General features: G+C 44.6%; 4 protein-coding genes across 7 annotated transcripts; 2 read left to right on the top strand and 2 right to left on the bottom strand.

The window, feature by feature from the left end:
- The first annotated feature begins 4,259 nt into the window (after positions 1-4,259).
- Positions 4,260-12,096, top strand: LOC112226680 (ETS-related transcription factor Elf-1). 3 transcript variants are annotated; one of them, XM_024391157.2, is made up of 8 exons: positions 4,260-4,424; positions 5,551-5,622; positions 6,700-6,820; positions 8,500-8,610; positions 8,903-9,055; positions 9,263-9,331; positions 9,412-9,604; positions 9,716-12,096. In XM_024391157.2, exons 1-8 carry the CDS (start codon positions 4,347-4,349, stop codon positions 10,356-10,358), a joined length of 1,440 nt encoding a protein of 479 aa, XP_024246925.1. In that variant the 5' UTR covers positions 4,260-4,346; the 3' UTR covers positions 10,359-12,096. The 3 variants fall into 3 exon arrangements, with proteins under 3 accessions (XP_024246925.1, XP_024246926.1, XP_024246928.1); XM_024391158.2 differs by lacking the exon at positions 4,260-4,424 and adding an exon at positions 5,261-5,401 and having other exon boundaries at positions 5,551-6,127; XM_024391160.2 differs by lacking the exons at positions 4,260-4,424; positions 5,551-5,622; positions 6,700-6,820 and adding an exon at positions 7,513-7,890.
- A 3,982-nt stretch (positions 12,097-16,078) lies between these two features.
- LOC112226681 (protein SGT1 homolog) lies at positions 16,079-35,735 on the top strand. 2 transcript variants are annotated; one of them, XM_042307613.1, is made up of 13 exons: positions 16,079-16,269; positions 16,361-16,406; positions 17,016-17,106; positions 17,341-17,410; positions 20,444-20,514; positions 21,407-21,460; positions 24,561-24,589; positions 25,333-25,352; positions 25,544-25,640; positions 29,929-30,036; positions 33,811-33,901; positions 34,653-34,825; positions 34,909-35,735. In XM_042307613.1, the coding sequence occupies exons 1-13, from the start codon at positions 16,256-16,258 to the stop codon at positions 35,008-35,010; spliced, it is 966 nt and encodes a 321-aa protein (XP_042163547.1). In that variant the 5' UTR covers positions 16,079-16,255; the 3' UTR covers positions 35,011-35,735. The 2 variants fall into 2 exon arrangements, with proteins under 2 accessions (XP_042163547.1, XP_024246929.2); XM_024391161.2 differs by having other exon boundaries at positions 16,082-16,269; positions 16,358-16,406.
- Positions 35,736-36,861: 1,126 nt separating this feature from the next.
- On the bottom strand, positions 36,862-44,009 carry LOC112226682 (leukocyte cell-derived chemotaxin 1). The gene is made up of 7 exons (XM_042307614.1): positions 43,852-44,009; positions 43,490-43,630; positions 42,716-42,856; positions 42,473-42,586; positions 39,177-39,330; positions 38,267-38,373; positions 36,862-37,505 (listed from the first exon to the last, which is right to left on the bottom strand). Exons 1-7 carry the CDS (start codon positions 43,921-43,923, stop codon positions 37,281-37,283), a joined length of 954 nt encoding a protein of 317 aa, XP_042163548.1. The 5' UTR covers positions 43,924-44,009; the 3' UTR covers positions 36,862-37,280.
- A 1,500-nt stretch (positions 44,010-45,509) lies between these two features.
- Positions 45,510-49,591, bottom strand: LOC112226684 (protocadherin-8-like). The gene is made up of 3 exons (XM_024391163.2): positions 46,977-49,591; positions 46,614-46,848; positions 45,510-46,376 (listed from the first exon to the last, which is right to left on the bottom strand). The coding sequence occupies exons 1-3, from the start codon at positions 49,392-49,394 to the stop codon at positions 46,009-46,011; spliced, it is 3,021 nt and encodes a 1,006-aa protein (XP_024246931.1). The 5' UTR covers positions 49,395-49,591; the 3' UTR covers positions 45,510-46,008.
- Positions 49,592-71,140: the final 21,549 nt, after the last annotated feature.

The raw sequence follows: 71,140 nt of genomic DNA on the forward strand, positions 1-71,140 counted from the left end.
TGGGCAACTTCTTGCGAATGTTGTTGTCTGAGTGAGGGACATGTTTACAAATAAACAGGGCTCGATGTATTTTGAAAGAGGAGACGTTGAGGATTATAATAAATACCCCACTGGGCACACGCTGAATTGAATCAACGTTGCTTCCGCATCATTTCGATGACATTACGTTAAACCAATGTGGAATAGAGGCTGAATTGACGTCTGTGCCCAGTGGGACTGCCTTGATGTCATACAAGCAAGCCAAACACCCGAGTCCAAATGTGCACTTCACATTTCCATATCATAAAATTAACGTCATATACAGTGTTAACATTTTTTTTAATCACTATGTTTAGTGTAAAGTTACAAGATGACATGGCCTCATACCCTGGTGACATGGCCTCATACCCTGGTGACATGGCCTCATACCCTGGGTTGTTCTGAGCAGGACAGAGCTTATGTTTGTCTATTGTGAAGAAAATCCACTGCCTCTGAATGCACCTCATGACTCCTTTCTATACGCACCAAAAATGACCATCGGTTTCTCTGAATTGCCTTGTGAAGATCCACGGGAGGTGGGTGGCGACTTAATTGGGGAAGACGGGCTTGTGCTATTGGCTGGAGCGGAATAGGTGGAACGGTGTCAAATACATCAAACACATGGTCTCCACGCCATTCCATATGCTCCCGTTCCAGCCATTATTATGAGCCGTCCTCCCCTCAGCAGCCTCCCCTGGTAAGATCATATTTTAGAACATAGCTAGTCATGTTGGCAATAGAACAAGCTTTCAAATGATGCCAACCTGACCCAGATTGCGATGTACGGGCCGTTTTTGGATGGCGTAAACAACAAACGCAACAGCAAACAAGACAACTACAAGTGTGCTTGCTCTCGTCCCTCAATGGCACAGCTAGGAGAGCTCAAAGCACCTTCTAGTTGAAGACTAGAATGACATTACTGAGGAACGGTGCACATTTTGGAGAGGCGTGTGGCTCCCATGATCTCCAAACTGTTCCCTTTCAATTGCTACCATGCTTACGCACATTCATGTCACGTTCTGACCATAGTTCTGTTGTGTTTTCCTTGTTTAGTGTTGGTCAGGACGTGAGCTGGGTGGGCATTCTATGTTGTGAGTCTAGTTTGTCCATTTCTATGTATGGCCTGATATGGTTCTCAATCAGAGGCAGGTGTTAGTCATTGTCTCTTTTCGGGTTTTCACATTTGTTGTTTTGTAATTTGAAGTGTTCAGTTGGGATTTCTTATTAAAGAAGATGAACACTCACCACGCTGCACTTTGGTCCTCTCTTTTCCAGGAAGAAAGCCATTACAATGCATTTCATACTACTTCTGTAAGAAACATTTCAATTTAGCCCTATCCATACAGGCCAATTCCCACGAGTGTAAAAAGGGTTAATTAATACTCATATAGAAGTATACTTTTATTTTTCAAAGGTGAATACAACATTTTGTTAAATAATAACAATACAAATAATAAAGTCTAAACATTTTGAATTACCAAACGGTCAAACGGCAAGATAGGAAGTGCAAGGAGATTAAAACAAGACTTCAAATGTGTTCAACCAACCAATTCTCTCTTTGGTTATCATCATAATATACTTACATTTTGAGCAACATATTAAGTTGTATGTATTATTTTATTTTTTTTGGGGGGTAAAAGGAAATGAATAAATCATTGAAATTACTTACGTTCATTTCTATTAAGTATGTTGGTTGTTTTTGTGTCAATTAAAACATTTTAGAATATTTATTTTACACTGGCTGTGTGAATGTGTGTAACATTCCCAATTTAAAAAAAATGAAATGTACCATCTTACTGCCCCAGAAGTCACCTGTCCCCCTTTCACTCCTTCTCTGTCTCCTGTTTTTAATCTGTCTAAATAAAGCATTGAAGGTGGAATCCCACACCAAAATAAATTCTCCACAGGCTCTGATCATGAATTGTATTTGCATTTCTTAACCATTTGATTGTATGACAAATATTTGTGTGTGTGTGTTTTAATGTCGCCTTTTACATGTACTGAAACCCCCAAAAGTGTTTTCACCACACTCTTAAAAACACCAATATTCACATTGAAGAACCACTTTGGGTGTTTCAGAGTACTTCTATTCTGTTTTAAAACATTGTGCATCATAAGACTTACATTGGGTTTACATTCAAAAGCCCCAAACATCAGTGTGACTGTTAATGATTTACTTGACTAAAACAATGGTGTTGTGATAAGAGGGAGGTGGGTGGATCTGTGTAGTAGCTCGAGATTGAAGTGAAAGTGCTTTGTGCTCTGCAGTTGAACATCGCAGCAACCCTAGGACTGAGGTTGTGAGTTTGCATCCACGTGAGGAAAACCCAATTCAAGGAGGCTTAGGGTTCTAATGTGTGTTGTATTTTAGAGTTCTTATCTCTCCGTGTTGTATCTGTGTGCCTGTCTGTGTTTAGGGCTTTAGAGTATTTACATAAAGTATCTGCAAAGCCACAGGTGTCTGGATGAGAAAGATAAAGTTCAACATGCACACACACACACACACACAGGGGGTTAAAGAGATTATTCAGGATTTTGGCAAAGAGGCCTTTTATCTACTTCCCTAGAGTCAGCTGAAATCAGATTTTTAAGTCTCTTGTGTCCAGTATGAAGTAAGTTAGAGGCGGTTTTGCGAGCTAATGCTAACTAGCATTAGCGCAATGACTGGAAGTTTATGGGTATCTGCTAACATGCTAGCATGTACCCATAGACTTCAATGACTGGAAGTCTATGTGTATCTGCTAGCATATACCCATTGATTTTCAGTCATTGCGCTTGCGCTAGTTAGCAACTTCCATCAAACTGCACGCAGACACATAAAAATGATATCTATGACTTCACCTGGCTCTGGGGAATTTATTTTTGAATTGAACCTTTATTTACTAGGAAAGTCAGTTAAGAACAAATCATTTTTTTACAATTACGGCCTACGCTGGACGATGCTGGGCCAATTGTGCGCCGCCCTATGGGACTCCCAATCACAGCCAGATGTAATATAGCCTGGTTTCGAACCAGGGACTGTAGTGAAGCCTCTTGCACTGAGATGCAGTGCCTTAGACAGCTGCGCCACTCAGGTCTTCCACTCAGAAGTAGATAAAGGCCCTCATTGCCAAAATCGCAAAGTATCCCTTTAAGATTTGTTGCTCATCAAAACATGTAATGTTATTCAGAGTCTCCCCATAATTTATCCATGTTAGATTGGCTAGGCTTGGTCACCTGGGGCAAAAGAGGAAGCTTATCAGCTTCTTTCCCTGTTCCTCTATCTGCCTGGCCTAGTTCACAATGTGCTTTCTTTTTACACACACACACACACACACACACACACACACACACACACACACACACACAGGGCATTGAGTGTGTTATGAAGCTTATCACTGTCCCTAAGGGCCTGGCAGCGACATCACAGGCTCAGATATGACTGAAGCCACAGACACAGACGTGTGTGTAATAGAGGAACCTTGGGATGGACTGTGTCATGTCCCAAAAGGTCTGAAAAAACTCCTTTTGTCACCATTGTGTGTGTGTATGTGGGGGGGACAAGTGCAGGAGCCATTTAACAATATTGGAACATACAGAGAGAAACAGAAAACATGGAGAAGCGTTACCCAACATTCTAAACCAGCATAATACAAGATGGCAGTCTGGCAGACGCACAACGGAACATTGGTCTCCGTGGTGACCGCTTTTCCCGCGTTATAATAGTCCTCCTCCGCTCCCTCCCTTTCTCTCAGGAGGAAGTGGAGCCCACAGAAAGGGTTGTGCTTCCTGTGCGATAACAGCCTCAGTTGCATCTTGCTCTCTTAGCCGTCAAGCACAGACACGCACATGCTGTCAGCTTAGAACAGGAAACCCACATTGGGCAGTATGGAGGAGGGGGTTGAACAGTCTTGACTACCAACAGACTACCAACAGGCTTTCCTCTCCATTGTGACCAGTGCTGCCACAAGTGTCAAGTATCACATTACACCCTATGCTATGCAAGCAACAACACATATCGCAACAATATCTGCTGAACACAAGCAAAACAGAACAGCAAATGGAGACATTTTCTGTTTGGCATTCCCAGAAGTCTCCTGTGAAAACATATTGGCATTCAAAATGCATAGGCATATGACTACAGCATGCATGCCTGCCCTGCGAACAGCTCTTTGTCTCTCTAGGGAAGCCTCCTCTCTCTTTCCTTCTCCTAAAGGGTTAAGGGTAGAGTGGGAGGAGATCAGGTAAACGCAGGTGTGTAGCATAACAACTGTGGTCATGGTGCCTGTCACCGAGCTGCAACCTGAGAGAGAGAGAGAGAGAGAGAGAGAGAGAGAGCGCAAGGGGACATGGTAGACCAGCAACATCAGAAACAGGATTTTCTGGTGCTAACAGCAGTCAGTAACTGCCTGAAGAGAAGAGGACAGGTGAGTAAACGTGTGGAGAATATGGGTGACTGGGTGAGTGAACAAATAGGGAGGTGAGTGAGTGGAGGCGAGTCAGAAAGAAACAAGAGGCATACAGGACTGTGTGTGTGTGATCCTATCTAACTGACATCATGGACAATGCCTGGCGTGAATGCAGAGAGGACAGGCCAGGGCTGGGTTATGGTTGGGGGTCGTGTCTTTCAGACACAGTGATGATGGTTGTATAAGCACATTTCTGTGGAACAACAGACCAAGTATATGTAACCTAATGATGTAGGACGAAGATGTCAATTTGTCAGATGTCAAACTTGTTTGTTGTTTAACAACTAATCCCATATGTGTGAAGATGTGGAAGAAATCCTAACGAGATTAAATACACGTCAAATACACAGTCAATCATTATCTAGCCCCTTTTGTGATTCCCCCACCCTTCTCCCTGTAGTAATCTAACCCTGTGTGTCTGTCTGTTAGTTCTGTGCTTATCTCTCATAGCAGCTATTCCAAACACATTCCTGGCATACTGAACCAGAGGAAAAACACTATATCTTGAAATGAGGAGTTTCCTTTCACAGACACACGACACAGACACACCCTAACGCAGATGCCCATTGTGCGACCTGAGCATTAGGACCTCTGAGCAGACACAGCTGCTCGTTTTTGCCTCCCCTACCTCCCTTCCACACATACAGTACACTCATATAACACACACTCATGACTCACTCCGGAAGCTTCTTTCCTGTTGCTGGTTTGGCTTCTTTGGAAGGGGAGATAAGAAAGGAGAGAGAGAGAGAGAGAGAACAGAATAAAGAACGTGATAAGAGGAAGGTATATAAATAGTTGCTGGTTGTAAGAGGCCTTGGCTCAGCTTGGCAGACATTGTTTTTGCCCTGGGTCTTCCTAACAGACTGTTGTTCTACCAGCATAGTTTAGAGAGCCCTGATCATGTGATCCTGTTCATTGTCTGCACTTTGCTCAAGGTGTGTGTTTGATCCGAAAGAGTGTGGCACATGTAGAGTACATGTAGAGTTATCATGCCCCGAAGAACCTTCTCTAATGTTATTTATATATTTTTCTATTTCCATCCCCCCCATACCCCCACCCCTCTGTCTCTGTTCCCTTTTCGCAGGTTACGACCACAGGACCGTTGGCGGCCTACACTTCCTCATCGAGAATAGAAACCGTGAAGAAGAGAAAACAAGTAACTATGCTCTTGTTCAGCATTTCATCTACGGACCGTCTACTGAGGAGGCCTGCAGGATTTTATCTCGACAATAGCAAAGCCAAGCCAACACTCAGTCTTCTGAGAGATCTAGCCACTGCGCTGGAGTGAGCAACTGGTTAGCTAGCCGGCTATTTAATTTAGCCACTTTAGTCACTGTGCTGTTATTCAGCCATGCGGTAGAAAGTCACTCATCCTCAGAAGGACCTGTGAAAGACCACGGACACAGAAAAGGACGGGGGGGACTTACTCTGCTCTGGAACTTATGAAACACAGAACCTGTGATTTGACACTTCTAACTCATATCCGGTGCTCTGGGACCTAAAAACGTAGAGGGTGTGAAACTGTTTGGACGTCTAACGTGGAATGCGAGGATGAAGACATCGTAGAGCTGCCTTCAGAGTCTCCTGGGATGTCTGCCATGCTGCAGCAGACGGAACTCATCTTTGAGTATGCCAGCGACCGCGTGAATAACGGACTACAGGTGGGAGCGACCGTGTGTGTGTGCGCGTGTGTGTGCGCGTGTGTGTGTGCGTGCGTGCGCACGCCAACAGATAAAGCATCAACGCCTCCTCTGGAATCGCGCGTCAATGTAGAACCACTTGGGGAATCAAGTATCAAAGTGCAGACGAGCTGTATGAACACAGTGGTAGAGTCGAGACATACGGTAGCCAAGCATGACACGATGATGACGTCAGCCGTGGTTATTGAAGCATCCCACGCCAATGTCCATTAGGAACACACAGCTATTTTTTAAAAACAACAGCGAAAGTAGTCTGCTCACTTACATTTCTCTATCACCATATCATCTAGTCTCGTTTCACTGTATGTCTGTGTACTACAACCTCTGCCTAGAGGCTGGAACCTTAAGGCACAGATGTTAGTACACTTTCCCTTGAACTGAGTTTCTGGTAGCTGTACCCAATACCCCTGAATTGATTTACAATATCAAACACTTTGAAAATATTGGAATTTATATGCCCCTAAAGCGTTGGATAGAATGAATTAGAACGGAATTAAAGGGAATGACAGATCATTTGTCCCTCTGTGTTGCAGCTGGACGAGCACTTGGCCTCTCCTGCGGTGATAGTGGAGCAGGTCCCACACTCCCACCTGCTCTCCTACTCAGGCCTGGCCTGTGAACAGACACACACAGACGACCACCTGCTAACAACAGGTAACAACACATGCACACACTTGCCCTGCTCTCATAAAGGGAAAGGGAAGGGCTGGGATTGAGCTGCTGGGCTTTCTTGGCATCATCAACAGCACTTGCAGAGACAGAAACAGGCACAGAGGACTTAACATCGTTTTGTAGTACTTTAGGAGGCCTATGTTCAGGTAAGATGTTGGCGGTTAGTGTTTAGGGTAAGGGGTCTGGCGTTTTTTAGGATGTGGGTTTAGGCTCCACGGCTTCATTCAGCTCCTGAGAGAAACTGTCAGTGTAAAACAGGAGGGTAATATGCACATAAGTACCGGTGCCCCAAAAATTAAATTCTTGTTAATTCTTGCACTGTCCAATTTACAGTAGCTATTTGATTTGATTTATTACAGTGAAAGAATACCATGCTATTGTTTGAGGAGAGTGCACAATTATGAACTTGAAAACCAGTTAGGCACATTTGGGCAGTCTTGATGCAACATTTTGAACAGATATACAATGGTTCATTGGATGAGTCTTAAACTTTGCACATACACTGTTGCCTTCTAGTGGCCCAAATCTAAATTATGGCCTTTCTCTTGCATTTCAAAGATGATGGTAAAAAAAACTGGAGAAAACTGTTTTTTTTCTTGGTATTATCTTTTACCAGATGTAATATGTTATATTCTCCTAAATTAATTTCACATTTCCACAAACTTCAAAGTGTTCATTTTCCAATGGTATCAAGAATATGCATATCCTTGCTTCAGGTTCTGAGCTACAGGCAGTTATATTTGGGTGTCATTTTAGTCGAAAATTGGAGAGCGTGAAAGGGTCCGATCCTTGTTTCTAACAAAGCTTAAATAAATACTCTAGCCAGCTGTCTCTGCTCGTGTTGATGAGGGGACTGTAAACTGTCTGTGCACATGCGTACTATGGTTATCGTATTTGGCCCAATCAGAGGAGTTCTCAAATCCAGGAAGTGAAACAAAATACGTCTTCTTGTGGCTGCTGCAGTTTTGGTAAAGTTGATAATCATGTGGCTCTTTGCAGTGAAACAGTTCGTGGAAGTAATTAATGAGTAGCGAGGATCTTAGTCTATGCAAGTAAGTTTGGGACAAATTGGTTTTGTAACTTTACTTGTCTACTCCTGTAACTGTCTAGCTAGTTAGCTAACCTAACTTTGAACTACCTAATTTAGCAACTAACAACGTTAGCTTCTTTTTTATTTTCTACTTTTAGAAGCTCACTGTCAATCGTTTACCGTGGCATGTTGCAACCTTAGCATCATCTCTGTTAAAGCTAGGATTTGCCAGTTTGCGAATATACAGTTAGACTTTCGTTGTGGAAGAAAGATGGGCTTACTAACAGTGTAGTACACGGTTTCCAAAAACTCTGTGCACAGTTTTGCCCTAGCACTACACAGCTGATTCAAATAATCAACTAATCATCAAGCTTGGACCATTTTTATCCGCTGTGCAGTGTTGGGGCAGAAAAACAAGACGTGCAACCCTTTGGGTCCCGTGGACTGAGTTTGTGAAACGCAGATGAAGTAGTTAGCTAGCCGCCTTGTTTATTCCCGCTGTCCCATCACTAGGGGTTGGCCTACAGACAGAGCCATTAGGTCATGCTGAGGCATCACACCGTTTCTCTCGATATTGAGCTCCCCTCGTCTCTCTCCATCTCTTCCCTTTACCCCTGTTCTCTCTAACCAGTGGAGTGCAGTGAGAGTGGAGATGAGGAAACCATGGAAACATTGGTGGCAGCTGAGACTCTCCTCAACATGGACTCCCCCGAGTCCCTCTCTCTGGACCAACAGCACTACAGTGAGAGAGAGACATACACACACATACACACACACACACACACAGCTAGTTTTAGCTAGCAGCTCAGTGAGTAACGTGTCTTGACTCTGTCTTTGTGTGAACTTCTCAGATGTCGCTGAACATTTAGCTTGTTGACTACCGTCACCATGTTTCTTGTCTAGGGCAAACAAACATCCATATTTCTGCACTGATTTGGAGCAGATGTTGACATCCTGTAATCTAATGGTCTCCTTGTAGACTCATTCATTACGCTCTAAGCGCTAACAGTGTGTGTTTGTCTCCTCCCCTCTAGCCCAGCTGTACGTTCCCTCCCTGGGTGATGTCATCACATCGCCCGTTACCCACCAGTTGATGGTGTCAGTAGAGGACATTGTGGGAGCTCTGGGCCAGCCGCAGTGGGTCACGCTGCAGAGGGAGACTGTTGCCGAGCAACCGAAGAAGAGAGGTCAGACTGTAATTTGACTTATGTCATTATCTGGCCATGTTTTCAAACTATAAATTGTAATCATAACCTTAGCACATATGTCTGCTCATCAGTTCTGACAATATTACTTATTTTGTGCTGTTTCACATTTATTTTTATGGACTGCTGTAATTTACAATGTCAATTATGTCATTGTCACAGTAAAATAAAAACTCTTATGTGTTTCAGGTAAGAAATCCAAAAGGCCTGAATCTCCCACACCGGACATCACATTCAAGAGGGGAAAATACAGCAAAGGTACACATACACACATATACACACATACATACACATACAACAGAACACTCAATCTCACCTCTCATTCACCTGTGTTTCAGGTAACACTCTGTATCTGTGGCAGTTCCTGATTGAGCTTCTTCAAGACCGACAGGCCTGCCCCCGCTACATCAAATGGACCAATCGGCATGCAGGGATCTTTAAGCTGGTCAACTCTAAGGCTGTGGCCCGACTCTGGGGCAAACACAAGAACAAACCAGACATGAACTATGAGACCATGGGCCGAGCTCTCAGGTACGCTGTAGTTAACTTACATATTATTATTATTCATTTTAACAAAACTTAACTTTCTATCTGTGGCCCTGCAGGTGTGTATCAAAGCTGACCTCTCTCTGTCTCTAACAGGTACTACTACCAGCGTGGGATCCTGAACAAGGTGGAGGGCCAGAGGCTGGTGTACCAGTTTGCTTCCCTGCCCAAGGACATGGTCTTCATCAGTGGTGATGAAGACCAGGAGGACCAAGGCAATCATGAGGACGGTGGAGACGTTCCAGATGACCCAGAGGAAAGTCCGCCCTCCAGCGACCAATCCCTGTACGATTTAGCGTCCTACGAGCATTCTTTCCCTCCTCTTCCCCCCTCCTCTAGACCAGGTTACCAAAGGTCCAGACAGAGCAGCTGTAGTCCGGCAACAGCCCAGTGGCACCAACCCGGCCCAGAATCCGAGTCCCGATCCCCAGCCCAGCGCAGAACAGTTCTTCGACCACTGGGAGGCAGTCTGATCCAGCAGCAGCACCTGCCTATAGTCTCAGCTGAGATGCTGCGCACCCTGCAGAACGTTCAGTCTCTGCAGACCGGTCAGCACGGGTCGGTCTTCAGAACCGCTCAGCTGCTGGGGAGTATGTGTGAGAGACAGGCTGCTACTGCAGAACAGACCACCAGTCAGATAGTGACTCTGCAGTTACAGCCCGTGACCTGCCCTGTCAAGCAGGGGAAGCTGGAGGTTAAGACAGAGGAGGCCCCCAACTCAGGACTGACCAGGGAGTAGGATGCCCCGAGAAATCTGATCAGTGTCGGTCGCTGTCATCTCCTCATAGTCAAGACAACTGTAGGGGACAGTGATCGAAAAGGGGAGACCTCTGAGAACGATGATGGACAGATGTAATGTAAATTTGATATATTTTACAGATGTGACAGATCTGTATAGTCTTTGTCTCTTACATTCCCTTATGCACCAGAGCCATTTTTCACAGAGAATTAACCAAACTGTCTTCCATGTTGGCGCCAAGCACTCCATGACGATCACATTCTAATAGGCAATCTAAGTAGAGTGTCATTGTCTTTCAACTCTTGGTACCAACATGGTGGCCATTCGAATTCTCCACCAAAGACGATAGACGAGCACTGGAATGGACAGCCACTCTCTGCACAACATCCCGCGCTTCTCTCTCTGTTTGCACTTCAGCTCCACTGAATGCACGGGAGCTTGCACACTGCTTTTGTTCCCCTCTCTATTTTCTTTCCTCTGCCATGATCAAAGCTTTGCACGAATGTTAACTCTTCACGAGCCATTTATTTGTCCCCGCTCTTACTCTCGCCTACCAAAAGTGCCTAAAATCCTCAAACAATTCTGTTCCAGCTTTCACGAAAGACGGCCTTGGTCTGTAGCCCGCGAGCTACTGCATATTGCGCCTAAAACATTGTTTTATGTCTGTGACACTTGATGATCTTCAACACACACTTCACACTGTCACTCACAACAGTAGAAGACACACCATCGGTGCTTGTGGTAAACGTGTCGTAGCTGATCTGTTCCGGGGGGGTACATTCCATAGAGATTGTTATGACGGTTAACTTTCCAGTAACGGCTACAGGCTTTACGTTCACGTTTTCCGGATATAATACAAATCTAAATCAAAAAGGGTTTTCTGTGTCATTTTTTTCAGCACTACTGTTGGCTTTGAGATGAAGACGTATTAATGTTGACAGGGTGCCTGATAACTTCTCTCCGGGGTTTTTTTTTTTTTTTGGAGAGCGTGAAAGTACTTCTGCCGGAGTCGGTAATGTTCTATCGACACTGATCTAAAGTCAGTTTTGTGGTGTTCTCTGGTGATTATTTGGAGATGGTAAACTGATCCTAGATTTGCCCCTATGGGCAACTTCTACCCAGTGCCCTTCTGATAGACAGTCCTGTTAGCATTCCAGATCTGAATTCATGATGTGCTGTAGTAGCGATGACTGTGCCTTATTGGACCGTATATGCCTTGGTTTTTTTGTTGTAGTGTGTGTGTGTGTGTGTGTATATTTTGTTTTTCCATCAGTTGTCTCAGGTTTGTATGTGTTTTATATTTCTGCACACAGTATACATGGTCCCAGTTCCCAAACGTTCTAACTCGTCTGTAAAGAGGTAAGATGATGTTGCCCTTTTGGCCTAGACTGATCTATGGTTAGTTTTGCTGTTCCTACCAGGATCCTCTATCTAATATGCCTTGCAAAGCGGTAAGACCTTGGCTCCTAATAAAAAGCTTTTTTTTTTCATATGCAATCTTTTCCTTTGATAATATTGCCTTGTGCTGCTCTGCTTTAGCTGGACGGCTTTGATATATTTGTTATATTGTGTGAAGAAACATGGTTAAAATGTCATTGTGGAAATGCTGTACCAGGCTTTTATACTATCAATCCATTTATTGATGTTCATTCTGATGTTCTCATGCAATTTATTATACAGAAGTAGTAGATAAAGGAATTATTGTTTTCATGAAATAAAAGTTAACATTTGAAATGAATCCTGGTAGTTTTTTGGCAAACCTTAAATGTTCCTCACCCGCACAAAATCCCTGTGTCTGTGACGCCTACCGTTTGGTGCAACGCGAGCATGGTGAAACTGAGAAGACATTGTCCTTTTGCGTTTTGAAGCAGAGTCTTTACCTGATAATCATGTTATCCAGGGAGAGCGTTTGTGCTGAACCCACTATGGTGTTTCCAATGCCAAGCTCATGGTCATGTTGCTGCAGTTTGTTGGAGGGAGGTTCTGAGATGTGAGACGTGTGCAGGATGACAAGGGACTGTGTAGTATCGGTGGAAAAAACCATTGTGGGGGTGCCATGATGCTGGGGATCAGAAGTGCCCAGTGCGAGAGAGACAGGTTCAGGTTGCCAGGGTCAGAGTAGAACAGAAGGTGTCGTGTGCTGAGACAGAGAAGAGAGTAGAGGACGATGGGTCAGGTGTAAGTAGTAGGCCTATGACAATATTATGAATTTGTGCTTCAGTAAGGTTGACTTGTTAGCATTCATTGCCATGGTTATAAACTGTACTGCAGAAATGGAATGTCAATTTAGTTATGAGTCATTTAGCAGACACTCTTATCCCGGGCGACTTAGTTGGTGCATTCATGTTGAGATAGCTAGGTGGGGACAATCACATATCATATGCACAGTAAGTACACTTTTCCTCCAAGTAGCTATCAGCAAAGTCAGAAAGGGGGGGGTGGTGGGGGATTATTTAAGATACTCTTTGAAGAGGTAGTGCTTTCGGGAAGCTGGGCAGCGACTCTGCCGTCCTATTTTCAGGGGGAAGCTGGGCAGCGACTCTGCCATCCTATCTTCAGGGGGAAGCTGGTTCAACCACCACCACATTGGGGTGCCGGGACAGAAAATAGATGTGGTGGCAGTTGCAGAGAAGCACTTAGGTGTACGAGGTTTTACTGCAGAGTTACAAGGTGTGTTGAACAAAAGGGATCAGTTAGGGTCAAAATCAAATCAAATAGTTTTAGTCACATACACATACATTCAGCAAAAAAAGAAATGTCCCTTTTTCAAGACCCTGTCTTTCAAAGATAATTTCACAGATCTTCATTGTAAAGGGTTTAAACAGTTTCCCATGCTTGATCAATGAACCATAAACAATTATTGAAGATGCACCTGTGGAACGGTTGTTAAGACACTAACAACTTACAGACGGTAGGCAATTAAGGTCACAGTTATGAAAACTTAGGACACTAAAGAGGCCTTTCTACTGACTCTGAAAAACACCAAAAGAAAGATGCCCAGGGTCCCTGCTCATCTGTGTGAATATGCCTTAGGCATGCTGCAAGGAGGCATGAGGACTGCAGATTTGTCCAGGGCAATAAATTGCAATGTCAGTACTGTGAGATGCCTAAGACAACGCTACAGGGAGACAGGATGGACAGCTGATCCTCCTCGCAGTGGCAGACCACGTGTAACAACACCTGCACAGGATCGGTACATCCGAACATCATACCTGTGGGACAAGTACAGGATGGCATCAACAACTGCCCGAGTTACACCATGAATGCACAATCCCTCCATCAGTGCTCAGACAGTCTGCAATTGGCTAAGAGAGGCTGGACTGAGGGCTTGTAGGCCTGTTGTAAGGCAGGTCCTCACCAGACATCACCGGCAACAAGGTTGCCTATGGGCACAAACCTACCGTCGCTGGACCAGACAAGACTGACAAAAAGTGCTCTTCACTGACAAGTTGCTGTTTTGTCTCACCAGGGGTGATGGTCAGATTTGCGTTTATCGTCGAAGGAATGAGCTTTACACTGAGGCCTGTACTCTGGAACGGGATGAATTTGGAGGTGGAGGGTCCGTCATGATCTGGGGCGGTGTGTCACAGCATCATCAGCCTGAGCTTGTTGTCATTGCAGGCAATCTCAACACTGTGCGTTACAGGGAAGACCTCCTACCTCATGTTGTACCCTTCCTGCAGGCTCATCAAGACATGACCTGCATGACAGTGCCACCAGCCACACTTGTTCTGTGCTTGATTTCCTGCAAGACAGGAATGTCAGTGTTCTGCCATGGCCAGCAAAGAGCCCGGATCTCAATCCCATTGAGCACGTCTAGGACATGTTGGATCGGAGGGTGAGGGCTAGGGCCATTCCCCTCAGAAATGTCCAGGAACTTGCAGGTGCCTTGGTGGAAGAGTGAGGTAACATCGCACAGCAAGAACTGGCAAATCAGGTGCAGTCCATGAGGAGGAGATGCACTGCAGTACTTAATGCAGCTGGTGGCCACACCAGATACTTACTGTTACTTTTGATTTTGACCCCCCCCTTTGTTCAGGGACACATTATTCAATTTCTGTTAGTCACATGACTGTGTAACTTGTTCAGTTTATGTCTCAGTTGTTGAATCGTGTTATGTTCATACAAATATTTACATACGTTAAGTTTGCTGAAAATAAGCGCAGTTGACAGTGAGAGGACGTTTCTATTTTGCTGAGTTTATTTAGAAGATGTTATTGCGGGTGAAGCGAAATGCTTGTTTTCCTAGCTCCAGCAGTGCAGTAGTATCTAATCATTCACAACAATACACAAATCTAAAAGTAAATGAATGGAATTAAGAAATATATAAATATTAGGACGAGCAATGTCATAGTGGCATTGACTGAAATACAGTAGAATAGAATACAATATATACATATGAGATGAGTAAAGCAGTATGTAAACATTATTCAAGTGACTAGTGCTCCATTATTATAGTGGCCAGTGATTTCATGTCTATGTACATAGGGCAGCAGCCTCTAATGTGCAGGGTTGAGTAGCTGGGTGGTACTTGGCTAGTGATGGCTATTTAACAGTCTGATGGTCTTGAGATAGAAGCTGTTTTTCAGTCTCTCTGTCCCTGCTTTGATGCACCTGTACTGACATTGCCTTCTGGATGATAGTGGGGTGAACAAGCAGTGGCTCGGGTGGTTGATGTCCTTGATGATCTTTTTGGCCTTCCTGTGACATCGGCGCTATAGGTGTCCTGGAGGGCAGGCATTGTGCCCTGGTGATGCGTTGGGCAGACCCTTCCACCCTCTGAAGAGCCCTGTGTTTGCAGGCGGTGCAGTTGCCGTACCAGGTGGTGATACATCCCGACAGGATGCTCTCAATTGTGCATCTGTAAAGGTTTCTGAGGGTCTTAGGGGCCAAGCCACATTTCTTCAGCCTCCTGAGGTTGAAGAGGAGCTGTTGTGCCTACTTGTGCCTACATACTGTACTGACAAGCACCTACTTCACCACACTGTCTGTGTGGGTGGACCATTTCAGATTGTCAGTGATGTGTAAAAAATAAAATATATATATATTTTAAATAATATAGGAGGAATGGGATGGTGATTTGTATCTTTATGAAATAGTGGTGTATTAGGTGTAGGGTTCGTTTTTCTTTTCCTTTTTCACTTCACTTTTTTATGTTTGTATCACAAAATGTAACGTGATTGACCACACACTACTGCAACTGCGCCTACCCAGCTGACTGTTGACAGGCCCGCACGGCGCATGTCTGCTACGCTGTGCTCCAATCCACTCACTGCACCACAGATATAACAATGAGACAGATATTTCACTGAATGTTTAAATGTGAAGCATCCGCTTGGCCTTTCCACTCACTACCAATATGGTAGTGACAGGAAGCCCACTTGCGAGCAGTGGGAGAACATGGAACGAGATGGATTTTGGTCGACATTATGCAAATGTTCTCATCGATTAAACATTTGATCTCAATACAGGTTTCCAAAACTAGAATATGTTATGAACAGAATGGATTAAGTTTAGCAAACCTTACCCCTTGGAAAAGTTGTTAAAAATCGCGTTGTTTAGAAGGAGCGCAATGGGGGAATGGAGTTATTGCACACGCGCGCTTCACATAGCGTGTGTTCCCTAACGGAAATATTCAGATGATGCTAGAACGCACCAATAGGATCTCGCTAGTTCGTGCTTGGCTCTGCTTGTTCTGCCCACTGAGGATCGTTTAGTTCCCATTGGAAATGACAGGCAGTGGTCTATCTTGGTTTACTTATACACATCTTTGACTGAACTATAGCGCAAGAGTTTAGGCTCCATTCTCCAGCATAGTTTCGTTTTCTGATTCCCATCTAGAACTTTCCAGCTAGCTAGTCTCTGCTCTTTCTCCCACTGACAACACTTCTAGCCCCATGGCATCCGAACGGCAAGTATATAAGCTACCTTTTCGAGTATTTTGTCATAAATGTTTCCTTATTCAAGAGGCTAACGTTAGCTTGGTTTTCTTGTTTTAGCAGTTTCTCCGATAGCTTCATAGACGAGAACCCACAGAAAGCTATCGAGGTAAACAACGGCCTGTCATTATGAACTCGTTTTATTGAAAGTAAATAGCATTTTTGCTAGATAAAGTTGTCATGGGTTTGGAAATGTTTTCAATAACTCTAACTAGATAGTTAACTGACGTTAGATAGCTGGCTATACACTTTTCGGGGCTGGCTAACTAGCTAATCTTCTGCTAACTTTAGAAACTAATCTAACGAGAGAGACAGTTAAGTTAGCCACACTATCGAACTATTTTGGTCTGAAACGACGTACTCTCGGTAGTTGCTCAACTCCAGCAGTAGTGATCTAGCTAGCTACTAGTATGTGTGTACCGTCACAGGAGCTAGTTAGCTTATTGGTTGTATCTTGTTGTACTCGCTAGCCAGTTAAGCTAATGTTAGCATTGCTAGCTAACTGGCTAACCACCTGCCATACTGTACATGTCTTGAATGTAGCTAACCACCTTACTAATGTAAGACTAAGACGATTGTGTGCAGAAAGCCAAGTTAAATAGTTGGGAAAATGTATCTAAACAAGAGTTAACAGTTAGATAGTGGTTATAAACATATTTTTTTTCAATGTCTTGTCAATTCAATTGACCTATTGGATGTCACCGTCATTTCCCCCCAGGAACTTAACGAAGCATTGGAAGGTAACTCGGACAATTCAGAATGGTTCTGCCAACGAGCCTATGCCCACCTCCAACTGAAAAACTACAGCTGTAAGTCTCTTATCCCAACCCCCCCCCTGATATCAGTCAGACAAACCTTAATCCTCCATTGACAAACTACAGCTCTAACCCTTGACTAACCTACTTAGCTTTACTGATTTTCTGAAATTGGTGTTTTGTAGAATGATTTTAATTTAAGTGACTGGCATATGTTCGTTCCCTCATTTTGTTTTTGCTACAGAAACTTGAGCTATGTTTCTCATCTGGGTATATCTGTTTCTACAGGTGCTGTCGATGATGCCAAGAAAGCCCAGCAGCTCAACCCCAGTCTTGCGCTTGCCTTCATGAGAACAGGGTATGTGTGCAGAAGGAGTGGATTACCAAGATAAATATGCTTATTTCTCAGAATGAGAATTAATTGCCAATTCCTTATATACATGTGTCTTATGTTCAATGCACATTTATAAAACACAGACTAGACAGCACATAACACTCTTGCTAAAATGCTGCTAGCGGTACTGCAATTCTGTGCGCATCAAAAAAATGATTAATTTTCCACAATCATATTCATTGATACTCCCGTCTTAGTAGGGTCTACTCTGTTCTAAAATTGGGAGTTGAGAGCAAAAGGGTATCGTTACAAAGGTTAAGTTCTCCTCTTTTACAGTAAAATGGCTCAATGTGTTTTGGTGTCCATATGACTTTAAAATTTACTTTATTGTAATTTTTAGTAATATAAAAAATAAAAAAAAATGTTGGACCAAACCTCAAATGCAAATAACTAGTTGGGAGACTGTTGTCAGAGGCAGAAGGTGATATTTCTTTTGTTGTGAGTGGTGGGGGAGGGGCTTCTCTGTGCGAGGGGCAAGGTGCACAGAAGGAGTGAAGTAGACAAGACCAAAAAGACACGCTCATAGAAACAAAAAAATATATTAAAACCTTGATTCTTGTGGAATTTTGGAATATCGCGCTTAAACATGAATTCAAATCAATTTATCACCCGGCCCAAAGTCTAGCCCATGACACCTGTCAAACAATGTCCATCGATCTGAATTGACATGCATTTATTTTGGCAGCTTGTGTTTTCTGGGGGGAATGTCACTGTTGATTTTAAATGACTGAGGATGACTGCTTAAAGACGTTTTCAGAACACTAAGCACTGTTGAACCTTTTACAGAAATGTGATGCGTTTTTCCTAATAAATCAGAAAATCCATTTGGTTAAACTCAACTCCATATCTCCCTTATATCAGGGGTCTTCAAACTTTTCTTGACCAGCGACCCCCCTCCCAGGCAAATCAGCGACCTCATCATACTTTAGCAAAAACACATTTTTTTCAAGTCTTGTCTTATCAGGTGAATGATGATCAAAATTCTAAAATTAATAGATTTGTTACATAGTTTTTCCGTTATTTTGACCTCCCCACATTTATAATTGAATGATAATGTGTAAATTCTAATATAGCCTATTAGCTAGAAAGGTCATTCCAAACACATTTTCCCTAAGAGCAGCTGTTTAGCTGGTTAATATTTAGCTGTGTGTTGGAAAAAATGTATGTCAAAGCTTACCAGCAGCCAGCAGCTGCAGTGGTAGCCTGTTCGTGGGCGCTTTTTCAAAGCCTGTGTCAGATACTCCAGTGAGTGTATTTGGCTCCAATGAATGTAATTTGCTCAATATTAATCTTTGCGAAATAATGTAATATATTATTCTATTTCTAGGGATATTCATAACATTAAAGTAAAAATGACTTTTTATACAGTGCATTTGGAAAGTATTCAAACCCCTTGAGTTTCCACATTTTGTTATGTTACAGCCTTATTCTAACATGTATTAAATAAATACACATTCTCATCAATCTACACAGTACCCCGTAATGGCAAAGCAAAAGCATGTTTTTTTTGCAAATGTATAAAAATAACTTATTTACTTAAGGATTCAGACCCTTTACTCAATTGCGCTCAGGTGCATCCTGTTACCATTGATTGTCCTTGATGTTTCTTGATTGGAGTCCACCTGTAGTAAATTGAATTTATTGAACATGATTTGGAAAGGCACACCCCTGTCTATATAAGGTCCCACGGTTGACAGTGCATGTCAGAGCAAAAATCAAGCCATGAGGTCGAAGGAAATGTCTGTAGAGCTTCGAGACAGGATTCTGTCGGCACAGATCTGGGGAAGGGTACCAAAAATGTATGTAGCATTGAAGGTCCCTAAGAACACAGTGGCCTTATCGTTCTTAAATGGGACAGGTTTAGAACCACCAAGACTCTTCCTAGAGCTGGCTGCACGTCCAAACTGAGCAATCAGGGAAGAAGGGCCTTGGTAAGGGAAGTGACCAAGAATCCGATGGTCACTTTGACAGAGCTCCTCTGTGGAGATGGGAGAACCTTCTAGAAGGGCCACCATCTCTGCAGCACTTCACCAATCAGACCTTTATGGTAGAATGGCCAGACGGAAGTCACTCAGTAAAAGGCACATGACAGCCCGCTTGGAATTTGCCAAAATAAACAAGAAACAAGATTCTCTGGTCTGATGGAGCCAAGATTGAACTCTTTGGCCCGAATGCCAAGCATCACACCTGGAGGAAACCTGGCACCATCCCTATGGTGAATCATGGTGGTGGCAGCATCATGTTGTAAGGCATGTTTTTCAGCAGCAGGGACTGGGAGACAAGTCAGGATCAAGGGAAAGATGAACAGAGCAAAGTACAGAGAGATCCTTGATGAAAACCTGCTCCAGAGCGCTCAGGACCTCAGACTGGGGCTAAGGTTCACCTTCCAACAGGACGGCAACCCTAAGCACACTGCCAAGGCAACACAGGAGTGGCTTTGGGAGAGACCTGAAAATAGCTGTACAGCAACGCTCCCCATCCAACCTGACAGAGCTTGAGAGGATCTGCAGAGAAGAATGGGAGAAACTCCCCATATACAGCTGTGCCAAGCTTGTAGCGTCATACCCAAGAAGACACAAGGCTGTAATAGCTGCCAAAGGTATTTCAACTGAGTAAAGGATCTGAATACTTATGTAAATGTGATATTTCAGTTTAAAAAAAATTTTTTTTAATACATTTGAAAAATATTCAAAGCTTATTTTTGCTTTTGTCATTATGGGCTATTGTGTGTAGATAGATGAGGGGGGGGAAACAACAATGTAATCAATTTTAGAATTAGGCTGTAACGTAACAATGTGGAAAATGTCAGTCAGAATACTTTCCGAATGCACTGTATATATTTAAATTATTTTCGCTGACCCTGTGCAGTACTTGGCCCCGGACCACCGATTTTAAAAACCACGGCCTTATATGTCAAACTTAAATTGGTTGTCAGTTCTCCCCAGGTTTTTTTTTTTTGGTCTGCTTCTGATAACATCCCTGTCTCCCTCCCTGCAGAATGGCAGAGTTCCACCTGAACCACTTCGAGTCGGCACATGCTGCCTTCACTCAGGGACACAGCCTGGACGGTGAGGTCTGCTGAGGGGAGCTGTGAAGCACCTATCACCTTGACACCTCCTCTAACCTTACCCACTTAATCCCAAATTGACTGCTAGCCCATTAGACATTTCATGCATATCTAAAAGCTAAATATATTATTGGAAATAGAAATATACGAACAGCTCTTGGTCTCTGATAAGTTAGGTCAGTGGTATTCAATTTTTTTCAGCGGGGACCCCATTTTTCTTTCAGCCAGAAGTTTTGGACACTTTTTTTTCTTTTTTCTGCAAGAATTTCTTGTGACCCCAGCCCAAATCTAATGACAACCTTCAAATCGATACATTTTCATATCTTATCAAACTGAAAAGAAACCAATGCATACGTTTATACCTTGAACACACCTACAGTGTTTTTTTTTTTGTGTAAAATGTTATGCGGCATCTGAATTTGTGTGCAACAAAAGTTCAACAATCACCTTCTTGCTACCATTTCTGTCAAGCAGTCTACGCATACAGTTTGACGCATACGTTCAATTTTTCCACCGTATGCACCACACTGCTAGGCAAACGCAGCGTTCCATTGGACATGAATGTACTTCTGGTGTACCATGACGCTGTCGGTGTGATCGAGGCGTTACTCAATATTTAATTTCAAATAATTTTATATATATGTCCCATACAATCTGTTTTTAATTTGTACTAATTAAATATTTTTTCGGTTGGGGTCATCAAAATGAGACTTTTTTTTTTTTTTTGAATACTTCTGGGTTAAGGTGAAATATTAGCCATATTGCTTATCTTGTCTGTTTGGATCTACAGAAGTCTGTGGCTACGGGTATATTTGTAATTCCTCAGTTGAGTGGTGTTCAAACTGGTTGAGATTGTCTGAATCCTAACAGTGTGTTCTCCCTATGCTCCACAGGCTCCGATAACACTTTCCAAATGTGGATCAAACGCTGTGAGGAGATGATGGAGAGTAAGTAGGATCTGCTTTCGTACCTCGACCGCCATAATGAAAATAAGTCCCTGACTTTGTGAAATCCGGGTCATGTTTATAAAAAAATAAATGATAATCTAAGTACTGTGTATGCAGTTGAAGTCGGAAGTTTACATACACCTTAGCCAAACACATTCTTTCGGCTTGCAAGCCTCCCCCTTTTTCCTCCAAACATAACGATGGTCATTATGGGCTAACAGTTATATTGTTGTTTCATCAGACCAGGGGATATTTCTCCAAAAAGTGTGATCTTTGTCCCCATGAGCAGTTGCAAACCGTAGTCTGGCTTTTTTATGGCAGTTTTGGAGCAGTGGCTTTTTCCTTGTTGAGCGGCCTTTCAGGTTATGTCGATATAGGTAGATACTTTTTTACCTGTTTCCTCCAGCATCTTCACAAGGTCCTTTGCTGTTGATCTGGGATTGATTTGCACTTTTCTCACCAAAGTACGTTCATCTCTAGGAGACAGAACACGTCTCCTTCCTGAGCGGTATGACGCTGCGTGGTCCCATGGTGTTTATACTTGCGTACTATTGTTTGTACAGATGAACGTGGTACCTTCAGGCATTTGGAAATTGCTCCCAAGGATGAGCCAGACTTGTGGAGGTCTAGAACTTATTTTCTGAGTTCTTGGCTGAATTCATTTGATTTTCCCATGATGTCAAGCAAAGAGGCACTGAGTTTGAAGGTAGGCATTGAAATACATCCACAGGTACACCGCCAATTGACCCAAATTATGTCAATTAGCCTATCGGAAGCTTCTACAGCCATGACATAATTTTCTGGAATTTTCCAAGCTGTTTAAAGGCACAGTCAACTTAGTGTATAAACTTCTGAACCACTGGAATTGTGATACAGTGAAATAGTCTCTAAACAATTGTTGGAAAAAGTACTTGTCATGCACAAAGTAGATGTCCTAACTGACTTGCCAAACTATAATTTGTTAACAAGACACTTTGTGGAGTGGTTGAAATATGACTGAATGACTCCAACCTAAGTGTATGTTAACTTCTGAGCTGACAAATATAATCAATAAATTGGAAAGCGATGCAAACATTTGTGAATTTGGCTCTATACTCCAGAATTTTGGATTTGAGATAAGATGTTTCATGAGGCGACACTACAGAATGTCACCTTTTATTTGAGGGTATTGTCAAACTTATGTTGTACTGTTTTGAAATGAAAATGATTTATCTTTCTACTACCCCTATTTGAATACTTTTTTTTGTTGTGTGTGAATTTTACCCCTTTTTCTCCCCAATTTCGTGGTGTCCAATTGTTAGTAGCTACTATCTTGTCTCATCGCTACAACTCCTGTACGGGCGCAGGAGGGACGAAGGTTGAAAGTCATGCGTCCTCCCATACACAACCCAACCAAGCCGCACTGCTTCTTAACACAGCGCGCATCCAACCCGGAAGTCAGCCGCACCAATGTGTTGGAGGAAACACTGTGCACCTGGCAGCCTTGGTTAGCGCGCACTGCGCCCGGCCTGCCACAGGAGTCGCTGGTGCGTGATGAGACAGAAATTGCTCTGCCATTTCCCAGTTGCTAAAATTCTTATACTATGCCCAATTTCAGTTTGACAAAACAAGCAAATATAGTGTAGAGAATCATTGTACCATCTAAATCGCTGTGAAATATCCTTTCCATAACCAAAAATATTGTTTTCTCAACTGTTTGAAGTTAATGTACTGAAAGAAAAAAATTAAGAACCGGATGCATAGAAATGGTGCACATAGAATAGATCTAGTGCTTCTTAGACTTGCTTTCAATGAGAATGACAGATCTATAACATTTCTATATGAATTTGGTGGAGTCGCCCAAAAAGTTACATATTGCAGCTTTAAAGTAGTCAAACGTTTAGTGTTTGGTCCCATATTCCTAGTACGCAATGACTACATCACACTTATGACTCTATAACCTTGTCGGATGCATTTGCAGGTTGTTTTCATTGTTAGATTATGTTTTGCCCAATACAAACTGAAAAATTTATTGTCATTTTGGAGTCACTTTTTATTGTAAATAAGAATAGAAGATGTTTCTGAACACTTCATTAATGTGGCTGCTTTCTCTATTATGGATAATCATGAATGATTTGTGAATAATGAGCAAGTTAGAGGTCATACCCCTCCAAAAACGCTGACCTCCCCTGTTATTGGTATTTTAAAAAATTGGGGGGGGGTGTGTGTTTATGTACTGTCACCTCGTGAAACATTTTCATCTCAAATCCAAAATGCTGATGATTTCAGCTGCACTGTTCAAATAGAGGTTGGAGATGCATTCCACTCCCTATCTAAACTCTAACCCTGTACTAGCTAAACTCTTCGTTAGAGAATATGTGTGTGTGGTTGTCATCGTTTGAGGGTTTAAATTGAACCTGTTTGAATCCCATTAATAATTTAGGTCTCTGGAGTGGGGTGGGAGGCCTCAGATCAACCCCAGTAAACATCTAAACACACATCCATTGCGTGTTGGGCTCGCATTCTAAACAGCCCATATGGACCCCCCCCACATGCATACCAAAATGCAGACGCATGCACATACAGATATATAATACATGTTCAAAAATTCAAAAGCACATTGTTGTACACCAACACACACCTCAGTCCTCCGTTGCCATATCCTGGCCTTATCCTGTGAGTTCCCTCCAGTCTCTTTCATGTGTGAAGTGACAGTATTTACCGCTAGGCGCTTCAGCTTGACGCCCCCACACATCAAAACAGGGTGTGCATATGGTGATATCACACACACACACACACACACCCCTCCCCATTTCCCTTTTCAAACGCGACCTCATTTAGACAACATTAATGCTCCGTCTCATCCTTCCACTTTTATCTCTTCTTTCCTTTTCTCTCCCTCTACTGGCCTCCCTCTGCCACCTCCCTCTCTAATGAAAGCAGTGAATAATGTAACAGACATAACTGGTAAATACAGATCAGGCCTGTTTAGCCTCAGAGGGTAAACAAACTGCCTCTGAGATCTCACAGGGAGGTGTGTGTGTTTATCTGGCCTGTTAATCTATGAGTAAGTGGAAACTGGCTGACTATACTATACTATTCCTTTTCCTCTCCTTTGCAGTGGCCAATCAGAATGGAAAGGAGAACAAGGTAAGCGCCAATAACCACTTTGGACGTTCCTGCCATTATTCTATGTCCACAGTAGAGATGGAAAGAGGCCTCATCTTTATCTGTTCCATTAGGCCATCTGTGACAGCCTCAATGCCACTGCTCAAGCGTTCTCCATTTTGAGGTGGTACATTTTCTTCTTCACGATTTGCTGATCCCTACTGATGACCCGTTGGACATGACTCCCAACAGGGTCACCAGGAGGGATCAGCCAATGAAGTTGGAAGTCCCACCCAGTTCACGACATTCAAATGGTGGAAGCCCTCAATTGCGCTGCCCAGTGCCAAAACAGACTTTTGGCCACTAGAGGCCTCTATCATTCTCTATGATATCCACATACATTCAGACCACATGTGCCAACCTCATTCCATGGGAGGGCTGAGTGTCTGCGGGTTTTCGCTCCTCCATTGTACTTAATTCGACTAAATAAGGTCGCTAATTAGTAAGGAACTCCCCTCACCTGGTTGTCTGTCTTAATTGAAAGGTAAAACCCCAAAAATGTGGACACTTGGCCCTCCATGGAAAGAGGTTGACACCCCTGCCTTATGGCTTTCAGTTCCACTCTCCGCCTCATGGGGGCAGTGTTACACTCAGTATTTCAGACCGTATTCCGTCTGGTCTAATGGCTAAAGCTCATCATTAAACCCTCTTTCTCTTTTTTTTCTTTCTCTTGTTTTGTTTGAACTTTCTCTCTCTCTTCCTGGGATGACTGGATTCCACCGCAGACACCGACGCCACACATTAAGTAAGTACAGTCCATGCTGAGTCGCAAATGGCACCATATTCTCTACATAGTGCACTACCTAAGACCCTGGTCAAAAGTAGTGTACTATATTGGGAATAGGAGGCCATTTGGGATGCACTCTGTGTGCAGGAAGGTGGATAACTTGTTCGTACTCTTCAGGGGCAACCTGTACTAAGTGTGTTTGTCCTCAGGCATGACTGGTACCAGACAGAGTCTCAGGTCATCGTCACCATTATGGTGAAAAATGTGCCTAAGGATGGGGTCAACATCAACTTCGAGGAGAGACAGGTACACACCCTAACTCTCTCTCCCACACTCACACAGGTCAGTGTAAGAAGCTCTTGAGGAGAGCGCATGACAGTTCTAAACTGTCAGAAGTGTTGCCAGAGTATCAGCTGCCCAGTACTGTCGTCACTGAGGAAGCTAACTTTAGACATGTCTATTTCTCATCTTATTTACACTGACTTTAAAAATATTAACTCAACATGTTTCATGAGCTGAAATAATAGATCTCAGAAATGTTCCATACGCACATAAAAGCTTATTTCTCTCAAATGTTGTGCATTAATGAGTTTACATCCCAGTTAGTGAGCATTTCTCCTTTGCCAAGATAAGCCATCCAACTGACAGGTGTGGCATATAAAAAGGCTGATGAGGATTATGGAATGACAGAGAGGAAAGGCGGGGGAGTCGTCTTCCCAGAGGTGGGGTGTGGGGGTAGATTAGTAACGATGGAGGTTGTTAGGCTTGGGCGGTATCCAGATTTTCTCTCATCCCATGATTTACAGTATTACCGCGCAGGGCACTTTTCTTGCTAAAAAGGCAAGAAAATTAAATTACCAGAATGCTAACAATCTTAGCACAAGCTAATAGCAAAACCACATAGATGCTAAATTCTAATAAGAGAAAAACAAACTAATTTCAAAAGACAAGCAAATCAGCTCATAAAGTTATACAAGAATAGCTAGTGAATGTCATTTTAGGTGAGTGTGGACATTTACAAGCGAAATTGTGCAAATGAACAAAGTTGTGATGCATGCTTTTCTGAAGGAAGTGCAGGATGTGTGTACATAGGGGAGAAGAACAGAGGGGGAAACACTAGTAGGAAGCATAGAGGGGAAAATGGCAACTGCGCCGCACAAGACTCTCTGATATACACAGCTCAAAAAAAATAAAGGGAACACTTAAACAACACAATGTAACTCCAAGTCCATCACACCTCTGTGAAATCCAACTGTCCACTTAGGAAGCAACACTGATTGACAATACATTTCACATGCTGTTGTGCAAATGGAATAGACAACAGGTGGAAATTATAGGCAATTAGCAAGACACCCCCAATAAAGGAGTGGTTCTGCAGGTAGAGACCACAGACCACTTCTCAGTTCCTATGCTTCCTGGTTGATGTTTTGGTCACTTTTGAATGCTGGCGGTGCTTTCACTCTAGTGGTAGCATGAGACGGAGTCTACAACCCACACAAGTGGCTCAGGTAGTGCAGCTCATCCAGGATGGCACATCAATGCGAGCTGTGGCAAGAAGGTTTGGTATGTCTGTCAGCGTAGTGTCCAGAGCATGGAGGCGCTACCAGGAGACAGGCCAGTACATCAGGAGACGTGGAGGAGGCCGTAGGAGGGCAACAACCCAGCAGCAGGACCGCTACCTCCGCCTTTGTGCAAGGAGGAGCACTGCCAGAGCCCTGCAAAAGGACATCCAGCAGGCCACAAATGTGCATGTGTCTGCTCAAACGGTCAGAAACAGACTCCATGAGGGTGGTATGAGGGCCCAACGTCCACAGGTGGGGGTTGTGCTTACAGCCCAACACCGTGCAGAACGTTTGGCATTTGCCAGAGAACACCAAGATTGGCAAATTCGCCACTGGCGCCCTGTGCTCTTCACAGATGAAAGCAGGTTCACACTGAGCACATGTGACAGTCTAGAGACGCCGTGGAGAACGTTCTGCTGCCTGCAACATCCTCCAGCATGACCGGTTTGGCGGTGGGTCAGTCATGGTGTGGGGTGCCACTTCTTTGGGGGGCCGCACAGCCCTCCATGTGCTCGCCAGAGGTAGCCTGACTGCCATTAGGTACCGAGATGAGATCCTCAGACCCCTTGTGAGACCATATGCTGGTGCGGTTGGCCCTGGGTTCCTCCTAATGCAAGACAATGCTAGACCTCATGTGGCTGGAGTGTGTCAGCAGTTCCTGCAAGAGGAAGGCATTGATGCTATGGACTGGCCCGCCCGTTCCCCAGACCTGAATCCAATTGAGCACATCTGGGACATCATGTCTCGCTCCATCCACCAACCGACTGTCCAGGAGTTGGCGGATGCTTTAGTCCAGGTCTGGGAGGAGATCCCTCAGGAGACCATCCGCCACCTCATCAAGAGCATCCCCAGGCATTGTATACATACAGGCACATGGAGGCCACACACTACTGAGCCTCATTTTGACTTGTTTTAAGGACATTACATCAAAGTTGGATCAGCCTGTGGTTTTCCACTTTAATTTTGTGTGACTCCAAATCCAGACCTCCATGGGTTGATAAATTTGATTTCCATTGATAATTTTTGTGTGATTTTGTTGTCAGCACATTCAACTATGTAAAGAAAAAAGTATTTAATAAGAATATTTCATTCATTCAGATCTAGGATGTGTTATTTTAGTGTTCCCTTTATTTTTTTGAGCAGTGTATGTGCTATGGACTCACCAGCTCCTTTCTCCCATTGTGCTATTTACAAACAAACACGTCACTGGTTCAACTGTTCTGGGGGAACTATGGTAAGTTCCATAATGTGACCTGTGAAGTGAAGAACGCAATCTGCTTTATCACCTAACGTGTTGCAGAAGTTGACTGCAAGTATTAACTTAAACAGTAGCTACATATTAAAATGTATGGAAAAAATAGTTTTGACAGTATTGAAAAGCCATCCTGTGGCGCTTTCCAAATACCCCGGTGTACTGCCCAAGTCTAGTTCTCTCTGCTGAGGTCCCCCTACAGGAGAGCAGCTCTCTCTGATACACACAGAGATGCCCGATTCCAGTTCCACATCTCGCTCCCTTCCTCTGCCCTCGCCCACTCTTTATGTTGTTCTGAGAATAGTAGGGGAGGTGTTTATTAGGGCTTATGAGATAGCTAGGGGGCTTGCCCTCCAGAGGATCTATGGCAGGGATGCTGTAAGGGATATGCACAATGCCATCAGGGGTACGCCAATTAAAAATGTCACTTTAAAAAAATATATATATATATATTATTATTCTTCACATTTTGTAACAGTCAATTTTTATCTTTTCCAACGGGGCTATACATTTGGGTGAGTTTTTTTTTTTTTTTTTTTTCTCATCGGAGTAGCCTCGTTTCACTGGCAAAAAAAATCCAATTAAACCATCTAGTGTTCAGAGAAATAAATAGCACAATGTCAAATCCAGGTAGCCTAGTCAAATGATTTAACATCCAATTGCATTAACCATTACCCTCTCACGGGAATTCCACTAACGGCCCGTATGTAGCCGAACGTAGCTGCTGCTCATGTTGCGATCTGTACTCTGATGGCTCAAAAGCCATGACAGGGAGACAAAGTGAAGTGGGAAACCGCGTGCAAGCAGTTGCTCCCGACACCACTTGGGTACACTGCAGCATCCACCGAGAGGCTCTTGCTGCCAAAGGAATGCCTGACAGCTTGAAAGATGTTTTGGACACTACAGTGAAAATGGTTATCTTTGTTAAAGCAAGGCCCCTGAACTTGTGTATTTTCTGCACTATGCAATGATATGGGCAGCGACCATTTTACAACATACCGAAGTGCGCTGGTTATCAAGGGGCAAAGTATTGATTCCTTTTTTTTTTATATATATATGAGAGACGAGCTTAGTTTTCTTTACTGAACATAATTTTCACTTGTCTGACCGCTTGCATGATGACTGGTTTCTCACACAACTGGCCTATCTGGGTGATGTTTTTTCTCGCCTGAATGATCTGAATCTAGGATTACAGGGACTCTCCGCAACTATATTCAATGTGCAGGACAAAATTCAGGCTATGATTAAGAAGTTGGAGCTCTTCTCTGTCTGCATTAACAAGGACAACACACAGGTCTTTCCATCATTGTATGATTTTTTTTTTGTGTGCAAATGAACTCAAGCTTACGGACAATGTCAAATGTGATATAGCGAATCACCTGAGTGAGCTGGGTGAGCAATTACACAGGTACTTTCCCGAAACGGATGACACAAACAACTGGATTCGTTATCCCTTTCATGCCCTGCCTCCAGTCCACTTACATTTGAGAGTGTGGTGACCCTGGTGCTAGAGGGGGTACGCAGCTGAAGGTTGAATGTTTGAAGGTGTACGGGACTATAAAAAGTTTGGGAACCACTGCTGTAAGGGGTATCACACACTCACTCCCTTTGGGCCCAGCTATGCCCCCTAGGAACAGTTTACCCTCCCCAAGTCTAAATCCTCAATCGAAGAAAGAAAGCCCAGCTGATCTAAGACCAGCACTAAAACCCCCTCGGGGTGAATTTGAACAAACATCCTGGTCTGCAGTGGAGGATATATAATGTGTGATTCTATCTGTAGTTGTCGGCGGTGGTGAAACTTCCGTCGGGGGAGGACTTCAGCCTGAACATGAACCTACTGCATCCCATCGTCCCCCAACACAGCACCTTCAAGGTCCTCTCCACTAAGGTAATACTCCATACTCCTCAGCCTCTCAGAACTGTCATATCATTTGCCTCAAGAACTGAGAAAATGTTCCCACAGGTGAAATGTGTGTAAAACAACAGTCCTCGAGGTGATATGCAGTCCCCAGGAACCCTTAGAAATGTGATTTTAAACGCAGCAGGTTGACCAGACTGGAATGTGATAATTAACCATTAGTGGAGCAGAAAGTCTGGGAGGAGGAGAATCCTCTTTAATACAGCCCTGACTGGGTCAACACACACACACACGCTAGAACTCTGCCCTGTGAGAATTCACAAGCTCTGCAGTTGTAACTAATTATGGCCGATAATGATTGGGAAGGGCACTTGTTATTCTACTCACATTAGTGAGTAATTTGTGTGTAGGCATCTCTCCATGCTTTTTCTCACTCCCACTTTATTATCTTGGATCCAAAATATGGCCTGTGGTCAATGTGTGACTGTTTTGAAACGAAGTGTGTGCGTGCGAGAGACTCATCCTGTGCGTGTGTACATGTGAGAGAGGCACTCCGCTCATCCATCTAGTGTGCGTTGGGAATCTGAGGATGGGTGCTCGTTTGGGGCATGAGATGGTGCTCAGTTTAACGAGACGGCGGGACATGCTGCACGCACACACACACACACACACACACACGGCACAACAGGGGGAGGTTGACAGAGACCCGAGTGAAGAGATGATTTGGTAGTCCGACAGACGTGCAGCCTCTAGCTAAGCAGAGAGTGAAGGAGATGGAGGGAGAGGAGGAATAGAATATAGTAAGTGTGGTAGAGAAGAGGTTATTGCTGAGAGTTCCTGCCAGCCAATGCCAAAACTAGTTTCCACCCTCGAGAGGACGTTGCCCCTCTCCATACTCCCATACATACAGTCATTCACAGTTCGCCATGGCAACATCAGGCACTGCATACCAGAGGTGCATGTGTGTTGAAGCTCAAACAAAGACCCAGTCTTAGAATAGGAAGAGGAGGGGAAAAGAGGACTGCCTAAGACACACACACACACAGGTTGTTGTCGGACCTGGGTTCAAATACATGTCTATTTTGAAATTTAAATACTTGTGTATTTGAGTATATTCCGATAATGTGGCCCGAATCAACTACTTCTTTTGGAAGTATTTAAAAAATAATTTCTTATAAATAGCCTACTGTTTGAAAGTCATTTAAAATACATTTTTCAAATGCCTGGGTTATGTCCATGGGAGTGTATTTGAGTCGGGGCATTTGAGCATTTTCAAATTCCAAAATTCAACTATTTGTCTTTTTTTTTTTTTTAAATGGTTGTCGTACATGCACACAAACTTAATCTTGTGTGTAACACACACACACACACACACACACACAAGGAGTCAGTCTTAAAGGAAGAGAAGGGGATGGAGTTTGGGGAGGGAGCGAAGTGAGTTTAGGCCCCCTCCACTCCCACAAAGCCCTGTCTGTTCCCTGGTCCACAGGGCTCCACAGGCTCTCATGGTCCTACAGAGAAAAATAGAGAATGTACACACACAAAACACAATGTCACTTACTGTATATGTATTTTTTTTTTCTTATTCACACTCAAACATGACACAGGGACAAATGTGCACACTAAACACATCAGTCGACGGTTGCATTCCTTTCCACTAGGCACACTGAGAGACTTTGGCTGGTCTCTGAACAGGTGAACTGTGTTCAGTTATTGTGTGTGGGAGTGTGCTGAGATTATTTGACGCTTCTCTGACTTCATTTTAGCCGTGCAGCATCCTGGTATGACCAAGCGTCAGAGAGCCACCAGAAGAGACCCAGGCCAAACCTGTCCCTAACTAACTACTCTCTGTGAGAGTCCAAGGGCTCTGCGCTAGTCAGACTAATGACACCAACTGCAGAGCTCACTGTGGTTTTTTTCCCCCCCTTTCCCAATGGTTGTTTACTTCCACTGTTTTCTTCAGAGGACACTTAGGAAGGCATGCGAGGCTGTACTATGCACAGTTGCGCGTACTGGAATCATACTTGTGCCATCTTCACGTGATTTTGGTGTGTGTGTGTGTGTCGTGCACACACGCACTCGTCAGTGCTACCCTCTGACCTCCTCCCGTCGTCGGCAATGAGGCATTCTAACCCGCGGGGTCGTCATGACAACAGGGAGCCAATTACACACCAGAGTGTTTGATCAGAACGGAAGGGTAAACACACGCACACACACACTCGCTCTGCTCCAAACTCCTCTCGTCTCTGTGAATAGATAACATACAGCCTCCCTCTGTAATTTCCATGCCTGTCAGCCTCCCTCGCCAGACTGTTTCTATTTTTATTTATTTATTTGTTAAGTTGCTTTTTAAAATCTTCTCTGCTGTAATCTAAAGTAGGGGCTACTTTGTGAAGGGCTGAGATGGGAGACTCTTTGTATGTGGATTTGTATGTGGAGGGCAGAGGGGAGGGTGTGTGTGTGTGTGTGCATATGTTGTATAAGACCGGGGCGGGTGAGTGTGGGACAGGGGGGACTTCGGTGGGGGTAAGAGCACGTGGGACTGGTGACATGGGACACAGGGACTTAACTCCCCCTCTGAGGGACTGACAGGCGTGTGTGTGTGTGTTGCTCAGTATGGCCCCTGGAAACTGTGGGTGGTGGTCCTGTACGTGACGGTGCTGTCACATCCCTTTAAGACCCAGCCCCTCGCCTGCCGCGTCCCTTTAACACGCAGAGACACAGATGTGGCAGCAGATTAATGTTGTATAGCGCCCCCAGCACACACTCTGCACGGGCACAGACTGCACCAGTTATCACCACACACACACACACACACACACACTCTCTGTGTGCACAGAAGAGCATAAAAACCTCCCTGCCACTGCAAGGGGTCTGTGTGTCTCTGCCTTGTCTCCCAGCCCATTCCCCTACACTGTACACAGAGGTTGACTAGGTCGGTGTCTGCAGACAGATGTTGGTTGTAAATAATTCAATGAAGAATGGCTCCATGTGAACATCAGTTAAAGCATGGGTCATGGTTGAGCATTCAGTCCTAAGATTTGAGGTGTTTAGTCTCGGGTAAGTATTGAGCTCATCTATTAGTCGTGTGTGTGAGCAAGCCTCTTGATGCTCTGGCTTCTGCTCCTGACACGTTCATGAATGAAACATCCCTTAACTCAACAGAGCAGAAATTTTATTTTAATTGCGTCGACATGCCAGCATCCCTCCCCCCACGCTATAACTCTGTCAAACTTTTGTCTCTAAACACACATGCTCTCTCTCTCTCTCTGCACACTTAAATGCATACACACACACACAAAATGACGGGGGGTACTGGAAATCTCAGCAGCTTAAGTGTCCCACTGGTATGAGGCCTGTCACTGCAGCTCGCATGTGGTGGCGGCTGTCCTCTCTCTTCTTCTCGTCTCCTCCGACGTAATGATCTGTCCAGAAATGTGTGTTCCTGCCACTGGTCGACAGACCGATAGCTCTCACCCCCCACACACACACACACACGTACGTTGAGCTGATCTGATCACACACTATCCGACCCCTCGAGCTGACAGATGTCTCGTTAGCACTCTGTCTGTCAGGAAGATTTGGGAGTGAGCTGTGCCCCCGCATATCACTGTCTCTCTCTGCCGTGAGCTGATCCCACCATTAAAAGAGACTGGTGAGCGCTGAGCTACCGTCTTCTGATCTCACGTGTTGAGCCCAAATATAGACGTAATGATAACTAAAGACATTAGCTTCGCTCTCTCTCTCCTTGCTCTCCACGCCCTCTTCCTCCACTCTCCTCTCTCCTTCTCCTCTTTTTCTCAGGTGGAGATCAAAATGAAGAAGACTGAGGGGACCAGGTGGGAGAAACTGGAGGGTGAAGGACAGGAGCCCAGCGTCAAACATTTCACCCCCAGTGAGTACCTCTCTAACGCACACACACACTTAGTTTCCTCTGCTCTCTCTCCTTTACACACACACACACACACACACACACACTTAGTTTCCTCTGCTCTCTCTCCTTTACACACACACACACACACTTAGTTTCCTCTGCTCTCTCTCCTTTACACACACACACTTAGTTTCCTCTGCTCTCTCTCCTTTACACACACACACTTAGTTTCCTCTGCTCTCTCCTTTATACACACACACTTAGTTTCCTCTGCTCTCTCTCCTTTACACACACACACTTAGTTTCCTCTGCTCTCTCTCCTTTATACACACACACTTAGTTTCCTCTGCTCTCTCTCCTTTACACACACACACTTAGTTTCCTCTGCTCTCTCTCCTTTATACACACACACTTAGTTTCCTCTGCTCTCTCTCCTTTACACACACACACTTAGTTTCCTCTGCTCTCTCTCCTTTACACACACACACTTAGTTTCCTCTGCTCTCTCTCCTTTACACACACACTTAGTTTCCTCTGCTCTCTCCTTTATACACACACACTTAGTGTCCTCTGCTCTCTCTCCTTTACACACACACACTTAGTTTCCTCTGCTCTCTCTCCTTTACACACACCAGTCATATCGCTAAATAAATACATTTCACAATCTTTTAATTTTTTTTTACAGCATTTGGTTTGTACTACTGAAAGCCCCCTCTCCTGTGTTGACCAGTACCCATGGTAATCCTCTCTAAACGTGTGTGTTCCTGTTCAGACCAGTACCCGTCTTCGTCCCACTCCAGCCGTAACTGGGACAAGGTGGTGGTCGACATCAGTGAGGAGGAGAAGAAGGAGAAACTGGAGGGAGACGCAGCGCTCAACAAACTCTTCCAGCAGATCTACGGGGACGGCACCGACGAGGTCAAACGGGCCATGAACAAGTCCTTTGTGAGTGTTTTTTATATATATATATACTGCATTTCTCAGTTTCTCTCTGTGTGTATCACTGACTTCCACTCCTCCCCTTGCAGATGGAGTCAGGTGGTACAGTCCTGAGCACCAACTGGACGGACGTGGGGAAGAGAACGGTGGAGATGAGCCCTCCAGACGACGTGGAGTTTAAGAAATACTGAAGAACCAGAGGGGTGTGGCTCTCTCTGTACTACACAGTCCTACGTTCCCCCTCTCTTCCTCAAGTGGACCGCCCCATATCTCCTCTACCCCCACACACTCCTCATCCCAGGCCGTCTGTCAATATTGCTTTCTCCCGGCCAACTCTCTCGTTCTCTCTTTGCCTCCGATGGACGTCCACCTTATTCGCCAAAACCCACCTTTTCCAACACCTCCCCCTTCCAGTCTCTGTCAATATTGGTTTTTAGAGCTTTGGTGATTCTCAGCAGCAATCCAGAAACCACTCTTTACCCTCATTAAACCATTCTCTCACTCTATGAAGACTGTCATAGATATATCAAACTGTCTTTCTTAGATCTCATAGAAACAGTAGGAATCATCCTCATGGTCAGTTCTGGCTGTTTGATGGTTAACCTGGTTAAAGGTGGTAATGAGTTGAAACAGAAACCCTTTTCACCTCTTCTTGTGTCTCAGCAATGGCCGGTTCTTGTTTTTAAAGCCTGTCGTTTTTCTGGGGTGGGTTGGAGGTTGGAAATGTTTCTATTGCCTCATTCACTGCTTTTATGAAAAATGAAAACTTTTTTTTTCTGTACACTCGTAGAATAATTTCTTTTTCCACATCAGCAGCAATACGGTCATGAAATGGAAGTCTGGAGTCTTAATTTCCTTTTCCTCAATGTGATTCAAACTTCAATGTAAATAAATGATTTATTTTCTGGATCACCAATTTTGAGTTTTACTGTGTTTTAGTGTTGAGACCTGAAGAAGGCTAGCATCACCAATCCCAAACACGCTTATTGTACTGTTCTGATCTACTGTATTAGAGAAGGCATAGACCTCATCCTCACACACACGCTCCACTTCTCTCTGCTACGAGTGGGCGTTGCGTAAAAGAAGCACGGGAGCATTAATATGCATCTGCCTGCCTGCTATCCGCATCATCAGCTCTCACACCTAGTTAAGTTTTAAAATCCTACTCACTCACGCACCCCTTCCTCGCTGAGGAGTTAGATTCATTGCACATCGTTTCATCTCTCGTGACAATCAAAAACTGTTTTTGGCTTCAGATATAACTGCATCTCACACACACACACACACACACGCTGCCCCCTCCCATACCCCTGCCTGAAGCTGCTCTCCTGACATCAAAAGGAGCTAAGCACTTTGCATCGCGGGTAAGATCAGAGCGTGACGGCTGCTTAGTCTTTTAGTCTCATCAGAGTCGCCCAGACCTCTCAAACTCTGCTGCGCTCCAGTTTTTTTTTGTACCTTATTGATCAACTACTGCGTTGGGTATAAACTCCAGTGTGTTTGCATGTACATACGGCTGCTTGCGGAAGTGTGCCTGCATGCGTACCGTATGTATAGTATCATTGATCTCTGCTGTTGAACCATATTATACAGTAGACTAATTTGCTTTGTACAGTATGAATTGTCTTCTCTGTTCGGGTCAGTACATTACTGAACTAATGTGTTTATGATCGAGTGATGCAAAAATGTGTTTATATGGTTACTTAACATTTTATTCATTGAATTTGCACTTTGAAATAGTTAATGCTGATGGAGAATGCCAGACGGTGTACAGTAGATGTTGGTAGGCTCTACTTCTGGAGAAACTGTTGGGGAAATGAATAACGGTCTGGAGGACAGAAACACTTCCCACTAGCATGATGAATAGCTACAGACACACACAGCTGACAGTCTCGTCCCAACGTGTATACTTTAACTTCTGCCTACAGAAGACTTGTTATTTCTTACATTTGTTTCCATCAAAAAGGAGAAACTGAAAGGTAAGTTTACACATCACTAACCGTCGTGTCCGTCACTAATAAGATAAAACTATTGACAGAAAATATATCAATTCTTTTAATGTTTGGTTTCAGGTGACAAGATCAGACAGGTTGATGTCACCACAGGGTATGTAGTACTCTTAGAGTATGGTATGAATAATGATATACAACTTATGGTATTGTAGCCTACCTACCGTATGTCTTACAGCATACATATTTCTCTTATGGTTGAAAACTGAATATCCTTGATTGATTGTTTGCTCACTCCCCTTTAAAAAAAATAATAATAATAATCTTTGTCTCGCTCTTCCTCCCTTGCCCAAATCGTAAGTGAATTACACTATACCTAGTCAAGCTAAGTACTCAATTTGGTTGACCTATCTCCCCCCCCCCTCCCCCTCTCTGTTTTTCTTTCCTCTCTCTCTTTCTCCACCACCTGTCTTTCTCTGGATTCTACCACTCCAGGTCTAGGCAGGGGGTGTTTAGAGGATGCCCAGGATGCGACCCACCCACCAGCGGCAGGGCATGATGACTCTGCAGGCCACCCTGCACCCGCGGTAGTGGTAGGGCCAGGGTTGGAACCCGCCCAGGGGCTCACAGATCCTCTGGCACTGGGTGTGGCTCCTCCGGCACTCCGTACAGCACACACCCTGGTGGTCCAGCATGGGGTCAAAGGTCATTGTGCCCTCCTCGCCCTCCAGGCCACGCTACAGGTTGAGTGAGAGGGGAGAAGTCGTGTTAAATACTGGTAGTAGCAGCATCTGTAGACATGTCTATGTAGGAATGCATCTCTGAAGAACTAAGAACTACTTATTTAATGGTTTATCTGAATTGCAAACACTGAGTTCTATGTCTATGGTGGTCTGGGGATGCCTGGGGGAGGAGCAGTCGGGATTAGGGGGAGTCTAGAGGCCTACACATGGAGGGGGTACAGGGTGTGGGGAGATTCATAGTGGAGCTATTCACACAGAGCCTCAATGGAACTTTAGTTTGGTATTCTAAAGGAGTCTCTGAGGCGCAGACAGACTCAGGGTGACAGCAATCTCTCTCTCTCTCTCTCTCTCTCTCTCTCTCTCTCTCTCTCACACACACACACACACACACACACACACACACACACACACACATGCTCTGAGGGACAGGCGTGCACACCCACACACAGTTGGGGTGACAAGCGTGGCCGCTCAGGGTGATGCCGTGAACCCAGCATCTGTTCCTGCTCACACAGCTGTGCATGCTGGGAGAGAGAAGGGACAGGAACCATTTGACCCGTTGTCAGACGCTCAGCTGTTGACCTGGGTGTGAGCGCGTAACATTATACTGTGTCTCTAAGAGGATGTGCAGTCTGGTTGTTAGAACAGGCCTGTGGTGACACAACAAACACGGTCTATGAAGGCCAAACATTCGAGCTGTGCTGCTGGAATTTGAAGTTACACAGCACGCTGATTGAGTGGGCGAAGGCACTCACATGATAGGGGTTCTCAGGGTTAAATTCTGCTTCCGGGTCCACTTCCTCCTCTGCCCCCGGTGCCTGGCGGCGCTGCCGAGGGGCTGCCCTCCTCTTCCTCTGCCCACCTGGGGAGAGCACAGAGACCGTCAATATGCCATCTAGGCCAACACAACATATGTTGACATCGGGGCGTCATTGGAGCCCCCTTTGGAAGCACCACACATACACTGAGTGCACAAAACATTAAGAACACCATCTCTTTCCGTGACAGACTGACCAGGTGAATCTAGGTGATCCCTTATTGGTGTCCCTTGTTAAATCCACTTCAATCAGCGTAGACGATGGGGGGGAAACAGGTTAAAGAAGGATTTTTAAGCTTGGAGACAATTGAGACATGGATTGTGTATTTGTGCCATTCAGAGGGTGAACGGGCAAGACAAAAGATTGAAGTGCCTTTTGAACAGGGTTTGGTAGGTGCGAGGCGCACCGGTTTGTGTCAAGAACTGCAACGCCTCTGGGTTTTTCACGCTCAACAGTTTCCTGTGTGTATCGAGAAAGGTTCACCACCCAAAGGACATCGAGCCAACTTGACACAACTGTGGGAAGCATTGGAGTCAACATGGGCCAGCATCCCTTTGAAACGCTTTCAGCACCTTGTAGAGTTCATTCCCTGACAAATTGAGGCTGTTCTGAGGGAAAGGGGGGTGCAACTCATTATTAGAAAGGTGTTTTTAATGTTTTATACACTAATTGTGAAAAGAAAATACTAATTGTACTGTTTTGCTTATCTCCAGTGCATCATGTTGCTATGTGCATTGTTTGGAGATGACCAGTCGCTTTCACAACTTAATGTTGTCCTTCCAATACACACTTTACTACTCCCATATAAGGACTTGTGTGTGAAAATATGAAGGTGCTAATTGGGTACCGTTGGGGTAGGTAGGGCGGAGCCAGAAGATTGGCAGGTCTCCACACAAATCGCGGATCTTGGAGCTGAGGAAGGTGGGGTCAGAGAGGGGCATGTCAGTCGCCACCCAGATCAGAGAGTCCTCCTCAAACTTAGCAGGCATCACCTCATCCTCCTGGAGAGAGAGATATGGGAGGGGGGGGATTAATGTAATTACAGGATGAAGATTAAAATTGAAAGGTCATTCCCATTTGAGCCGACATATGCAGTTTACCGTGGCGTGAACGCAGTCTCCGCAAACGCTTGGAACATTTGCGTTTACATTTTGACCGTGCAGATCTTCAGCGCTACAGATTGAATCGAGCCCAATTAAAACAACCCATTTCACTGCACCAGTGGATGTGACAATAAAAACAAAAAGAAACTAAAAAAGTAGCTCTCGGCTCTACCGTGTTGACAGACAAGCTTTTAAGGAATGTCCCTGGGCTTACACTGTCTGACTGATTTTCCTGTATAATTTTCCTGTATAATTGCAACATTCTTGCGACTCTTTCGGCCCCCTTGTTTGTTTTGATGTGGTTTCCTGTCTCGTTCCTCATTGTCTGTTTTAACCCTTTGCATGTTTTCTTAATGAAACCAAGCAAAGTGCATAGCGCAAAAGGGAGATCCCTCAAGCCTTCTTGTAAATATATAGTCCCTGACCTGGTGTTCATTAGACAGACAGATTGGATCTGGGTTAGAAACGTACTTTACTCATCCCCAAGGGTAGATTCAGCCCGAAGACACAGGAGCTCTCCTGTCTATGAGAAGCCCTCAGATTCTCTCCAGCGTTTAGGCGCTTCAACAACGTCAAGAATCATTCACATCAAGTCAACAAGCTGAACGGAAAAGCAGGATGGCCTACATTTGATAAAGTCTCCCTGCTGATGTGTAGATCAAACACACATGCACACACACACTGCTAACATGAATAATATTATTGTATTACTAGAGTAATATACATGTTACTGGTTACTCAACAGGTAATAGATAGTTAGGGGAATGGTATCATCTAACCTACATGTACACACTTTTATTTTTCATTTTAAATTATTAGCTTGGTGGACAAACAACAGCAAGCGTTCTCCAGTGCAGGACTGATGAGTTTACCTAACCCATTCTCTCTGCCTGTCTGTGTTTGTGTGTGTGTGTGTGTTGACACTGATAAGAGTTTATCGTGCCCATATTTCCCATCACTAAATCACAACCGATAACCCAGCAAGATCACACCGCATAGACTTCCGTATTCAACGTTTGTCCACATCCCGAGGACGTTGGGAGATGCCTTCAATTACCGTCCAATAGGGGCAACGTGAGCACATATTACTCTCGAGCGGCTTGCCAGGCGAGGATCGCGGGTTCAATCCCAGTGCTAGGCAATCGTTTAAAATTGTTTCTGTTTTCACCCTGTCACAAACCTTAACCCTTACCGTAACCAGTCAGAGTTATTGTTTTCACCCTGTCACAAACCTTAACCCTTACCTTAACCAGTCAGAGTTATTGTTTTCACCCTGTCACAAACCTTAACCCTTACCTTAACCAGTCAGAGTTATTGCCTAAACTTAACCATCAAGGTTTTTATGGTACCAACCATAAACCTTACTTACATTATATATACAAAAGTATGTGGACACCCCTTCAAATTTGTGGATTCTGCTATTTCAGCCACACCCATTGCTGACAGGTGTATAAAATCGATCACACAGCCATGCAATCTCCATAGACGAACATTGGCAGTAGAATGGCCTTACTGAAGAGCTCAGTACCACTCAACCTGGCACCTTTCCAACAAGTCAGTTTGTCAAATTTTGGTTAACTGTAAGTGCTGTTATTGTGAAGTGAAAACGTCTAGGAGAAACAACCGTTCAGCCGCAAAGTGGTAGACCACACAAGCTCACAGAACGGGACCACCGGGTGTTGAAGCGCATAGCACGTAAAAATTGCCTGTCCTCAGTTGCAACACTCACTACCGAGTTCCAAACTGCCTCTGGAAGCAATGTCAGCACAAGAACTGTTCGTCGGGAGCGTCATGAAATGAAAGCCTTCCCAAAAGAGTGGGGGCTGTAATAGCAGCAAAGGGGGGACAAACTCCATATTAATGCCCTTGATTTTGGAATGAGATGTTCGACAAGCAGGTATCCAAGTACTTTGGTTCATGTATTGTACTTTCACTTCACCCATAGACATTTATGCCTCCTGGACACAATTTAAATACTGAGATATTGTTGGAAGACCAGCCTGCAGCTACTATTATAACCACATCTCACTGAGCCCAACATACACACAAACATACACTGTCTAGCACACACAGTGGAATAAATAAACGGCTGTTGACGAGGCAGAGAGGCGCGTGTGTGTGTGTGTGTGTGTGTGTGTGTGTGTGTGTGTGTGTGTGTGTGTGCGTGTGATGGCCTGCGTGATGTTTAATGATGTGTGCATGGAGCATACACAGCGCTAACTGATTTAAATAATCAGAAAGCCTCATTTGGGCAGTGGGACAGCTTACACGCACTCACAAACGCGCAGACAGAAACACAGGCATCTTGCAGCACGGTGACAGCTTGACAGGCTTGTTCAGATGTTGTTAAGATCAGTGTGTTGATCCAACCCGCCTCATTTCAGTTTGGCCAGAGAGAGACTGTGAAAACATGACTCACGAGTGAACGCAATCCCTCTCTCTGAGCGGCAGCGCGTGTGTATGTGTGTTTGCGGGCGGGCGGGTGTGTGGGTGTCCTCTCGGCTCACGGTCCCATCAAATACTTCTTAACTGACTTCACTTTGAGAGAAATGGACAACATGACAGTTAGGGTTATCACACATGACTTGCGGTATGGGGGTTGGGGGAGTTATGTAAGTCAGGTGAGTCCAGATCACAGGTCTTGTTTGGGGATAGTTTGTGGCAGAAGAGATCCTCCAGATCAGAGCGAGAGAGAGCTCATGTTTGGGGCTGGATACCAATCTGCTACAATCTCTTCCTTTACTTGTACAAGCCCTTACCCTCGGGCTAAACACATCCAAGCCAACTAACCACAGACACACACGCACACAACCACGCACACAACCAACCCAGCCAGTAAACCACTCAGTTCATCATACATCTCTCCTGTAATCGCTTAAATGAACTCAGTCTCTATATCTACCCCAACCCCCCCACAACAAACAACCAATGTTAACTGTGTCTGACAGTAGAGATAGGTGTGTCGTGGTCATAGGTAACCCAGAAATACACACAGCCAGAAAGACGAGAGAGAGAGAGCAGGAGAGCAGGTCATTCCTACCAGGTCGAATAGAAGAGAGTCTTTGTTGAGTGTTTCCACGTCAGGCAGATGAGCTTTGACCTGGGTCTTAATGTAACACTTCTCTCCTCCAGCAAAACGGATACCAGTTATACCCTGGGGTGGAGAGGAAGTTGCTTGTAAAGAAAATAACAATGTGCATCTGACATGTTACAAAAATTGATTTAGCCTTCAATGTACCAATTGGAATTGGAATCATTTCTGTTGTTGTTGTTTCAAACGTACAATCTGGAAGTCGTGGACCTCCACTGCCTCCTCATTTCCACTCCCAGTACGGAACCTCTCCATGTTGTTGGTAGCATCAATCTCCATAGAGCCCTCCTCCACCTTACCATTAATACTCATGCTGTAGTGGACGTTGTAGACCTGCCACACACACACACACACACACACACACACACACACACACACACACACACACACACACAGGGAATGTTATAACACCTGTAAGAAGGAGTTTGGTGTGTGTGCGGGGGGGGGGTAGATTCTCTATCTGGCTCGGAGGCAGGAGTGTTTTCTTCTCCTTCTTCATAATGGGTGGGCTTTGTTGACACCCCCATCTCCATCCTAGAAGCAGCGACAAAAACAACCAAATGATTTTCCTATTCTCGTTCAGGCAATGCATTTAAACTCATGCAGGCCTATAGCTACCAAATGCATTCAAATCATATACATAATTGTTTTATTATTCGACAGTAGCCTAGGCTTACCTCGATTACACCTCTCGTCCCCGGGACATCAGCAGGACCCAATGAGCCCCCCCCCTTCCCCTCCCCTCCCCCCTCCCAAGTCTCAGAAACACAAGGCTTCCATTCATTATACGCTCTTGACTTCTACCAAGCGCTACAACACCTAAATGGCATAGCTCAACACAATGATATGATTGATCAGCTTTTAACATTAGGCCTGCCAGAGACTAGAGTCGCTGGTTCACGGCCCAATGCCTCTTGAATTCGCTGTAGTCCATTATTACAGAAGGATTCATGTTAAAACTCTTACATGTTTCTCGTTAATATTCCAGAAGTAAAATGCTCCGATAGCCCCGAACAGCAGCAGTATTGCCCCGGCGATCAAAACCACAATCCCGGACTTCAGCAGGCGGCCGGTGGCCACCGGTTTAACTGCCACCGCAGTGTATGCCTGAGATGAACACATCAATAATTTACATGAATGCCACCTATACTGGGTTCGCAAATTGAAAATTGTTTGTAAAAAAAGGTTTATAAATCATTTATAATGCGTTGCCTTCATCAACACCTACATAAAGATTAGCCACATAAAGTTCCTGACCCTAGCCTAGGCTATCTGGCACAGGTATATCATTTAGAAACTCAAGCAACGATATATGATAGTCTACTTACAGGTGGCATAAACTGTTGCAGGTCCTCGGGTCCCACTAAAGCGATGGGCACTTTATCTGAACTCTCGGCCATGGCTGCGAGTGGGTCTGAGAGCCTGAGCAAAGGTGTCCACTAATCCTCTCTCTCTCTCTCGCTCTCTTGCTCGCTCTCTCGCTCTCCCTCTCTGTCTCTCTCTCTCTCTCTTGTGCTCTCTCTCTCTCTCTCTCTGGGACAGGGCAGGGCTAACCAAACTGCCTATTCATGCGCGATGATTGTTATATTACCTGCCTGGAGAAATAAATCCCCCCAAAACCCGGTGGAAAGTATGCGCGTGCGGCGTGCCACACCGGGAATCTTTTAAAATGGTCATTATGTTGGCTTGGCGCCCTGCCTCGGGACAGGGGTCCACCAAGGAATGCAGAGTAGAACGATGTTATGGCTTTGGAAGACTGAGAGAGAACAGGCTGTTCGGATCTTGAACCAACAACAGGGCAAGTGCGCTACCTTCTGTGCAAAACGCGTCCAGACAGCGTGGGCCTACACAACCTAAGAAAGCCCTTGGTCAAAATGTGTGTATTTACATTTGACAGGCATATATGACGCGCAGTGGAAAACGTCTGGGTTATATTAATGTATTTCTCCAACATTTCTTTGGGAGTCCTATTCAAACGGTAACGCGGATTGTTCCGTAGGTGGAACACAAATGATGTAAACGTGCACATCTGATGCAGAGGCTGTAAGGAAGCCTTTCCTTAAATCACCCTGGAACATTCAATACGCTCAGTCAGAGGGGATCTGAGCGGCTCTTGTAGTAGTCTCTCTCTCTCTCTCTCCCTCTCTCTCCCTCAGTTCTAACGGCGGAAGGTCCGAGGTGAATCCTGTGGAATGTGTGGCATCCTATCTCGAGCTAACGATACAATATGGGCCTCCATCCAAAATGCTTATCTCAAAGGAGATGTGGGATATCTAGTTCCCAGCTGTATTTGCGCTGATTGAGTTATCATTACATGCTTCATTACCAAACACATGAATTACATCCTGTGGTTAAAGGCAATAGTCAATCGACTATAGTTCTCTATCCAAACGTATCAGGCGTGCTTTTACGCATAGGCGCCCATTGGGCGTGTGCGTTTTAATTGAGTGCTGTGCGCAACTGTTTTTTATTCTGTGCCTTGAGGAGGTTGGTTTACAGACTGCATTAGACTTTTCAGACATGCAGAAACCCCTGGAGATTATAATATACACGGATGAGTATGTTAATCTTATTGATGAGTTTGATTGGCTCCGACTGCTAGCCTCTGGCGAGAATGATGAGACCGCAAGATCGTTTTGTTGCCAATAGTCAAACTAAATTATCAATCAAATGTAGACGAGAAGAGGTTCGCCATTTATATTCGGTTGTAGGTGAAATGTCCCCCTTCACTCCTCCACTGTCCTGTCAGAGCGCACAGTTTTTTCAATAGCGACACCTCTCGGCTCCAATTGCACAGCAGTATTAAGGCTATTATTTAATTGTCAAAGGGGGCAAAGTGCCTTGATTAATATGCCTCTGTTTAATAACATAGAAGCACTTTTCATTGAGCTCCCTTATCCCTCCAGGACTAAGAGTAGCATGTCTTAAATAGGTTGATGTAGGAGTGAGTGAACAGAAATAAGTCAGGGACAAGATTATGGTTTCAAAACGGTATTTCAACGTTTATTTTCTTTCGAATATGGTGATAGAAAATCGAAACAATTATTACATCATTGCATTTAAATAAATTCATACATAGTTATCAACTTGATACATTGGGTCTCCGGCATCAAACCGTGGTTTCTGGGCCATTTGAAGAGTAGGCATGCCTTAGAATCAGTATAATTACAATTCATATGTACACATCGTCGGTGTTTAATTATGATTTTTTTTATAAAAAAATAAACTCTCTTTATGTACAAATCCTTGCATAAGTTACACAGTATATGTCCAACAAAGTCTTAACAGTGATTGGATAGAGTCCAAATGTGACTTTTACATTGAAACACTTAAAAATTCAAAATACACAAATATTCATTAGGATATACAAACTAATTTGCATGACAAATAATCTCCGACATTTGTAAGCAACATGTAATTCTCATTGTCATGGTTTTATAAACGAAATGAAACACATTTTTGAATGCTGTTATGTAGGTTCTTCTCTAGACTTCATTGCTGGGACACCGTGTGGTGGTCGGACCGTAGACTGGGATAGTGATTTCACTAATCTCCTGAACTCTCATGGGTATGGGAGGAGTGACCAGGACATAGTCATATTCTCTATGCAGAACCTTCTCATACACACTCTGCAGGCCGGTTGTTTTGGGGATGTGCGCCTGGTAATAATTGTCCCGCCGGAGCGAGTCTCGGGGCAGCGAGGCCGTCTTGGAGAGACTGTTGAAGGAGGAGAGAGTCTGGCCGGTGGGGGTGGGGACGGGCGAGGGACCGGTGTTAGCGTGGACAGTGGAAGGGCTCCAGCAGCGGTCAGAATGACCCAGAATCTTACACTCACTGGTACACGCCCATAGACCTGAGAGAGAGAGAGAGAGAGAGTGTGAGAGAGAGAGTGTGAGAGAGAGAGAGAGAGAGAGAGAGAGAGAGAGAGAGAGTGAAGGAGAGAAAGAGAGTGTGAGAGAGAGAGAGAGAGAGAGAAAGAGAGAGAGAGCTTAGTCTCCTTGTGCGACCAAACAGAAGCGCAAAACCCCGTACACATTGACTTCCTTCGAATGACTAATGGTTATGTTACAGAAATAGAAGTATCTCTTACCACTCTGGCCACCCATGGGGGGTACCAGTGCTCCCTCCTTCTTCAGGTCGGTGCCACTGATGTCACTATCGCTGTCGTTAAAGTCACTGTCGCCTTTCCCGCTGTCCTTCCCGCTGAATGCGGGGTCTCTTGCGGAGATGGTGGTGTAGGAGTTGCCCTTCCAGATGGTGATTGGTCTGACCACTTCTTTACCGTTATTGTAGCCGTTTCCGTAGCCGGGCAGAGTGGAGTAGCCCTGCGGAAAAGAGAAACAGCACAGTTCAGCACCATGGACAGTAACACATTACAAGAGCACTGTATGAGGCTGAGGGCACATGCAGAGAAAGAGAGTGAGAGGAAGGGGGAGAGGGAACAGAATCTCACCTTGGGTTTGCTGTCCGGTTCGTAGACGCACGGGGCCTCGCTCCCATCTTCTGAGGCGGAGCACAGGTCACTGCTACCAGTGTGTTCCCCGGCAAAACCAGGCTGGCTCGAGAAGGTGTGGGCTTCAAACCCTCCCACGACTCCGTGGAGCGGCAGCAGAGGGTTGTCGCCGTTGTTTTTGCCTCTTTCCAGAGTCTCCTTCTCCCCGTATGAGTCAGTGTCATCTCCAGTCTTGTCCCGTTTCCGCCGGTTGCAGGTGGTGGCGATGAGGATGATGGCTAACAGCAGGAGCGTGCAGCTCCCCGCGAGGACGATGATAATTACCACTGACAGGTCCCACTGTGTGTGCTCCCCTGCCTCCCTGCTGCCTGCCCGGTACACGGTCCTGTCGCTCGGAGGGGCGCCCGCAATGATGAGGAAGTGAAGCGTGGCGGCGGTGGTGAGCGCAGGTCTCCCGTTGTCACTCACCGTGACGGTCACGCGCAGGGTCTCGTCCACGCCGTGACTGAGCACGCGGTTGAGGTAGACCTCTCCGGTGGCTTTGTTAATGGAGAACACGGATGCCTCTCCAAAGGCAAGTCTGTAGGACAGCTCTGCATTCAAGCCCTCATCAGCATCTTGCGCCTCCACCCGGGTGATGACGTAGCCTGAGGGCGCATCCCGGGGCAGCAGAACCTCCGCGGACCCATTATTGAGCACGGGCTGGTTGATGACAGGTGCGTTGTCGTTTTGGTCCACTATCCTAATGTTAACGGTCGCGGTTCCGGTGAGAGGCGGGGACCCACCGTCGCTGGCTGTGATGCGGAGCTCGAGCTGTTTCATGACTTCATAGTTGAAGCTCCTGAGTGCATAAAGGGAGCCACTCGCGGGGTCCAGTGAGACAAAAGCGGACACTGGAGAGCCCATGACATAGGCGTCAGCGAGCTTGTAGCTCACCTTACTGTTGTGGCCCAAGTCCATGTCCCTGGCGACCACCGTGGTGATGTAAGCACCCGGTGCGTTATTCTCCACCACAGCCACTTCATACACCGGCTTACTGAACACAGGGGCATTGTCATTCTCATCCATTAACCGGATGGTGTACTGGGTGATGGTCCGGAATGGTGGGGAACCCAAGTCCTCTGCCACCACTGTTAGATTATACTCGGGGATTTGTTCCCGGTCCAACGGGCTTGTGCTCACGATCATGAAGCTGTCCTCGTACGCCTGCTGTAACCTGAAGTGGTCGTGGCCGTAGAGCGTGCAGTGCACCTGTCCGTTAGCACCAGAGTCCCTGTCCGAGGTGCTGACTAGAGCAACAAAACTCTCGCGTGCCGCAGACTCCGTGATATAGGCGATTCCCGCCGTGATGGAGGTCATAGGCGTGATGGAGATCTCTGGCGCGTTGTCGTTAACGTCCTGCACCTGCACCACTATCTTACAGATAGCCGGGCTCGGGTTTGGACCCAGGTCAGTCGCCTGGACGTCGAATTCATACGTTTTTTTGCTTTCAAAGTCAATGGGGCTCTCAAGGGTGAGGCGTCCCGTTTTGCGATCCACTCTGAAAAGTTGTCGAATCTCTGATGGCACCTGGTTACCGAACCCATACACCACCTCCCCATTCAGCCCCTCATCCGGGTCTTCTGCGTTCAGGTCCAGTAAGAGAAACCCTACCGGTGCGTCCTCAGGGAGGTCGACTGAGAAATTGTTCCTGTCGAACACCGGGCTGTTGTCATTGTAGTCTTTCACCTTGACGTTGATGCGAGTCGTTCCAGTGCGGGACGGGTTGCCACCATCCATAGCAACCAGCTCGAGCGCATAGGAAGCCTGTGTCTCACGGTCCAGCTCCTTCATGAGCACAAGCTCCGCATATTTAACCCCGTCGGCTCTGCTGAGCACATCTATGGTGAAGTGACTGTTAACGGATATCTGGTAGCTCTGGATGTAATTCAAACCCACGTCCTCATCCACAGCGAAGTCTAACGGGATCCGCGTGCCCACAGCTGTGTTTTCGGAGATCTCCAGACTCGACTCTTTCCGGGGGAACTCGGGGGAATTGTCGTTGATGTCCTTGACCTCCACCTCGACGTGGATGAGTTTGAACTGCTCTTTGGAGAAGCTGACCACATCAAATGCGATGAGGCAGTGAAGGGTGTGTTTGCAAATTCTCTCTCTGTCAATTCTCTCTCCGATAGTCAGCTGGCCGTCGCTCTCCCTCAAACGGATAAAAGACGAGTTGAACTGCTTCATCATCCTGAAATTTGTCTTGGAGCCCGAGGAGGGGCTGATTGAAATGTCCTTGGCCAAGTTTCCGATGACAGTCGTCGGGGCGTCCTCCTCAAATGTCTCATACTTCACCGTCTTTCCCTCCGTGAGAGCGGGCAGGACAGCCAGCGAGGTGCACACCAGCACCCACCAATTCCACCCTCTCATTCCCATCCTGCCAATTTAAATAACACAACAAAAATCCACTAAAAACTGGCTGGAGCTTGGCTCAACTATTTATTCAAACAAAAGCACTTTCTAAGTATCGTTGGGTACGACAGTGTTCGTTTTAGGACGACGAGGTAATAAAGCCCTAACTCTCTCCGCGGTGCTCGCTCCGAGGTGTGCTCTCCCAGCGCGAGAGGGCTGCAGTGGCGGGAGGGTTTATACCGCGGTGCATGCAAATGAGCTGCACTGTAACCAATCCGCGCGTTGAAAACGAAAAGGGGACTTCTAAAAGACCTCTAAGCCTGTTTAGAGATTCCTGGACTGTGCGGATAAACTTGGCACAGATATGTGGTCTAAAGGCAAGGCTTGATTTTAATGTTTAGTTTCCGTTGATTATTTACGTCTTGTTGGTCTGTTTAATGAGTCTGCGCACAAACACACGCGGGGCGCTGTGATGCGCAGTGCCCCTGAGCTAGAGGACAAAGCACTCGGGTAACAGACAGTATAGCTACAGTCGCATATAAAGACAAATATGGGTCATTATGGACAATGCATAGGGACTTTTATTGTTCTCTGCTGTATGCCAGGCAGCCTACAATTTACTGGATCATTAGACTATTGATGCATTATCCACAGGGTCATATCAGGTTCTTCACCAGAAGATTGATATGTTCAACCTGCTCTCAGAGTATTTTGTATTATTCTGTACCTAAACCCAAACCACTCCATTTAATATGATATGTTAAGTTTCGTATGGTATGTATTAATTTGTGGTTGTCCATCATCCATTAAGGATGATATGTTACGTATTACAATTATTATGATATGTTACGAATTTGCCAAACGTACAATATGGTTACAATTTGCAAATGTGCAATATGCTATGAATTTGCTAAACGTATTATATGTTACGAATTCAGATTTTTTTTTGTGGCTAACTTTAGCTAGGTGTCTAACTTCAGCTAGATGTCTAACTTTAGCTAGATGTCTAACTTTAGCTAGGTGTCTAACTTTAGCTAGGTGTCTAACTTTAGCTAGGTGGCTAACTTTAGCAAGCTGGCTAACTTTAGCTAGCTGGCTAACTTTAGCTAGCTGGCTAACTTTAGCTAGCTGGCTAACTTTAGCTAGCTGGCTAACTTTAGCTAGCTGGCTAACTTTAGCTAGCTGGCTAACTTTAGCTAGCTGGCTAACTTTAGCTAGCTGGCTAACTTTAGCTAGCTGGCTAACTTTAGCTAGCTGGCTAACTTTAGCTAGCTGGCTAACTTTAGCTAGCTGGCTAACTTTAGCTAGGCTATGGGTTAGGGTTAAGTTTAAGGTTAGGAGTTAGGTTAAAGGGTCAAGGTTAGGGTTAGGGAAAGGGTTAGCTGACATGTAGATAAAAAGTAGTAAATAGTTGAAAAGTTTCCAATTAGCTAAAATGTTAAAGTTGTCCTTGAAGAGATTTGAACACTCAACCTTTGAGTCGCTAAATATTTGCATTATATGCCTACCCATCCACCTTCCTTTTATTTTACCTTAAATAACCTTCTGTCTTATGCAACTATACCAAATCTAACATATCATACTAATTTGAGTGTCCCAGATTTACTTTTACCAAGTTGTTTCTAATCTATGAGACCAGGCTGATATGTTTGGTTGGGAAGCTTTGAACAGAAGCCTATCCATCCCTTTTTGTAAAGGACCAATTATGAGGGGAAATCGTATTCCGTAGCCCTGTCCCAACCCAAAGAGCCCCTCAACCCTTTAAGAAGGCACATTTGTTTGTCCTTGACAGATCAGCATCTCTTTCCCCCAATAACCCAAACCCTGAAGAAAGGGTAGGCCTACCACTGTCAGCCTAGCTATCCTGTAAATTAAAACGTGTAATATACATTCAAATTTTGCTAACAAAAGTGAAAATGCTTGGGACCCTGGGACTGAACACCTCCCACTGCAAATTGATCCTGGACTTCCTGACAGGCCGACCCCAGGTAGTGAGGGTATGCAACATTACTGCCATCAACAGGGGGACCCCACAGGGGTGTGTGTTTAGTCCCCTCCTGTACTCCCTGTTCACCCACAACTGCATGGCCATGTACGACGCCAACACCATCATCAAGTTTTCTGGAGACACAAAGTTCGTAGGCCTGATCACTGGTGACGATGAGACTGCCTGCAGAGAGGATATCATGGACCTTGCAGTGTGGTGCCAGGACAACAACCTCTCCGTCAACGTTAGTAAGACCAAGGATCGTGGACTACAGGAAACAGGAGGGTGAGGATGCCACCACCCACATTGACGGGGCTGCAGTAGAGCAGGTCGAGAGCTTCACGCACACGCAAAAAAAAACAATTGTGAAGAAGGTGCAACAGCGCTTCTTCCCCCTCAGGAGGTTTAATAATTTGGCATGGGCCCTCAAATCCCACAAAGTTATACAACTGCACCATTGAGAGCACCTTGACTGGCCACAGCACTGCTTGCTATGGCAACTGCACAGCCCTCGATTGCATGGCGCTACAGAGGGTGGTGTGGACAGCCCAGTACATTACTGGGGCCTAGCTCCCTGCCATACAGGATGCTAAATATCAGGTGGTGTGAAAGGAAAGACTCCAGCCACCCAAGCCATAGACTTTTTTCTGCTGTTTGTGCACAGCAAGTGGTACCGGATAATTAAATCTGACACCAACAGACTTCTGAACAGCTTCTATCCCCAAGCCATAAGACTACTAAGTAGCTAAAAAAAAATGGCCACACGGACTATCTGCACTGACCCTTATATCTTCTCTATGTGTAAAGGATGTTGCTTGCGTAGCGAGTAACACTTCCTCCCAATTCGGCCAATACCTGGCACGAACTCGGGACCTCTGCTAGCACACGTGACAGCCCACCTGAAGCATCTTAGCAGTTGGTGCCTTGCTGGCGCAAGTGGGGATACTTCAGTCTGAGGAATACGTTTCACACATCCCCATGTGCTACATTCACCCCTCAAATGCACTCAACAGCAAGCCCAGTGCAACTGTAGATCCGGGTCACGGCACCACTGTAAAGGATGCTTATATACTCACTCTATGCACATTCTACACACTCACACGTACATGCAATCATCATATACAATGTATTCGTAAAGTATTCAGACCCCTTGACTCTTTCCACATTTTGTTACGTTACAGCCGTATTCTAAAATGGATGAAATAAGATACAAATCCTCAGCAATCTGCACACAATGCCCCATAATGACAAAGCGAAAAAGGGTCATTAGGAATTCTAACAAATTTATTAGAAATAGAAAACAGAAATACCTTATTTATAAGCATTCAAACCCTTTGTTATGAGACTCGAAGTTGAGTTCAGGTGTATCCTGTTTCCATTAATCATCCTTGAGATATTTCTACAACTTGATTCTAGTCCACCTGTAGTAAATTCAATTGCTTGGACATGATTTGGAAAGGCACACACCTGTCTATATAAGGTCCCACAGTTGACAGTGCATGTCAGAGCAAAAAACAAGCAATGAGGTCGAAGGAATTGTCCATAGAGCTCCGAGACGGCATTGTGTTGAGGCACAGATCTGGGTAAGGATACGATAAAATGTCTGCAGCATTGAAGGTCCACAAGAACACAGTGGCCTCCATCATTCTTCAATGGAAGAAGTTTGGAACCACCAAGACTATTTCTAGAGCTGGCCGCCCGGCCAAACTGAGCAATCGGGGGAGAAGGGCCTTGGTCAGGGAAGTGACCAAGAACTTGATGGTCACTCTGACAGAGCTCTAGTTCCTCTGTGGAGATGGGAGAAACTTCCAGGACGACAACCATCTCTGCAGCCATCCACCAATCAGGCCTTTATGGTAGTGTCCATATGGAAGCCACTCTTCAGTAAAAGGCACATGACAGCCCTCTTGGAGTTTGGCAAAAGGCATCTAAAGACTCTCAGACCATGAAAAACAAGATTCTCTGATCTGATGAAACCAAGATTGAATTCTTTGTCCTGAATGCCAAGCGTCACCTCTGGAGTAAATCTGGCACCATCCCTACGGTGAAGCATGGTGGTGGGAGCATCATGCTGTGGGAATGTTTTTCAGTGGCATGGACTGGGAGACTAGTCAGGATTGAGGGAAAGATAAATGGAGCAAAGGACAGAGAGATCCTTGATGAAAACCCGCTCCAAAGAGCTCAGGACCTCCAGACTGGGGCGAAGGTTCACCTTCCAACAGGACAACAACCCTAAGCACACAGGCTAGACAATGCAGTAGTGGCTTCGGGACAAGTCTCTGAAATGTCCTTGAGTTGCCCAGCCAGAGCCCGGACCTAAACCCTATCGAACATCTCTGGAGAGACCTGAAAATAGCTGTGCAACGATGCTCCCCATCCAACCTGACAGAGCTTGGGAGGATCTGCAGAGGGGAATGGGAGAAGCTTTCCAAATACAGGTGTGCCAAGCTTGTAGTGTCATACCCAAGAAGAATCAAGGCTGTAATCACTGCCAAATGTGCTTTAACAAAGTACCGAGTAAAGGGTCTGAATACTTATGTAAATGTGATGTTCCTGTTTTATTTATTTATTTAATTAACAAAAATCTCTAAAAAACTGTTTTTGCTTTGTCATTATGGGGTATTGTGTGTAGATTGCTGAGATTTTTTTAAATGATTTAATCCATTTTAGAATAAGGCTGTAACGTAACATAATGTGGAATAAGTCAACTGAATACTGAATACTGAATACTGAATACTTTCTGAAGGCACTCTATCTAACCCTACCACTCCAGTATACCTTCATATTGTAAATATGGTTTTGGCACTGACCCTTTACTATCTTACTTTATCTTGCTTACTTTACTATCTCATGTTCTTCTTAATTCTATTTCTCATGTGTTTTTGTTCTCCTTAACTTAAAAAAAGAAGATTTTCTTTCCACCTTTTTGTTACTGGCCTAACGCTCTTTAGCGACAGGCTACCTGCCACCCATACTAATGAAGGTGACAATAGAAACTTGAAAGGTCTGTCCAAATCTTGTGTCGGAATATAGCCATGCTTCACAAATGTATGAGATATTGGACTACAAACCAAAAAAAAGCGCAACAGTTTCCTATACTTCTCCAATGTGGCTATTTCATTGTCATTCATAATTCCATAACTCTATTCACCAAGACCCGTCTAGATATTTTGACTACCCCCCGTGTGGCTTAATCCAATAACTGTTATCAGATCAGATTTGACTCAATAGAAACGGCTATATCCACTTTATCTACTTAAACATTGATTTTCTTCTAATTCCGACTCAGCTCAGATCAGCTCACGAGATGTCATGTGAGAGGGGATTCGTTAATGAAATCCGGTGTGCCGGGGCCGTTTTAACATGCGTGTCAGCGCGTCGCGCGCCTCCATAACCTCGTCTGCCAGAACAGAGCTGCGCAGGTGAAGAGACAACACACTCACCAGCACAGTCACACACAGTCGCATACACACACCCTTATCAAATGGGATTTGGCTGTTAGCGCGGGGAGGTTTATCCAGATTTCAATGGTGATAGTATATCAAAGGCGTATGAAGCGCTCGTTTAGCAAAGGCAGTATAATGGCATGGCGGGGCCTCTCTTTGGAGGCAGCGCCTGGTGTATTGTGCCTGTGAGCCGGCCTGTAGGGACCCTAAGCTCCGCTGCTCTCACACAGCACTTTACCTAACGGCAGCATAATGAGCCTGCCCCAGCCAGACCCGGCCACAACTCCTTTCATTAAACAGGAGATGGTGGATGAATCGGACGGGGTATTAAAATACATTTAGAAGACGGCCTGGGCCTCGTCACGGCTCTTTAAGAGATTTTCTCTTCTTTCCGAAAGTAAAACAGACACACACACACACACACACACAACTCTTAGGGAACACTCGCCTTTCCAGAGGGAACTAGTATTAGTTGGCACCTTCTAAAGACCCATCTGTCGCAGAATGTCAAATATTCTGAGACCCATGAACTAGGTTATACCTGTGAACACGATCTGTTGGCTATAGTAGGGGCCTACCAGAGAAGCAACAGCCTGTGAGAAAATACACTTGGGCAAAGTGTTTGCCACAATCTACATCAAATAGGCTGCGATTGTGGAAACAGCCTTAATCCAAACATTCTTTAATAAAACGGTTTAATACCTCTTGAAATCCATTCTAATGTAACTCAATGCATTCTATAGACTGATTCTATAGCTGTATTATGCCTATATAGCCTGTTCACTGCATGCTATTCTATTCTATGCGGTGAGAACTGTTCTGTTTATTCTCTATTAGGCTGCGAATACACGGGTCTGCATATTCTAATACAGCTCAGTGTTCTCACAGAGAGAGAGCAATCAAAGGCAAATTACACTGTGTAGAGTCTCGCATTAGGGATTATGTATGAGAGAGAGAGAGAGAGAGAGAGAGGTTTGCTCTTAAGACCTCTTTTGATTCTCTTTAAACTGCTGGCCAGACATTCGGCCAACCCGAAGCTGCCTATTGTGTGAGCGTGCTTTCACTACTCCAGCTCTGACACACTCACACACAAATCATTCCCTCACGTGATTGGTGTGTCAATCTCGCCCGTCTGCACGCGAGTTCAACAATAGCAGAATTAGAGCGAGCCTCGCAAATCCCATCTATTCTTCACGAGACGTATTAGCATTTTCTTAAAAAATATATATTTTAGGAGACCCACACCTTCCCTTTCTTTCCTCCCTCTCTTCCTGTCATTGACGTCCCATTTGCTCAAGTGATCGCCCGACATTTGTGGTGTGGAGTTGGTCTCCTGATCCTCGCCTCTTGTTGGGTTTAACTCATTGAGATGGAAACGAGGCGATTTAGGATCTATTGTCCGTCAGATAAGCGGTAGGGAATGGAGGCAGAGGAGGAAAGGAGGGGTGAGAGGGTTAGGAGAGGAGGGGTACAGAGGGCTGTGCAAGATAATAGAGGCAGATGAGGAGAGGAGGGGTGAGAGGGTTAGGACTGGAGGGGTACAGAGGGCTGATAATCGAGATAATCGATCCTCAGCTGTTTAGGCAGGTATTCGAGCCCCTCTCGCACCCCTTCAACCCCGCTAACCTTTGCTTAACTCACGTGCCATCACACGCACATATACTAATTATTTCATAACGCAATTCACCACTAATTATCCAATTATCACCTCACCAATGGAGAGGAGACTCAAAGGGCGCAGTTTTTAGATGATACCTCCCCACCATTGATAGATATAAAATGTGTGAATACATCATCAAGCTCAACAGTTAGCAGTCGGTTTAACCAGGCTAAATTGAGGGGCATTTTAGAGAGTATTGAGTCATGTTCTCTAATTGACAGTATTTAGGCTCCAGATGTCGTGTGAATTGAGGAATCAGGTCACAGAATGACAGAATAATATAGAAATGAGACTGCTTTGTTGAAGGCGTTTAAAGTGTTTTGATGTAATGATCAAAAGGGACATTTTGAACATGATCCTCCATGGATGGCCAACCTGGTCTCTTAGACTAGACTCAAATTAGTATGATACGTTATGTTTGTTATACTTACATAAGACATGTGGTTACTTTAGGCATAAACGAGCGTATAACACAAACGTCTAGCAACGTAAAGGTTGCCAGTTCAAATCTCATCACGGACAACTCTAGCATGGAACGTTTTAGGCCTAGGCTACATCATGTACCGACTCCAGACCAAAGTTCATGCAGGTCGGAACCAATTATAAAATCACAACGTGTTCGATTGAAACATTTATTATCAGTGTTCACCACAGCTATTTTCCAATCACATTTCCTATGCGCATATGATCTGGGAACCAGTTAGAGCGGTAAGCTCAGATAGCCTCTAATTACCACCAGATTGGTAACATCGAAATAGCGTGGGCAACACCGATGCGTATGTCCTGTCTCTTTAACGCACAGGAAGCTCCGATTCACTCCAATTTGACAGCTCTGCAAGCGTTATTATGTCCAGATACATTAGTTACTCACCAAATATGGAGTTTAGCTGATCAGCGGTCTTCATTTACTCCCATTACCGCCGGTATGTACTTCCCCCCCCAAAAAGTCTAAATACTAATTTTACAAGCAACCCAAAACATAAGGCCTCTTCAGCCCCCCGAATGTATTGAGCTGTTGTAGACTTCTGACCTATGCGTGGCAGTGGGCTAATGAGTGGAGGTGCCGAATCGGCATCTTTTCGGTTGTTTTGACATGTTTATTTAATCCTTTTATTGGAAGTACATACCGGCCATAACGGGAGTAACTGAATATAGTTATTCGGCGAAACTCCATATTTGGCGAGTAATTAACATATTTTGACATTATAGCGCTCTCAGAGCTGTGTAACGGGAGTTTAAATCAGAGCTTCCTGGTAATATACGAGACATATAATAGGCCTACTCATTATCGACATCGCTAACGCACAGATACTGGGGCAGGGCAGCACATTAAACATTGTTTCTCTCCACTGGGTTCTCTTTTCTCTCCTTTTCTCCAGTTTTTTTCTTCACGGATGTGTCAACTTCTGCTCAGATCCATCACATCGCAGCCATCTGTCACTCATTGCGGCAACACTTTGAATAAATTCAGCCATCAGATAAACAAAATGGTTAACACCTCATGAATACAGCTTTCTTTACACCCACACAGACTGAGGGGAACTTTAGGGCCAGTATAGCTAACCCAAAGAAATCTGTCCCCCGCCACTCCCTTCTGCCTTCCACTTCATTACTGGTTTTGTGTTCGGGAGCAGGCAATCTGTGCGGCCGTCCCGGTCCGGCCCCGCCAGGTTTCTAATTACTTTAAAATGATGATTTAAAGGGTTCCTCCCTCTCCTCCCTCATTCTACCTCCTCCGTTCCTTGTCTCTTTCTCTCCTTTTGCAGCTTTTGAAACTCATCAGCTTTTGTCTCGCTGTTTCTCGCCTCGCCGCCCCGTCCGCCACCCCTGCGCTGTTTCATTGAAAGAGGGGCAGGAGGTCAAAGGAACACGCACATAAAGATCCTCACATTAGAATTGGATAAAGGGAATGGCAGTAAGTTATTGTCTGAGGAAGAACAACCTTGGTCCATACACTACTGAGTGAGTGTTTCAGTTGGAGGGAAGAACAGAAGATGAGGCTGTAGTTAAAGGATTCAGGTCTGTGGAAGGACAAATATTGGAGTATTTTCAGTATTCTTTAAAAGAAAATGAGGGAGTTTAAGAGTTTAATTGGGAGAATAATCAAAGGAGTAGCTACAAATGTGCTCCAGCACACAAACACACACTTGCGAGCACACATACGTAACATACGTACTTGCTGACAGGGGCCAGCCAGATTGGGTGGGTTGCAGATGGACAGATGGGGAGGATGAGTTAAGAAACTGTTAAAAGGGGGAGCGGCAGACGCCGGGTATCACTCATGTGAAGTTATGTCTGCTGTTGTCCCTTCTAACATGCTGTTGCCAACACTGACCATAAATCAGAATTGAAATTCACCCCATAAATATTTAGGGAAGAGGTAGGCCAAAGCTGATCCTGACTCGTGCTAAGGGCCAGAATCAATGTCTTCCATTTAAATGTTTTAACAGTTTAGTCATTTAGCAGACGCGACATACAGGAGCATTTAGGGTTAAGTGCCTTGGTCAAGGGCACTTCGACAGATTTGTTCACCTTTCAGTTACTGGCCCAATTCTTTAACCACAAGGCTACCTGCCTTGAGACAGACATGGGATCATTTTAGGCATATATACAATGTAGGACAAGTTACCACAATAGAATGAAATGAAGAGGATAACCATTGACATCTAGTAAGACATGTTTTGGGTAGAATGATCTATTCCACCATTTTTGGTATGATACTGTAGAGGTGAGCGTGGGACCCTTGAATCTCTGTGTGATCCCCCCCCCCCCAAGAGAACTCGGGGGCTTTTAGAACTCTGTAAGTCTTATTAGAACTTTGAGCAAAAAAACCTACTGACCTACTTTATAAAGAGCCGATGAGTCACACGCAAGAATTACTGACTGCATTAATGGCCGAGGTGGAAACGGGTCTTTAAAGTAAACAACGATACAGAAATCTTCTCCTTTCCTCCCACCACTCACTTCACAATTCCTCTCTCATCTTTCTCCCACTCTCCCGCTCCCTTTCACATCTCCCCCCATCACTCTTACCACCCCCTCCCTCTCCCCCTTTCTCTGTCGCATCGCTACCCCCGCCCCGCCCCACCATCCCGCACCCCCTCTCTATCGCTCCTTCGCTGTCTGCATGCATTTGTAATGAATTAGCCAATAACTATGGTGGTCTCATCAGCCCACAGCAGGATCAGTGGATCAGTATGTAAAGCTGATACCTGCCCACACTTGAGAGAGAGATGGTGAGGTAGAACGGAGAGAGAGTAAAGGGGGCGAGAGAGAGCGGGGGGGAGAATGGAGCGATGGGAGAATGAAGAGAGAGGGAGAGGAGAAAGAGGGAGAGTGGAGGGAAAGAGAGACAGAAGAGAGAGTGGAGGGAGAGAGGGGGATGGAGTGAGTGAGGTCCAGGGAGAGAGGGTGGGGTGGGGGGAGGGAGAGAGAGAGAGAAAGAGAAAGGAATTTTAGTTCAAAAATATCTACAAATGAACTAATGAGAATTTGTGCCAAATCCCTATGTCATATCTGTTGATGATGTGATCTCATGCTTCTTTGGTCACATGTTGACATTTGGATCATGTTAGGAAGAATGACAACATTCCTTGTTTAGTTAAAGTTATTTGGATTAGGCTGCTGTTGTACCGGTCTGGTTATGGAACCTTTGACTGTGGGCAGTTTCCTGGTGGGCTGTTGATGTGACAAACACGCTAAGCCTATCATCAGAAGGTGTGTCATTGGAGAGGAAATTGGCACTCGCAGAGCACATAGGAAAGGCCCATGTTTAGGGGTCACATGCAAATCCTTCATATAGAATTCCCTTTAGATGTTAGAACACACACTTCTTAAAAAAGCTATTTTCAGGGGACAGCACACACACACGCGCGGTAGCGCATGATCAACGCGTCGCATACACTGTCCTCCCTCCGCGTGCGCCAGGGAGAGTTTGAAGAAAGGGCCCCGGTTTCCTGAGGGAGAAAACAACCGCTGTTTAAAAAAAAAAAGAAGATCACTTACATATGCAGCAAAGCCTCACACGAGAACTCTGAAACAACACCGAGCACAATATTCTCTAATTAATATTTCAACACTCAGCCTTGATTGTTCTTGTTCAAGAGGGCCCTGAGACAGTAATGAGCCGAGGCTGGGTTCTTGGCACTTACCAAAGTATACTCTGTTTAACTCTTTGAAAAACAAAATATACTTGTTCTAACTCTTTAGATCCCGCCCAAAGACACACTTTCCTCCCAGGAGTGATTGTGATTGGACTGAAACTTCCAGATTCCACACTGTGTGAAATTCTGGGAATGTTCGATGTTTGGACTCAGAGAGGATGAACGTCATTCATGAAGGCGTTTGTCTCTAAATGTGAGAGGTGTGACCGACTGGTATGGGTCAACTATAGGTCAACTGGACATCTGGACACAGGTTGTGCACTAGACTCAATACTGTGTTAGCCCACTGAGCTAAAGCCTTGGCATTTGTGGGGGCGAACACACGTTTTGATATCTTGTGGTTCAATGAGCCACCTCCACTCCAGAGGCTTGCAGATAGAACACCCATTTACCCATCTTTTCTTAACCCCTATCTGTTGAGGGAGGAAAACAAACCATTTGAATAATCTAATACAATGTAGCTGTGATTAGCCTTCTCTGGCTAGGGGCCAGTGAACCTGTAGGCCTCTCTTTCTTTCTCTCTCTCACTCTCTCTCTCTCTCTCTCCCTCTCTCTCACACGCACACCACACACGCACGCACACACACACACACACACACACACACACACACACACACACACACACACACACACACACACACACACACACACACACACACACACACACACACACACACACACACACACACACACAGTTACCCCCCAGCCTTGCATACAATAAACAAGCTAAATTAGGATAGGGGCTGGGAAGAATAATTAAACATACAAAAAGGAATGAAAAAATCCTTAACCTCAATTCCTAACAGACTTCTAGACACAAATTGAAATGTAGATTATTTAACTACAAACCGGCACCATCAAAGCTTTCCCCTGAGGAGCCGATGTTCTGATGCTCGCGTTTCCCGCCAAAGCGGCCTATTTCTCTGGATGAGCATCTCTGGAACGCAGTCACACATGCTGGCGTCACTGTATCAGCATGAGGGGGAGAAGGAGGCAGCGTTCGATTCATCTGAATCGTTTGTGTGTCACAGCAAAAAAAAAAAAAAAAAAACAGGGAAAACTTTTTAAAATGTAGGCTTTGTTGCTGAAGGAGTGGAGCCAGACAAAGTTTTATTAAAGAGGAACCATGAAGTTCTGCCTCATTAGAAAGAATGCCTGCTCTATATTCAAGGTCTCTGCGGTCTAATAGAGAGGCAGTGACTGGACTAAAATGAGTTTGCTACCCCAGGACAAGTGCTTCTGGGGCCCAGGGTAGTATATACAGCAGAGGAGGCTGGTGGAAGGAGCTATAGGAGGACGGGCTCATGGTAATGGCTGGGATGGAATAAATGGAACGTATCAAACATACGAGCCATTACAATGTGCTCGTCTTCCTATATCTCCTCCAACCAGCCTCCTCTGCTACACAGTGTTCTAAATGAGTCTATAAACCTGAAGGAGTGGTTAGGAATCTTACGCTGTAAGGGCCCATGTGGATGCAGGCTTTTGCTTTAGCCAAACAGTAGGCCTAACACACTTAATTCAAGGCTTCTCGTCAAAGCCTTGATTGAATATTATAATTTGTTGATTCAGATTTGTTGGCTGGAGTTAAAGCCTTCGCCCACACCAGCTCAGTCCTCTGGGGGTGGATTGCCCATCCCTGCTGTGAGCTCTAGCAGTGCATGGGTCATCAATCCTGGTACTGGAAGTGCAGGCTTTTGTTCTGTCCCAGCACAAACACACTTTCTGCTAATCAAAGAATCACAATCACCTTGATTAGTTGAATCTAGTGTGTTGTGCTGGGCTGGAAGGAAAGCGTATACACACCCTGTAGAGCCGCCTATTTGGTGACTACTGTTATGCCGAGCCTACAAGTTATAGCTTTCAGGCCAGAGCCCTAGGCGATGTCCATTCATTCAAAGACCCCATCTCAATAGACTCACTCAGATCCATAGCCTCAAGCTGTTTAGAACAGTAGGCCTGGCTATTGGACCCAATATTATACACACATAACGGTACCTTTCAGGGTAGAACCTGCGGTCAGAAAACACAGCTATCATGTCTTGGTGTCTGTTCATCTATTCATATGGTGCCGTGCATGGTTGTCTCTTTTCCCATCCATTGGCAGGGTGAAATGTGGTAACACCTAAAACCTGCATATTCAGCTAAATATAAAAACATGGCAGATGACTTTTTTTTTAAATCATCAACTCATGTCATGGTATGTCTTAGGCTATGTGTGGTAAACTTCCAATGGTGTCAATGGCCGATACAACTGCGGATCATTATGAGATGATAAATACATAAAGTGGTTCATGCCTATGACAAGTCTTGCACTGCGCAGATGGACAGAACTCTGGGGGTTACCCTCTCTCGTGACCCCCTGCAGATGGCCCGACCAAACCAAAGCCTCCAAGAAGTAGCGGAAAATCGGTAATAAACCGGAACCGAATTGTCAATAACGAGGACAATTAAACGCGTTTGGGAGGCGAACTCTCGCTGCGCTTCAGCCCTCGTTACTGCGTGAAATATGTGCAGGCCTGGTTGACCGATGGAGACTCCATTCACGGGAGTCTGGTGGTCATACATATATTATTGAGTTTAAGTGAGCCATCAAAGAGACACGATTGCAAATGAAGACCACGAGGTTGGCGTATATTCCTGCAATCTATGTTTTAGGCTACTTCCGTTGGATTTTTTGTTGTTGAATGAAACAGTAAAGGAACACAGTTGAAATTGGTCCAGATTCCCCTACGAATTAAAATCTGTCTCTAAGAGTAATCTAGTAGGCTATAATATCCAGGCCTAATGTTATTTTTCTATAGGCCTAACCCTATATTTTTGTTACGCACGGGAGAGGGGTTGTTTGGTTGCGTTATAGGCTGCTTCATGTTCTCTTCTCAAATACATTATTTATACAGTCGATCAACTCAATGCTATATTAGCCAGCTCAGTGTAATGAAGCGTAGGCCTATTGCATGCATAATGTCATTAGGGGAACCCCCACCGTCAATAACCTCTCCAGAAATAGCCATGATGAATTTAAACTACACAACTTCATAGTCATTCAAATACCCTATCACAAATCAACGGCTTTATAACTACTGTGTAAATGCATCTCTCTTGGTCCGAAGGAAAGGGCTCTTTTTAGACAGGACGTCATTGTCGTCGCGCGTCAGAAGGGCCATTTAGAACACCGCGGGGTCCCTCTTCTCCCCGGCGAGGACTGGAACCCGTGAGACAGGTGTACATTTTAAACTGTTAATGAGGCGCGTCTAAATCCATCAAAAGGCGCTCCGTGCAGCGCGCCATTCTCCTAGTTTAGTTAGTCCTTACTAGACAAAAGCCAACCGAGTGTTTTCCTCGCTAAACGGTAGTGAATGGGCGCACGCGGCGGGAGTTATATTGTAGCTCCAAACCCCTGTTGATAGCAACTGCTACTGTTTAACCCACAGAGGCGAGTGGCTATCTATATATGGTAAACAAGACCCGTATAGAATATAACAGATTGCATTAATATTCTGTAGAACATACAACAAAGAGTGTGGGTGCCACGAACCTGCTACCAGGCGTGTGCTTTCAGACACTGGACTCCCATAGATTAGAGAAAATCAGGATAGACCAGCAGTGGTAGGTAAAGTGAAAGACAGGCCACAATTAGTCCTAGGCTTATTTTTAAAGCAGTGGCACTCGAAATACCAACCCAGTATCACAATATTTCATAAAATAGGCCTGCAGCAGCCAACACGTATTGGATAGACATTTCTATAGCACTTTTTGAGGGGTTACATGCAGTGCATTGCACATTTTTGTTTCAAGTGGTTCAGGGACTCAGCTTCATGCAATGACTGGATGAGAGAGACCCACTGAATGGAACTCCTATCCTCTCAGATTGGCCAAGTGGTGAAAGATGATCTGTGTATACAAGGGTCAATTCTAGCGTAGCCTGGGAAGGAACAGAGGGGCCATTCCATTTGTAACACTCCGTGTGAATGTGTCCTGCCAGTCGTAAGGATACATTTACTCAAAGAACAGTGCAGATGTACATTTTGAAAAACAGAATTATGCGACCTCGTTTTCCAAAAACGGTTAAATATCTACTCGGAATTAAGATTCAACGATGATATGACACCTTGAGTTTGAAAAAAATCTCTTTTGATTATTGAACTACAGTAAGTGAAGTGTATTAACACCCGGTAACAGAGTGATGGTAACAGAGTGATGGTAACAGAGTGATGGTAACAGAATGACATCATGGTTCCCTGATCAGTACTATGCAGAAATGCATAATGATGGATGTCATTCTCTTCATGGTGATGTATCCTGAATAGGTACACAAAGGTAGAAATATGTCATATCCTCATTGGGTATTATTCTACACACAGTCTATTATTCTAATGTACTCCGCTCCCAAACAAGACCACATTTGGTTGGTTCGCACTGCACCAAATCTACACCTATCATCGATGTTTATGTTTCACAAGTTTGGACATCACGCAGTAGAGCACGCTAGACTACACTACAGTACAGTACAGTAGAGCACAGCACAGCACAGCAGAGTACAGTACAGTACAGTACAGTACAGCACAGCACAGTACAGTATAGTACTATAGTCTTGAGTAGAGTTAAGTAGAGTCAAATACAGTAGAGTATAGTTCAAATCAAACTTTATTTGTCACATTCGCCGAATACAAGAAGTGTAGACCTTACCGTGAAATGCTTACTTACAGTGAGTGTGCAGGGGTACAGGTTAGTTGAGGCAATTTGTACATGTAGGTAGGGGTGAAGTGACTATATATAGATAATAAACAGCGAGTAACAGCAGTGTACAAAACAAATGGAGGGCCTCATTAGCTCATTGTTATGGATGTGACCAAATAAATGCAACCAGCTTAAACAAATGCAAATGAAGCTACTTTGCTGTTGTTCAGGTTTTACTTTTTGACGTGACTGTAAGTTAGCTGTAGTTGTCTAGCTAGCAAGCAAGGGATAAGAATGTTGCCAGCCAGTATGGCAATGGAACATTTAGAACGACCGACTGGGTCGCGTCCATAGATACAGAACAAAAAGACTGAAGGACTGCGTCGCTTCTCTGGCAACCGAACCAATAGCATGAACGACCATCCGGCTTGGGTAGCAACTCTAGATTTGTGTCTGGACTATATGTGGAAGGATGAAAAAGTCAAATAATCTTTTTAATGAAAATATGCCAATCATTATTTTAATATGTTGTTAAACCATTGTATAAAAGTGATAATGCCCTCGAAGCTGGTGTTTGGTTAGGCCTCCCGTGCCATTATAATCTCCAAACACCGGCTTCTCTGGCATTATGGCTTAAATACAAGAGACCGCGTCTTACCCAATCACATTCATCCAAATATCCTCTGCGGAACCTTGGGACAAGCAGGCAGAAAGAAACAGAAAGATTTGACCACGGTTCAACTGTAAATATCACAGATAGAAGGAGCTTAGTTTCCAGTATCTTTGTTAATATGGCTTGTTTAAAAAAAAAACATATATTCAAAGACGTGGCCGGAACAGTATTTATTAATTCTCCTCGCAACTAGCACAAAACTAATGTGCCTGATATGCAGTGAGTCTGTAGCTCTTGTGAAAAGTGCCAATGTTAAGTGCCATTATGACACCAGGCATAGTAAATTCGGTCAGACGTATCCCCTGAACAAGAGGTGAGAACAAACCAGATTAACCAACTCAAATCCCAATTTGAGAGTTCCACCAAAGTCCTTGTATATTCCCTTACAGTCCAACAACATGCAATGGCAATGGATTGTTCACTGAGGATAGCTCGGGTTTTGGAACAACACAAAAAAAAACTTTTTCAGATGCTGAGATGGTAAAGGAATGAATGTGTGAAGTTGCTGACACCTTGCTCGAAGGTGAACTAAAAGATGAGCTCAGAGAAAAGATCAAACAGATCCTACCGTCAGATTCCACAGCAATGAGGAGAACTGAAGTATTAACTGAAGATTTAACTTCACAACTTGATGAGGCCATTCAGAATGCACCATGCATTTCATTAGCTGTGGATGAATCAACAGATAACGCTGATAATGCCCAGCTTCTGGTGTTTGTCAGATTTTATAACGAAACAAAGAAAGAATTACTTTGAGGAGCGGTTGGGCTTAACAAATCTAGAAGCACACACACATAGAGGATATCCATGAGGCCATCAAAGGTCTCTGACTAAAACGGGGATACACCGGAAGTCACTGGTCTCCATCACTACAGATGGAGGTTCAGCCATGAGGGGACTGCTTGCACGCTTGAAAGACGACCACCCTGACCTGACATCATATCACTGCATCATCCATCAATCTGTCCTGTGTGCCAGTCTGGGACAATATTATTCTGAAGTCATGATCAACTTTTTAAAAGCAATATCATCCCTACAACACCGCCTGCTACAAGGCATTCTGACAGAGGCCAATGGCAATTTTGATGGCTTATGGCACAACATAAGTACAGAAGAAAAAGACTGAAGGACTGGGTAGCGACTCTGGCAAACAAACGAATAGCATGGACGACCATCCGGCTTGGGTTGCAACAATGATGAAACCGATCAACTTTTTAAGAGCAACATCATCCCTACAACACCGCCTGCTACAAAGGCATTCTGACAGAGGCAAATTGCAATGCTGATGACTTACTACAGCACAACAATGTCAGATGGCTCATCAAAGGCCGGGTTTTGGAACACTTTTGGGCCATTCAGGAGGAAATCAAAGCTTTCTTATCAGAGCCAAAGAGTGACAAGGCCACTCAGTTTCTGAGTTTTTGGAAGATGAGGAGAAGATGGAAACAGTTGCATTTTTGACAGACATTACATCACACCTTAATCCACTGAATGTTACGCTTCAGGGACGGGACAGCACAGTGTGTGATAACAGCGGTCCGGGCTTTCCAGAAGAAATTGGAGCTTTTCAAGAAGGATCTCCAAGGGAGAACTTGTCCACTTCTCCAATCTTCTGGTGCAAACACAGGGAGACAAAGATGTTCCCAACCATGTTGATTTCATACTGAAGTTGAAGGATTTGATGACTTCACTGTTGGAAGAGAACTGCTGCTGCTCATCCAGAACCCCATCTTGGTCACAAACTGACAAAAGTTGTCAGAAGAAGCAACACAGATCTTCAGATCGGTAGAAGTTGCATCACTGCAAATGGAGTTGATTGAGCGGGCGAGGAAATGACCCTGTCACTTTCTGGGGAAAGATGGTGCCTGCAGCTGAAGTCTCTGTTCTCAAGAAACTGGCACTATACATCCTGACCATGTTAAGGCTCCACATACAGCTGTGAGTCAGCCTTCTCCACAATTAACTTTCTTCAAAACAAATACCGCACCAGGCTCGTCAATGAACACCTGCACCAGTGTCTCAGAGTTTCTCACGCACCATTTGTGCCAAAGTTCAAAGCTTTGGCAAGAGACAAAGTGTCATTTCTCTCATTAATACAGGGCAAGGCCCCGAGTGACTTATACATGAACATTGTATGACACACAGTGACGTCATGTGTGTTCAGAGGATTCTTTTGGTTCAACTCTCCTTCCTTCTCCAGAAAACATGCACTGTGTTTTGTTGAAAACAAGTCATAATAACTCAAGGCCAGTGTACAATGGTTCAAAGTGCACTCTTTGCATAGACAATTATGCAACCACTTTTGTTCATCAGCAATGTTGACGCAACGTTGCGCATGTTTGCGTTCTGAAGAATGTGTAATCAATTCCAATTGTAGTCTCATTTAACGAACATTTTTGTATGGCAACATGTTTCCTAAGTCGTAGGCGACTATGTTTGTTGCTGCGGCTGTACCACAGCGCCGATAAAGGACGATATCCATCCGGACCTTTGCCGCCTAGGAAATTTGTGTCACTGGACCTGCGCTAATACTAGTTGAGTACCTCTGCTGTACTGTATTGTACTGACCGATACTCCACTTGTCTTTACTGTATTGTACTGCACTGTGCTCTACTACAGTGTGCTGTTCAAACTTGTGAAACAGACGTCTATGTTTGGTTCAGATATGGACTGACCAAATTTCAACTGCCTTTCAACGTAGGACGTCTGGTGTCGGGCCGGTGCTCAGCGGGTGAGAAGGCTGGTTACAGTAAATGGAAAGAGAGGGGGCTCATGGGTAGGGGTCAGTAAGAGGTGACATTAACTGAAGAGAGAGAGAGAGAGAGAGAGAGAGAGAGAGAGGAGAGAGAGAGAGGAGAGAGGGAGAGGGAGAGAGAGAGAGAGAGAGAGAGAGAGAGAGAGAGAGAAGGGAGACGGGGAGAGAGAGGGAGGGGTTGTCCAGACTCCAGACTGTTGACAGAAAGAGAAAGAAAACAGTTATGAGCTGAACATAACAGTATGCCAGTGGAAGAGAGGACAAGTAGCAGGTCACCCAACTGTGGATTGTGACTCTGCTATAAATTCCCATTGTAAGCCAATTCAGTTGCAGTCATTCTGTCACCGATTTGATAAGATAATTATGTGTTTTAACCACTTAATAAATCATCAACCAAATTGTTATCAGTAAAAACACTGCTTCCTAATTGGTAGGTCTACCTTTACTTGCTACTTCTGTCAACTTTCATTATCCTCCCTCCTCCTCATGAGGAAGAGAAATGTGAAAATATCTTAAAAGATATGTGAGTTTTCGGTAACAGAATGACAAGTCGTTAGGGAATATTTCTTAAACATACAGATGGGAAATCATTTCTGCAAAACGAAATATAAAAGTTGATATTAGGCAGCAGGGTCCTTACCTCAACATTATTGTGTTTTGATGTATTTCTAATACATTTGACTTTTTATGCCAGATGTTTTCTAGGACCCATTTTCCATCTGTTTTACCATAAATAAAACCCTTTTCTTATTCCAAATGTTTAGGATGGAAAATGGTTGAAAATAAATATATACAGTACCAGTCAAACGTTTGGGCACACCTACTCATTCAAGGGTTCTACATTGTAGAATAATTTTGAAGACATCAAAACTACGAAATAACACCAAAAAAGTGTTGAACAAATCAAAATATATTTTAGATTTCAGATTCTTCAAAGTAGCCACCCTTTGCTTTGATGACAGCTTTGCACACTTGGCATTCTCTCAACCAGCTTCAGGAGGTAGTAAACTGGAATGCATTTAAATTGACAGTTGTGGCTTGTTAAAAGTTAATTTGCGGAATTTCTTTAAGTTTTTAATGTGTTTGACCCAATCAGTGGTGTTGTGACAAGGTAGGGGTGGTATACAGAAGATAGCCCTATTTGGTAAAAGACCAAGTCCATATTATTGCAAGAACAGCTCAAATAAGCAAATAGAAATGACAGTCCATCCATACTTTAAGACATGAAGGTCAGTCAATCCGGAAATTGTCAAGAACTTTGAAAGTTTCTTCAAGTGCAGTCACAAAAACCATCAAGTGCTACGATGAAACTGGCTCTCATGAGGACCGCCACAGGAAAAGAAGACCCAGAGTTATCTCTGCTGCAGAGGATAAGTTCATTAGCATTAACAGACTCAGAAATTGCAGCCCAAATAAATGCTACACAGAGTTCAAGTAATCAGGCCTTCATGGTCTAATTGCTGCAAAGAAACCACTACTAAAGGACACCCATAATAAGAAGAGACTTGCTTGGGCCAAAAACACGAGCAATGGACATTAGACTGGTGGAAATCTGTCCTTTGGTCTGATGAATCCAAATTGATGATTTTTGGTTCCAACCGTCATGTCTTTGTGAGACACAGAGTAGGTGAACGGATGATCTCCACATGTGTGGTTCCCAACGTGAAGCATGGAGGAGGAGGTGTGATGGTGTGGGGTTACTTTGCTGGTGACGCTGTCTGTGATTTATTTAGAATTCAAGGAACACTTAACCAAAATTGTCAAAGACTCCAGACACCCTAGTCATAGACTGTTCTCTCTGCTACCACACGGCAAGCGGTACCGGAGCGCGAAGTCTAGGTCCAAGAGACTTCTGAACAGCGTCTACCCGAAAAGCCATGAGACTGCTGAACATCTAGTCAAATGGCTACCCAGACTATTTGCATTGACCCCCCCCACCCCCTCTTTTACACTGCTGCTACTCTCTGTTTATTATCTATGCATAGTCACTTTAACTCTACCTACATGTACATATTACTTCTATTACCTCAACTAACCTGCCTCCGCACATTGACTCTGTTGATTAAGGGCTTGTAAGTAAGCATTTAGCTGTATTCAGCGCATGTGACAAATACAATTGGATTTGATTTGAAGCTGGTTGAAAGAATGTGAAGAGTGTGGAAAGCTTTTTTGGTTACTACATGATTCCATATGTGTTGTTTCATAGTTTTGATGTCTTCACTACTATTCTACAATGTAGAAAATAGTCATAGTAAAGAACAAAAAACCTCGAATGAGTAGGTGTGTCCAAACTTTTAACTTGGTACTGTATATATATATATATATGTATATATATTACATACAGTATATACGTATGCCTCAATTTAAAAAGAAATATAGACTCTTAGCTTTCATTTGACACCAAAT

This window comes from Oncorhynchus tshawytscha, linkage group LG28, assembly GCF_018296145.1.
Source record: "Oncorhynchus tshawytscha isolate Ot180627B linkage group LG28, Otsh_v2.0, whole genome shotgun sequence".
Classification (NCBI taxonomy): Eukaryota; Metazoa; Chordata; class Actinopteri; order Salmoniformes; family Salmonidae; genus Oncorhynchus; species Oncorhynchus tshawytscha.

Bases quoted from the DNA above. Each gene is read 5' to 3' on its own strand.
- LOC112226680 (XM_024391157.2), top strand. From the start codon at position 4,347: ATGGTAGACCAGCAACATCAGAAACAGGATTTTCTGGTGCTAACAGCA. The intron at 6,821-8,499 runs GTAACAACACAT...CTCTCTAACCAG, and splicing joins CGACCACCTGCTAACAACAG to TGGAGTGCAGTGAGAGTGGA. The intron at 9,332-9,411 runs GTACACATACAC...CCTGTGTTTCAG, and splicing joins GAGGGGAAAATACAGCAAAG to GTAACACTCTGTATCTGTGG.
- LOC112226681 (XM_024391161.2), top strand. The intron at 24,590-25,332 runs GTAAGCGCCAAT...ATTCCACCGCAG, and splicing joins AGAATGGAAAGGAGAACAAG to ACACCGACGCCACACATTAA. The intron at 30,037-33,810 runs GTAATACTCCAT...TCTTTTTCTCAG, and splicing joins TCAAGGTCCTCTCCACTAAG to GTGGAGATCAAAATGAAGAA.
- LOC112226682 (XM_042307614.1), bottom strand. From the start codon at position 43,923: ATGGCCGAGAGTTCAGATAAAGTGCCCATCGCTTTAGTGGGACCCGAG. The intron at 39,331-42,472 runs GTAGGAATGACC...CTCTCTCTCCAG, and splicing joins ACTCTCTTCTATTCGACCTG to GAGGATGAGGTGATGCCTGC. The intron at 38,374-39,176 runs GTACCCAATTAG...TGCTCTCCCCAG, and splicing joins CCGCCCTACCTACCCCAACG to GTGGGCAGAGGAAGAGGAGG.
- LOC112226684 (XM_024391163.2), bottom strand. From the start codon at position 49,394: ATGGGAATGAGAGGGTGGAATTGGTGGGTGCTGGTGTGCACCTCGCTG. The intron at 46,849-46,976 runs GTGAGATTCTGT...TCTTTTCCGCAG, and splicing joins AACCGGACAGCAAACCCAAG to GGCTACTCCACTCTGCCCGG. The intron at 46,377-46,613 runs GTAAGAGATACT...TCTCTCTCTCAG, and splicing joins CCCCATGGGTGGCCAGAGTG to GTCTATGGGCGTGTACCAGT.